The sequence below is a fragment of the Cryptomeria japonica genome, chromosome 7, assembly GCF_030272615.1.
Source record: "Cryptomeria japonica chromosome 7, Sugi_1.0, whole genome shotgun sequence".
NCBI lineage: Eukaryota > Viridiplantae > Streptophyta > Pinopsida > Cupressales > Cupressaceae > Cryptomeria > Cryptomeria japonica.
The window spans coordinates 715,582,440-715,654,528 of record NC_081411.1 but is presented as its reverse complement, the minus strand read 5'-3'; the positions used below and the strand labels follow the sequence as shown (position 1 = coordinate 715,654,528).

The window sequence follows — 72,089 nt, the reverse complement described above, 5'->3', positions numbered from 1 at the left end:
CTAACCACCTTTATTTAATTTGCTCTCCTTACATATGAGAAAATTGAAAGGCTCAAAGATTCCTTGCTATCCAAAAACAAATTTCTATCTTGTTTTCAAATTAGCAAATATCCATCCAAACTAAATAATTTCATGAACTATCAAGTCAAACGAATAGGCCTTCCTAAGAAATGGATCCTAGAGTTCGTTCATGTTTCCTCAAATCAAGGCTCTCAAAGCATTGAATATAATTATATTGACAATAAAAATTGGGAATTTAATAAAGTAACGTCTCTCGACATCAAATATATGCCTACCACCAACCCCTTCATCAATCATATTATCCCTACCACCCTAAGCATACATCACCCAAGACCCTTACTTGAGACCAACATAATCACACATCAATCAACCTACTCTAAAATGGTGAAGCTATCATGTCATTCATGTGGTTTCAAAATCATTGCATTAGAAGATCACAATGAAGGATTTCAATTTGATATACATTCATCTATATATATTGGGAAATCTATCTACATGTATAAAATTCCCACATTCTAATAGTATATAATCCAAACCATTCATAAATAAAAATGCAAAAAAATCATGTGGGTTCAAAAGTATAGTAATCCAACTATAAGAAAATTCAAAATACAATTCCCATATGAATGTTATAATCTAAAAATCTATGCAACAAAATACTAGCATTAAATCTATTTGGATCTCCAAATCTAAATATTACCAACAATCCTTAATCTAAGCAATCCAAATATTCAAGAAAAAATATAAGGTAAAATAAAAATATATATCTGAATCCCTAAATTCCAAAATGTGAACTCTAAAAGCTCAAGCATCTCCCAAACTCTTGACTCTTACACTCTTACATACCAAAATTCTAGCACCCAAAATCAAAAGTTCACAAACCCATGATTTCAAAATCCACCATCTAAACCCTTTCAAAATTATCTTGATGTGTGAAATTTTTGGTCCTAAATCTCATGGCATTTACTCATGTCTTTGCAATCCCACACTTTCATCCCAACTTGTCATACCACCAAATCGCCCATCCAATATCTCATCATAGCCACATCCAATAATATTGCATTAGCGCCATACATTCTTCACCTAAGATGACTCTTACTCCATTTCTCCTTGGAAGAATCCTCTATCATAGACCTTATTAATGTTGATATTTGAAAGAATCCAACTTAGAGCTCATTATTGTTCATGGCATTCATCAAGTGCAATACTAGCAACATAATCCACATGATATAATTATTCAAAATGTGATAACATAATATTTCTAGAAAAATAGATGCATAATTCTAAAATCAAATATCCCAATATAGAAATTAGAAAAGTAACCAAAACCAACAAAATCTTAATAATAAAAAAAAATTGAAATGGTTTCTCTTGCTCTGCTCAACGGCTCCTCCCCTGCGGGTTCTGCTCTTCCCAATGGATCCTCCCTTGAGGCTGCGGCTCCTTGCAGTTGCTCCTCTACAGAGTTGGTGCCTCGGTCTATTGTTGGTTGGGCCATTGGTGGTTCTCACAATGATGGTGAGTTTCCCCCACTCGTGGTTGTTGCTTCAAGTGTTGTTGGTGTGGTTACTATGTCTGCTACATTGGGTGATTTTGCTGCTGCAGAAGGTCCTTCTACAGTTTTGGGTACTAATGTCGGGGTTTTGGGTGCCAAGATCCCTGTTGGTGATTTTGTTCCTCCCAAACCTCGTGTCTCTGATCCAGTTCAGGATTTGGATACCTTTGCGGCTGTTGCGGTTGCTATTAACGACCTTCCTGCGGGTGATAATGCTATGCCCAGACCCTTTGCTGGGAAGCGTAGCTTTGCCCGTGTGTCTAAATCTGCTGCCCAACCTTCTAGGGGGATTCGTCCTCTTCCTTGTGCCAAGACCTCCCTTGTTGTGGTTTGTGGCCATGAGGTTATGGAGAATGTTGACTTCTATCAACGCAGTGCCCTAGTCTACAAATTTACTGGGTTTTGGCCTTCCCTCCCAAACCTCCATCGTTGGGTAAGTGATTCTTGGAAGCCCCATATATCTTTTGGCATTGAGCTTCTCCCTTGTGCTAAGGGGTTTTTTGTTGCTTCCTTTGCCTCTACTCATGATCGTGATTTGATTTTGGGTAAGCTATGGTCTTGGGAGGATCACTCTCTCTCCCTTAAGCCCTGGACTCCTTCCTTCAACCCCCTTACGGAATCTCTCTTTGTTCATCCGGTTTGGGTCCGCCTCCTCAATCTCCCCCTCCATTTTTGGGAACCTTCTTGTTTTGAGGCCATCAATAACTCCATTGGCAGCTTCTTGAAGGTTGATGATGTCATGTTCTCCATGGGTCATTCTACCTTTGCTCGCCTATTAATTGATGTTGACATATCATTGGCCCTCCCTAGGGATATGGTTCTTATGGTTGGGGACAGGCCTTGGACTCAACCACTGGATTATGAGGGCCTCCCATTTCGTTGTAAAAGGTGTTTCTCAACGGGTCACCTTGCTTATGAATGTTCTCTCTCTCACCGCAAAGGTGTTGCTACTTGGTGGAAGGATGCTACGAAAGACCACTTGACGATTAATGCTTCAGATTTTGTTTCAGTTGATTCATCTCAAGATGAGGTGCCCCTTACTGTTGATGAAGCCCTGGTTGATGTTACTGTTGTTGCGGCCCCTTTCACCCCCTTGGTTCCTTCTCATGTTTCTCTTGCTTCTCACGTTCACTCTTCTCCTGGCGATTCTTCTCTTGATGTTGTTTCACTGCAACAGCTTGTTGCCACTCTGCAACAGCAATCTGACAGTGACTCTGCAGGGTCTTCCCGCTTGTTTCTTCTTCGAAAGTTCCTAATGATAGTGTGGCCTGGACAATTGTTTGTTGTAGGTGGAAAGGAAAATATAACCACCTTTCCCAAGCCCCCTCTTGTCAAGATTCGAGGTTTTCTCCCCCCTCTTGATTCGGGTTGGGTTGTTGATGGTTTGGCAGGTTGGTTTGGCATATCCGACTTTGTCCTTTTGGAGTTTGCACCCCTGCTTGGTCTTTTAATTTTGATAGCCTCTCGATTTGTAAAGGGTCGGCACCCTTGTTAACGCTGCTTTTTTAATCAAAAACAAAATCTTAATAATAAAAATAATCTATTTTTTTATTAAGTAAAGAGAAATACTTTATCCATGATTGAAAACTATTCCTATAGTTTCTTGGGAAAGTACCATGGTGAATATAAATTGGAATCATGTGTAAATTAGTCATTTATGTCTACCCTACACATAGGGGTAATTTGTCACATTCACCTGCACTATCCATTATTCATAAGCCCTAGAATTTCACCGACACCATGTTATCATTATCATTCATCATATCTACATACCTGGATCACATTCACATATCTATTATGTCATGCCAATCCATATTACCTCCTCACTTTTGATCTTGAGAAGGAAGTGGATGAGATCTTGAAACATTTTTTGGTACACCTCTTTGATGTGTCTAATTTTTCACAGCAAAACATTCAATTATATTATCATGTTTAATGGATGAAGTTCATTTCAATATAGGATCATGGATGTTGCATAGTAGAGTGGGGCATCTTATGCCTATGCAACATAGTTCTTAACCACATCTTGAATCCCTTCTCCATTTTTATCATGAGTTCCACCCATCATTGTCATCTTGAGTTCCCAAAATCATCCATCTATCCAACACCTACACCCCTAGTGATAAAATAGGTTTTCTCCAATCTAATCCATACAACCAATCCAAATCAAATGCACCTACTCATCTAAACATAGTATCAAAGTGGACAAATTTAACCAGATCTAGACATGCAGTCTAGTGCACATCGAAACGTGTTAATGTTTTTCATTCCCAACCTTGATACAATCCTTTTTTAAGAATTTGTATCATTATGTTCTTGAGATGTATTGTTACAAAATCAACAAAGCCATCATCATATTCAATTGATCTTCAATTTTTAGCTTGACTTGAAACAAAATCTTGTTTGTTCTTTAGTTTATCATCTACTTTCTCATTTTACTTTTCATTTGTGTTGGGCTTTGGTGCATTTCATGGAAATGTCATCACAGTCTTCCATATCATTGTGAAACCTATCATTTTCCTGCTTGGATGATTTTCTTGCACAACACATAACAACTATGTCACACAAACATATAAATTGTCCAATCTTCACAAAATTCAGTTCACATCATCCACTCACCATAAATTTGTGTTAATATTCATTATATTTCATATTTTAAGTTTAGCATTCATTCTTCCCAAGTTCTTTCATTTTATTTGTCATGATTGTCTCTCTTTCATTCCTACATGTCCTCTCAAGGGGGTATCCACTTGCATACATTCTTTCACTTCAAATTTCTTTGAAAAATCCGCTACTTTTACATGTAGTGCCCTTTCAAATAGAGGCAAATGTAGCCACCTAGATTTTTACATCTTAACTTTTCTATAATCATCCCATTTATCACCCTAGTCTCATGTTAGCAACTAAATTTGTTGTTCTAACCAATCAATTCTACCATTATTTATCAATCAACTAATTTGCTTATCTTGTTAGTCCATCGAATTATCAACTTTGTCATGTTAATTTCCTTGCCAATTAACTAATTATATTATAATAATCAATTAGTCTTATTCCCCATTATATTACCCCATGTCTAGTTCATCCACGCACTTATATCCAATTAAAATAAATAAATAATGCTAATTATCATCACCCACATTTACCTTTTCAATCAAAACAAATTAAGTAATATGTCAAGCTCACATTTTTCTCATACTCTCAATCAAATTAGTTTAATGAACAATCATGTTAATTGATTAATCAATTAGGTTAGTTGACTAATCAATCAAGCTAGCTAATTGATCAATCCGCTTAGTTGATTAATCACTCAAATTAGTTGACTAATCAATAAATCGAGTTAATTAGTCAATCAAACTACTTAAATCTAAATCAATCTTTGGTCCTCTAGATTGATTAAATCAATATAGACAATTCATATTTCACCTAAAAATCTATAAATCTACCATCCTTATAGGAATCTAGGGAGCTCTGTAAAAAAATCTATCATTTATGAATATATGAATCACAGTGTCATGTTGTTGAAGAGATTGCATGGTAATTAAGCATCCACAAATCCATCAAAGATCATGATCAAATCCATTAAATCTCTACCTGAGGTTTGCATGTATTTAAAATAAGAAATTTATTTTTTTATTTTAGTTTTATTCTAAATAAAATGCATTTATAAATAACGGAATGAGTAAGAAGCTTAAAACTTAGTTATACAATGCATTTCACATAAAATAGTTGGGGGATGTGAAATACGTTCTAAGTACAGACATTAACAAGGATCAATTGGTAGACTACCCTATTAAAGTTTATTATGCAAGACTCTTAGTAAATATTATTTTACCTATTGGTAATATCACTAGATTAATGTCCTTAATCATATGATAATTTGAGGGATATGTTTAATGTTCCATATGCTATTATTGTAGGTAGCCTAATATTCAGTTTGTAAAAGACTTGGCATTGCACATGCAATGGAAGTTCTTAGATATTATTAGACTTAAGACTTATGTAAAAAGATTATTAGATATTTGTGAGCAACTTCAAATAATAGTATTTTCTATCATGAGACTATTGATGTGGGTGATTTGATTGATCTATAGAACTTAGTTGATTCAAATTCGGCTAGTGATTTAAATAGAAAGAGGTCCATAATTAGTAGTGTGCTTACTTTATATAGAAGAGATATTAGTTGGATGAATAGCAGCAACCTATAATTGTGTTATCTACTAAATAAATAAATTAAATGGATGCATACTTACGCATATCGAGGTAATGTGGTTACAAATCTTGTTTAAAGGTAGTAGCTTTAAGTATATATATGTTAGGATAAGATTTGACGGTTAAAGTTCCATCTATTTTGTGAAAAAAACATTGCATGATGCTTGCACAAAGCATATTGATGTTCAGTATCACTTTGTCCACGAGATGGTTGAGGGTGGCAATTGATTTAATTTAGTTTTTCCTTTATGTCTTCCAATGTAAATGTCAAGTGGGATAATTTTAAAATAATGGGTGGCATACACCTTTCAATCTTAAGTCTTGGTTAATTGTATTAATTATGTAAATGATAAATAAAATATGATCTCCAAACATGTTGGAGTGGGTTAAATGGGATGCCCGTGTGTGGGTGGAGACTATTTATTTATAATTTCTTCACCAAGATACTTAGGATATTGTGTAATAAGGCATTGAATGAGGAGGTCATATTGAAAGCTCGAATTTAAGAGTTACAAAGCATGTTCATTTTGTCATATATGGTGTGTGACAGTGTTGTGAGATGTGTAATAAGTGTGATACAAGTTACATACTATTCCAAGATTGACCATACGAGCATTGGATTTTTATTATGGCTCATGGTATTGACTCATGATTTTGGATACCTCTTGATGATTTCTTCTTTCTAGCTTTACTAGATATTAGAGGCATGGAATAGCAAATTTTAAGGCTCTTTTGCAAGTGCTCTAATTTTATTGGACTATAATCAAAGTGATAAGTGGATTGCATTATTGTACTACATTGCTTGCAATAATACAAGCTTAAGTCTCTTCAAGGTGGAGTTTTTTCCTACAAGGGTTTCTCCACATATGTCTACTATTCATATGATTTGAATTTTATGAATTTGTTGATTTCTAGTTGACTCTTTATTATTTCACTGGTATATTTTATTGGCTTCATTCCATTATAATCATATTCAATCACTTTGTTGATATTTTATTGTGGTATTTACCTTATATTTGAATAGCTCCTACCCTTTCTTGCCACTCATTATCCACTAGTACCATTTCTAAGGTTCAAAATCTAAATATAGTGGAGCAATGTCAACTATTACATTCTCTAGTATATAATGAAGTGTACAATATTGTTCCATAAGACTTATCCATTACATTTGTACCATAAACTTGTGTATGTCTATTTTAGATAGGTTCATTTTTGGACCTTGAAAACATTGTCCTATCTCTTCATTTGGTGTGTTAAGTTTGTGCATGCCAAGATGAATTAGTTGGAGCTTCAATTCAAATAACATTTCTTATTTAAATCTATCCAAACCTACATTTAAATGTATTACAAATGGGGTGAACAAATTGTCGATCAAATTTGACATTATTTCACATCTTGGTTGAAATTTTTCCAATTTTAGTTGGACAAAAGGGTCATTAGACTCATTGTAGAAGAGTTATCTAATCAAAAAGATGGCAGGGCTTCTAATGTGTTTGTTTACATTTAGTCAAAGGAGTAACAAAAGACTTAGTTATAGCTGATGTTTTAAATTTTATGGTTACAACTCGCATTGAATACTTGTTCGTGAGTTTTATTACTAAATCTAACCTCAATCACATCCATTTCACTAAGATTGGCTCATTCAATAATGACAAGAGGACTCAAAATAGATGATTATTTATTAAGAGAGGAATCCCTTGTTAGATTCACTTCATAATCAATTAAAAAGAATAGCTACACCCTATCCTAGCCCATGAACTTAATATATTCCTTAAAAAAGAGTAGGATATGCAGACTAAGTTATCAAAATTCCATACATTTACAAAACAAGATTTTCTTATTAATGTTAGAATAATATTTTCTCACATGTCTATCCCTTATATAAACAAACACAAATTGTGTCCACCAAATGCACTAGTTCATAAGGGTGAAAAGATTATAAAGATTCGACATGCCAAAATGAAACAAGAACTTACAATGATATGCAATCATATCACCATAAAAGGGTCAAAAGAAGTGAAATAATTAGAAATTGAAATTTGGTTGTGAAAGCAATGGACTGGATATGAAGTAGTCAAAGGGAACCTCCTAATTTCTTCGTCATGAATAGATTAGTGGTCTTCCCTCACCCTATCCTATATAGTAGGGATGGGCACCTATAGAGAGTAGGGAGCAAAGACAAAGATCTTCAATGCAAGAAACAATTCAAAATACAAATTAAACACACAAAAAACAAAAACAATTTTAAAACAACAATGCAATCAATGATACTAAGTAGATTAGAATGATAAATAATGAAGCTCAAAAATAAAGACAAAAGGGAAATTTTGGAGAAGCTTTCATGGAAGATGGATATTATTATTACAACCTAGTTTATATGCCTAGACTTCCTTCCAAACTAATATTTCAATTTTATTGATCTTCTAAATCATTCTTATTCCCTTACTAAACTAAAACTTATATATTAAGGGCCATTAATCTTCTTAAGACGGCACATAAAGTACCAAGATGTAGGATTTATGATGTTGGATGACATATAGGCTCCTATAAACAATTTATATTTAAAGAAAAGATACCTAATGTAAGAAAGCAAGAAGATGACTGGGGTGCAAATGATGAGTCGAATGAATAGTGTAAATGATGTGTTGGAAGACATACGGCCTACAAACAACTCATATTTAAAGGAAAGATACCTAGTGCAAGAAAAACAAGAAGATGAATAGAGTGCAATAATATTCACTAAAATACAAACTAAGCTCTTTCGGGCTACTATAAAATGCAATGAAGTTGAATATGTTGATTTATGGTAGTGCTCGTTAACCACAAGCAAACATCAGATTTGTTGTCTTCCAACCATAGACGATAAGCTCTTATCGTCACCCCCGAGCACACTACATGTCCATCATGATATTCAATTCATGACCTTGCATATATATGAATCAACACCTCCTAATGGACCTCAAGTCGGCCATATACTTTTGGCACCAAGGATAGGGTTAGACCTATATATTACAAGTTACATATGAGTCTCCCATAGTTGCAAGTTACATTTACATATGCCACAAGTTACATATGACACCCAATTAGGGCCCGACTATTAATGTCTTCTAAGACCGGCAGGGCCACATGCACGCTAGGCGAGCTAGGTCGGCCATAGAAGGGCTCTGACCTAGCTACATACATCAACACTCCCTCTTAGCTAGGGAGAAGACCTTCTCAAGATCCGAGATACATGGCTGCTCCCATGAAAAATGTAAGTGAATACAACCACCATGGCTACTCCCATGGATGATGTTCATCATAGCTGCTTCCAGAGGGTGAACAAGCACATCATGGAATTTCTTACATGATACCCACCATACCTACTCGCAGAGGGTGGGCTCACCAAGCCTACTCGCAGAGGGTGGAAGAGGGCTTTCACCTCAATCTTCTCCCAGAGAAGGGTGCATTACCACCATGCCTACTTGTAGAGGGTGGCTCCACCATGCCTACTCATAGAGGGTGGCTCCACCATGCCTAGTCACAAAGGGTGGAACGAGGGCTCTAATCTCATACTTCTCCCAGAGAAGAATGCATCTCCATCATGCCTACTCGCAGAAGGTGGATCCACCATACCTACTCGCAGAGGGTGGAACGAGGGCTTTCACCTCAAACTTCTCTCACGGAGAAGAATGCATTAACAAGGGATTACACCTCGAACTTCTCCCTCACAAAGAAGAACTCATTAACTAGGGATTGCACCTCGAACTTCTCCCTCACAAAGAAGAACTCATTAACAAGGGATTGCACCTCGAACTTCTCCCTCACACAAAAGAACTCATTAACAAGGGATTGCACCTCGAACTTCTCCCTCAGAGAGAAGAACTCATTAAGAAAATTTTCATGATGACGTGGCTCCCTCTGAAGCTCAAATGTCAAGCTCTCTCTGAAGCTGAAAGGTCAAGCTCCCTCCGAAGATGAAATGTTAGGCTTCCTCAAGCTCCCTCTGAAGCTGAAAACAATCTTTTGACCTCTTCGTCCAAGGTTACTTCTGACGATATGTCAGACTTCCCCTAAATGTTGATTCTTCCTCTGCGAAGAAGTGCAAGCAATCTTCCTTCCTTGAATGCAATCTCTGATTCGTCCAACACATCCGAGGGTGATCTGCTCAGTGCCCAAATACACAAGTCGTTGCAATGCTCCATACTGGCAATCACTCCATTTCCCTTGAAGTACTTCATCATGGACTCACTCAGCCCATTAAAATAAGCCTTAGCCAATTCCACATGCTCGCCAAGGCCCTCACTCAGCAACTCCAAAATATGAATAACGTCGACCTTCACACCAATGATCCCCACCCAAGACAAATACGAGTGCAATGCATCATAAATTTCTGCAGCACGCTTTGGCGGAACAAGGCCCACACCATTGTTAACAATCTTATCAACAGCCAGATCTTCCATGGTAGATTCCAACCCTGGCAAAAGCCTTGGGGTCAAAATTTCAGACGGCAATTTTGTACTCCTAGGGCACACACCGCCCCAGTAACCACAAAAAGTGTGCCTGACATACACATAATCCAAACTATGAAACTCTGTTTTCAGATCTCTCACAAAAGCATAGGAGTTAGGCTCTATAGAAGGAACCTACTCTGATGCCATGTTGATTTTATGGTAGTGCTCGTTAACCACGGGCAAACATCAGATATGTTGCCTTCCCAACCATAGACGATAAGCTCTTATCATCACCCCCAAGCACACTACATGTCCTTCATAATATTCAAATTCATGACCTTGCATATATATGAATCAATGCCTCCTAATGGACCTCAAGTCGGCCATATACTTTTGGCGCCAAGGATAGGGTTAGACCAATATATTACAAGTTACATATGAGTCTCCCTTAGTTGCAAGTTACATTTAACTTAATCACAAGTTACATATGACGCCCAATTAGGGCCCGACTATTAATATCTTCTAAGGCCGGCAGGGCCACATGCACACTAGGTGAGCTAGGTCAGCCCTAGAAGGGCTCCGACCTAGCTACATACATCAACAGAATACACTAGAAGATGAGAATGATAACTTGATCTCTTAAAATAGAAAGATTGTCTCACATTCTATCTAGAGAAAGTTAGTGGATAAAGAAAGTATATCCTATAATTATCTAAACCAACTAGAGATAATCTATGTAACATCCACCCAAACAAGATGAATACATCGTAAATTGTACTGTTGAATTTCTTACAAAAGTAAAACAAGAGTTATTTTGCAAGAGAAATTCGGAAGCAAAAATGCTCAATTTTATTTTTTTTTTAGTTTTCCATGAAATCTAAATTGTGTTAGTACAAGTGTTGATTTTATGTCCTCACATGGCAATCATATAAAAGAGTGATTTGAATAAGGTTTAAGTAAAAAACAATTGGTAATTATTTAGTACTCACTTTCTTCTACTTCAAATGATGTTCATATTGTAGTGTTGGGAAAACTATTATTAGTGTTCACATATTTGTTACTTTAAATATTACAATATTATGTCTAAAGAATGTATGAAATTGTAATATTCAAGTTGTTAGAAAAACTTGTCTATTGAAAAAAATGATTAGATGAGGTTATACTAATTCTCCTATAATTCAAGAGATAGCACTCCTATATATATGTAATAGATTATTGAATGAAGACGCGAGAAGCTCGTATTATTTTATGTTTTGATTTTTGTAGCTTTGGTTTTGTCTATGTCCATATATATTAATATGGTATCTATGTTAGTATATATTAATATGGTATTAGAGCGATACCTATCATTCTTGTGCTTGTGGTGTGAATGAGGTTGAAAATTTGGCAAGCGTTTCTATAGACTATCGTAAGCACTGGTTTTGATAGCTCTTTAAGCCTATAATAGCTTGGCAGTGGTATTTTTGATAAGTGGGAGGTATTTTCCACAGCAAGTCAAACTATGATATTGCTATCAGGATTCAACTGTGTAGTTTTTGAGTCAAACTCATTGACCCAGACATGAACTGAACCTGATCTCCTTTTCAGGCATAGTGGCAGCAGTTGTGAAATTGTTCAATTGAGGCATAATTTGATTGTCCACAAGGATCGAGAGTAGGGGAGACTGTTGAGGACAAAGATGAGATTGCTGCCATAGCCTTTGGCAGTGAAGTTGAGGAGAGTCGTAGCCCGAAAGAGGATCCAAGACAATTTCAGTGCCGACAACTAATCGGTGGAAGTGTGGAGTGGGCTCAGAGTCGTTTTTCGCAAACAAATGTTTCCATCTCCATATATATTTGAGCCTACTTCTGTGAGACATTCGCATTTGTTGGCTTCATAATCTGCAAGTTGTGGATCGACCTGGGCATAAACTTTGTTTCTTAACTGCAACGTGATCTATTTGAACATGGTGAGACATCTTACAAAGAGCACGATCTGTTGTCACTAGACTAAGTGAGGCTCCATATTGTCTGGCCCGAGCTTGTTCTTTTACAAAGCGGTGCAAAGTCTGTAATGACTTGAAAGTTAGCTGGGTTTGTTCATTAACACCTTATCTTATGTGGCGTTCTTATCCAACAACCGTATCGCTATTGTGGCCGCTTCATAATGCTTCGTGGCAATTCAAGGCAATACATCGCGATGATTTATAGGCTTGTGGCAATAAATTGGTGCATTTCCATTTTAGTTTGGACCCCGATTGTTTATACATTGGTTCATGATCCGTGAATGGAGGCTCGAATGTGACGGTTCTACCGGGAAAGGTGGGAGTACCCTCATGGTTGGTGTTTCCTTGATAAAAGACACGGCAGTATTTGTGTACGTAGCCCAGCTAACACTACTCATACTTGAACAAAGGTTTTGGTTGCAGTGTTTAGTGTTCTGAGAGGCATGTGTTTGTATTGCACCTTATTAGGTGTCTTGTATTAGATTATTGTTACCATTATTATAGTCATTTAATTTGTTGGGTTTTTAGTGGTTGAGTTTTATAATATTAATTGTCTCCATAGTGGTATTTGAATGGGGCAAATTTGTTATAAAAAAAGGTGCATTATCGAATCGGACACCTTCAATATTATTCTTTTCAATATGTTGTGTGAATAAGTAGAAATTTCACATTGTGGGAGGAATAATAACCAATGTTTTATTCTCATTTTGTGTCAAAATGATTAAAGTCAAGGGCAGCTTCGAGTGGCAATGACCAATAACATTGACTACAATTAAAAACATTATGTTCTTATGGAATGTATTTTCCAAATTTGTGATATGCATGTTGATTTATGTATAACTTTCCTAATGTACAAGCATAGTGGCAAACAAAAGCACCACAATAAGTCCATTCATGGTCTTGAAAGGGTTTGTGGGAGGATCCGGAAAACCACACAAGGTGAACAGTTGGTGGGTTCCTGTTCATGTCTAGGTTTGGTAAGCTTGTGTGAAAACCATGAGAAGTTGATAGGAGGTCCCTTTCATTTAAAGTCAAGATTGGGCTTACTACACATGAATGGTGTGATATATATATATATATATATATATATCTGTGTGTGTGTGTGTGTGTGTTCACACTGAGGGGGAATGTTGGCAAAACTATTGTTTTGATTAAGTAAAAGCAGGTATTTGAAAGGTACCCGAACCTTGTACAAACCAGGAGAAAGAATTGCTAAAAAAAGTGCCTGGTCACTTCAAAAAACAAAATGAACCCACCGAAAGAGATCATCTTAACACAACATTACATAATAAAGTATCTCGATACAGACAACAAAAGGAAAGCATAAAGACAGCAAAGAGACCTAACCAGGGACAGCAACAAAAACTAAATACTATTCATAATTTCCTCGGCGTGAACAACCATTTGTTTCATGTTGTTCGCTGAGGTCTTTAGATCCTCCAACTCACGACCTTCGATGTCGCCTTTTTTCTTTGTGTTAGCTCTGGTCCTCCTTTCATGCCCTTTCTTGTTCAACTGCTCTTTATCACCATCCTTTTCTGCATCATTCTCTAACCTGTTAATAAGGATGTTCATGTTGTCCATCGAGGATTTGAGGATTTGGAAATTTTGGTCGGCAATCTTCTTTACATTGAGCTCCAGCTTGTCAATTCTGGTGCTGAAATATTTCATTTTGTTTTCCATTTCCTTAGGATCTCCCATCTAGTTGACCTTTTTCTCTGTTGCCATAATTTTTCCAACCATACATTCAATAGCTTGTGCATTATGCAGAACGGCCACCAGTTCTTTAACATGTTCCGCCAAGGGCTTATCACCAACTGTAATTCTTGCAATGGCCTGTGTATCGGTTTTCAAACTGTTAACATCCTTCACCATAGTAGCGATGGTCTCATAGAAGGCCTTAACAATGTCTTTGTCACCATTGTCACTTTTATCCCCTTTTTCCTCCTTATGCAGATTTGTGCTATTCACGGTCTCCAAATTATCCATCACCGGGTTACCCTCCCCTTCTTTATCCTGACTATCAACCACCTTGTTTTCTTCAGCCTCCTCTTCCGATTCAATCTGAACATGATTAAAGTCGGAATTGCTCCCCTTTTTAATGTTCTTTTTCTGAGCCTTCTTTCCAGTGGTTTTCCCTTTCCTTTTTTTAGCAGATTTTTCCACAATAATCCTCCTCTTCTTGGCCCTAATCCTCCCTTTCTTGCTAGTTTCTTCCGACTCTCCCTCGATATCTGAGTCAAAATTAAAACCACTATCCTTACTTTCTGTAGTTTCATCTCTAGCATTTTTGCCTTTGATAGGCTTTTCAATGCACTTCCCCTTTAGCATTTTATAAACCAGGACCATAAGCCCCTGGTGGAGGGCATGATCACCTTTAGGATCCCTCTGGATTTCCTTTATAGTATGATCCATAGAACAGGCAAGGTAATAGGGAAGGCTAACCCTTTCTCCATGACGAAAATGATTAAGAAGAACACAGTGATGCCCATAGGCCCTGGTAAACCTACCATCTAAGGTAATGTATTCAATAGAAGCGAAAAGAACAAACCTCCAAGGCCTGCAAATTCTCTTCAGGGAATGGTAGGAATTGTCAATTTTGATCATCTTCCGCCTCTCTCCATCCGTAACTGGAAACTTGTCTGTAGCTTTGTCAGATATTCTTCTGTCTCTGTAAAATTTCATACCCTCAGTAGACATCCCCGTGGCCTCGGCAATAACCTCTTCGTCGACATTCATCATCTATGAACCAATCAGAATTTTTCCATTTTTCCAGTTCTTGATGAAGTAAGAAGTAATTGTGAGGTCTTTCCCACTTAGTCGTTCCATGAAAACATTCATTCCTCCCTACTAGAGGATATCCCAGACTTCTTCATTCTTTGTCCAGTCCAAGCAAGAAGCAGGTTCAAATCTCTTCTTGTTACCTCCCATTTTTCCAGCTCTTTCCTTGCAATTCCTTCTCTCGATTTGATCACTTCCCCTCTGGTTTCTATGGTTATTCTGTAAGAGCACCCAGAATCCGTGCCAAGTAATTATGATAAGACACCTATTTAAAAGTTCATTATCTTCAAACGAACCCTGCATCGAAAAAGGCGGAAAGGTCATTAGAAATAATGATTAAAAGTACCACGTTGCCTTGTATAGCTTCGGTCTTGATTGAGCAAGGATTTCATTTCGCTTGCAATCTCTGTTTCACCATAATTAGTAATGATGTCTCTCGATTGGCAGGCCAGGTTGGCAGCCCAGTCAGCACAAGAGTTGGCCTCCCCGTAAACATGTGTAAAAACACACATGTCAAAATCTTCGCTAATTTTCCTAGTAGCTTTAATAGCATTACTAATAGACCAAGACGGCGGGAATTTCATATTTAAATAGTTGATAATGTTTAAGGAGTCTCCTTCACACCAAACTTTAGTGCATTTGGCTTCCTTGACAAGGATCATCCCATGATAGGCCGCCATGGCTTCGGATACATGATTGGTTTGATTTCCTATGGGAATACATTTAATGATTTTACATATTCCCCATTCATCCCTTAGGACCACTCCACATCCAGCAACCCCCGGGTTACCCTTAGAGGCCCCGTCAAAATTGATTTTCATCCATCCTCCGGGTGGGCTAATCCATCTCACTCCCTCTCTAGGGTTGCTCTGAACACTCTCTTGAGCCTTTAGTCTCCACTTTTTATAGATACATTGATCCTCCTTAGTGTGAGGATTATCCAAACCACCTATGATATTCAGATTTTCCATTATGCTTCTTCTTATTTTTTCAAACACAATTTTAGCCTTAGTAGTCTTTTCCCTGAAAATTCTATCATTTCTCTCTTTCCAAAGACCCCAACACATGTGGGGTAAAGCAATTTTCCATAATAAGGTTGTGGTTTTGTTTTTTGAAGGATGATGACAAGACTTGAAAATTTCCTGAATCGAATTAGGGAAGCTCCAACTAATATTGAATTGATCTAGACAGCTTTCCCAAACATCAGCAGAGAAGGGACAATGGAAAAGCATATGATTTATAGTCTCCTCATTCTGCTTGCAAAGAATACAGAAACTAGGCATGCTGATACCTCTTTTTCTGATATTCTCAGTAGTGAGAATTTTGTCTTGAAGGGCTATCCAAAAGAAAATATTGATTTTGGGGATGAGGCCTTTCACCCAAGCTTTAGCCCAGCAAGACTTTCCATGTTCTTGAACTATTGATGATATAGAGAAGTCACCGAAAAAGTACCACTAGTTGTAAGTTTCCAAATTATTTGGTCTTCTTCTTCAATCCTCATCATAGAGTTCATAACTTTGTTCAAACTACCTAAAGACTGATCCACTTGAGATAAGTTTTTCCACTGTCCATCTTTCCAGTAATCCTCAACCTTGATTCCAAATCTTTCCTTGCATTGGTTCTGATATATGTTCCACTCAGGGTTTCCATTCAAAGGGGAATCCAAAAGCCAAGGGTCCTCCCAAAACTGAATAAGATTCCCTTTCCCCAACTTCCACTTTGTACCTTTGATAATTAAGTCTCTAGTCGTAGAGACATTTTTCCAAATATTGGAACCAATTGGGATGGTCTCCGCTTTGAGGAAACTTTGAAGATTCGGGCATTGGCTTTTGTATTTGTTGTCCCATATTTTTTTCCACTCTCCTTGATTTCTATATCCTCTCCAAATCTGCTTGGCCATGAGGTGATCATTTATGCCTCTTATTCTTCTAAGGCCAAGACCTCCTTTATTCTTAGGCTTACAGACCTTCTCCCATGCAATTAAGTTCATTCTCTTCTTCTCTTCCACACCTGTCCATAAGAAGGATCTCTGAATCTTTTCAATGGCCTCAGCATACTTAGCTGAAATCCTGAACAGACTGATGGCATAGAGGGGGATACTTTGTAGAGTGGATTTAAGCAGTTGGACCTTAACTGCTTGACTAAGGAGAGCTCCCTTCCATCCAGACATTTTTTTGTGGAATTTATCCACCAAGGCTCCCCAAAAGGTTTCCGGGGGATCAAAGCCTACGGAGAGCCCCAAGTAAGAAGCAGGCAGACTACCAATTTGGCCTCCCAGAATGTTACTAATTTTAATCCTCCTTCTCTCCAGGGTATTGATAAAATAAACAAAGCTTTTAGACCAATTAATTCGCTGACCAGTGGCCTCTCCACAATTGTCCAAAGCCTTTTTTAGTCTTCTAGAGTCCTTAACAGTGGCTTTTCCCATTATTATAGAGTCATCAACAAACTGCTGATGAGAGCATATTTGATTTGCCGAAGAAGGATTCAAACCGCTAAACTCCCTTTTCTCAACCAGCTTACCAATACATCTCCCCAAGCATTCTGCCAAAATGATAAAGATCACTGGAGATAGAGGATCCCCCTGCCTGAGACCTCTTGAGGCTTTAAAGAAAGGAGAGGGGGAGCCATTCATTAAAACAGAGAAAGAAGCCGAAGAAACAAGTTGTCTGATAAGGCTGACACTTCTAGGACTAAAGCCAAAAGCAGAGAGAACATCCACCATAAAATCTCAATCCACTCTATCGTAGGCTTAAGAGAGATCCAGTTTCAAAAAAAAAACCTTCTTTTTTAGAGAATGTCAATGAGTGGATATTTTCATGAACAGAGATGATAGAATCCAAAATTTGTCTTCCCGGGACAAAACCGCTTTGCTAAGGCGAAATGATGGAGGGCAACAGCTTCAAAATTCTAGAGGTTAGGACCTTAGAGATAATCTTATAGAGAGAGTTGCATAAACTTATAGGTCTAAAAAGATCCATAGAGTCTGCCCCCATCTTTTTGGGAATGAGAGCAATAAAAGTACCATTAACTTCTTTTAACAGTTTTCTAGCACCAAAAAACTCTTTGACAACTCTGGTGACATCATCTCCTATAATATGCCAGTACATTTGGAAGAAAAACATGGGAAAGTCATCCGGACCTGGGGCTTTGTTGCCTTCAAAGGATTTGACAGCTATCAAAATTTCTTCATGGGAAGGGATAGCCGACAGGTGATCATTCTGTTCCTCCCCCAAAATGGTATGTATGCTGTCCAAAAGTTCCCTCTGTGCCTGTATTTCCAAATTTTGGTCCTTAGCAAGTAAATTAGAGAAAAAATCCATAGCAGCCTTGCTCATGGAATCATCATCAACAACACATCTGCCATTCACTTTAATCTGAACAATTCTATTCATGGCCTTATGTCTTAAGGTGGCCATATGGAAGTATTTAGTGTTCCTATCCCCCTCCTTTAACCAGACATTCCTCAATCTTTGTTTCTAGTAGGTTTCCTCTTTAGCTATTATATCATGATATCTCATAAGAATAGCATCTTCAGTGTTTCTAGACATATTAGTGTAACCATTGATCCGTATCTCATCTTGGATTTCCTTGAGCTCTAAGCGGGTTGTAGCTTTTGAGGTAAAGATGTTCCCAAAGCAATCCTTATTCCACTTCTTAACATTATCTTTAACATTCTTCAGCTTTTTGACCACTTTGTAGGTTTCCTCTTTAGCTATTATATCATGATATCTCATAAGAATAGCATCTTCAGTGTTTCTAGACATATTAGTGTAACCATTGATCCGTATCTCATCTTGGATTTCCTTGAGCTCTAAGCGGGTTGTAGCTTTTGAGGTAAAGATGTTCCCAAAGCAATCCTTATTCCACTTCTTAACATTATCTTTAACATTCTTCAGCTTTTTGACCACTTTGTACATGGTGTTCCCTTCAATACTGACCTGCCACCATTCCTTAATCTTACTTTCCAGATCCGGGTGTTCTTTACATCAGTCGTGAAGGTTATGGGATAATGATCTGATCCAGCCCTTATGTGAGAGGATAATGAACAATCATGAAGATTATACCAATCTAAGGAAAGAAGAGCTCTATTGAGTCTAACCTGGATCAGATTCTCACCACTTCTTCTGTTGGTCCAGGTGTATTTGACTCCTTGCAATGCCATATCATGAATTGCATAATTGTTTATGAAGTCCATCAAGTCCAGTCTGTTGTCCAAATTAGCTTGACTCCCTCCCTTTTTCTCATTTTCCTTCAGGGGAGCATTGAAATCTCCCATAATTATCCAACTGTCCTCAGCAAACCTACTTCTCAACCCAGTTAGATATCTCCACATCTCACTTCTACCAGTCTTTGTGTTGGGGGCGTAAATGTTAGTTAGAACCCAAGTTGTACAATTCTTAATGTGCTTAAATCTTATACAAGCCAAATTGTTGTCTTGAATCAACATCTCTCCTTCTACATTGTTTTTGTTCCAGAAGGTAACAATTCCTCCCGATGCTCCTTCTGAACTACCTCCGCTGACTCCACCGTTTTTGAACATATTCAAACTTTCAACTTTATCTTTAACCATCTTAGTTTCTTGAATCAAAAAAATATCAGGGTTTTTATCTCTAATCATATTTTTAACTAAATTATGCTTGTGGGGACTATTAAGTCCCCTAATGTTCCAGGAGATGATTTTCATGGATTTTTGGAAATACCTGCCTCAAAGATGATTCTTTGGGTACCATCTGCTAAGTTCCTACTTGTTTCCAAAGATCTTTTCTTGGCATTTGAGTGTCTTCCTGGAGAAGTATGTTGTGCTCCCACATCACCAAGCCTGCTTCTGGTGTTTCTAGTCATCGAACTATTGACTGGGTTGTTGTTATTCTTTTTTTTTTGCTTGTTCCTTCTTTTATCCTCTGTTGCTTCTTCATCCTCCTGCTTTGTTTCATTCTTCCCCAGTGCCTTTTTTATGTCTTCTTCATCTCCCCATTTTGGATCTTGTTCTTCCAAAAACGCCAGCTTTCCCTTTGCTGGGGTGGTTAGAGAAATTTCCGATAGCCCTTGGCCCAAAATGGTATCAGGTTGGGCCTCCTAGAACCAGTTTATTTCTTTATCTTGATCTTGAGATTCTGAAACAATGTTAAAGTTATCTCCTTCCTCTTTGACTGAGGGTTTTTTTTTTCCTCTCTTTGACTGAGGGTTTTCTTTTTCCTTTATCTGGGACTAACTCTTTCTTGTCCTCTTTCGGTTCTTCTTGCTAAGTGTTGTCTTTTTCTTTGTACTCTGAGTTCTCAACATTCTGCTTTAGCATCTGAATCTTTAGTTCATTACCCACTTCGCTGGTAATTTCTTCCTCCACCCGTCCTATCTGAGATTGATTCTCCTGATTAAGATCATTGGATTCCAAGGCTTTTAGTGGTTTGTCTACTTTTTTCCAGACCTTAGTTTGAGGGAAGGGTTTATCCTCCATATTTGGACATTTTTTAGCCCAATGTCCAACCTTTTTACAATGGAAACAGGCAAAGGGGATTGTTTCATACACAATATTTTGCTTCCACTTCCCCAGTTTCGATTCTATCTCTATTTCCTCTGGCATGTTCATGTCAGGTCTAACTCCAACACAGATCCTAGCGTAAATCAGTCTTCTTCTGGATGTCGTGACCTGGTCAATAGCGATGAGCTCCCCAAACGTATTGGCAATTCCTCCAAAAACGTCTTCCTCCCAGAATTCCATTGGGAGCCCAGGGAGCTTGACCCACACCGGGACTTGGACCAAAAAATTCTTTCCTTCCGCTACATTAGGGTACCACTTCTGGATGTACATAATGTATTTACCTATTGTCCAAGATCCACTACAAAGAATGTTTCTTCTATCCTCATCACAGGAAAAAGAGAAAGATAGGCAACCTTTGTTCATTACTACAACATCAACTTGGTCTTTCAGGTTCCACTTTCTTTTGACAAATCCACGAACTATTTCTATATTAGGTCTTGACCCAAAAAAATTACCAATCAAAGTGTTTTCCTTTCTGACAATGTTTTGATCTATGATTTGGTCTAGAACAACGATAGCAAACTTGCCTTGAGACACATTCGAGGAGTTTTTAACAGGAGGCAATGAGGACTTACCTTTAGGCTTAACCCCAAACAGACAGGACCACTTACGTGTCTGTCCATTGGGTCCCCCCTTCGGGTCCGTTGATGAAAGAACCTTTTCCGGGTGATCTCTTCCTCCACCGTGTTCTCTGAGACACAAATCGCTTGTTGTCCTTGGGCTCCTACCGAGTTGCCATCTTCTGTTTTTTAAGTTTGAACCTACTCTTTCCCGCTCTCATCTGTTAACCGCTCATCACGTGGTGTTGGTCCTCCCCCTGGGTCCCCCAAAACCACGGGATCATCGAGGTCCTTTCCATCTGAACCCCCCCCATCTGTAGGAATCTCTATGTCATCTGCCACCTGCTGTCCCGATGCCGATCCAGAACTCCCGCTCAAATTTGAATACTAGATCCGACCGCCCTCCATCTTCTCGCGTTCATTGGCAAAACTATTGTTAGTGTGTTCAAATATTAGAATATTGTGTGAAGAAATATTGTACGGGATTGTAATAATTCAAGTTGTTTCTAACAACTTGTCTATAGAAAGAAAGGGTCAGAGGAGATTATACTAGTTCTCCTATAATTTAGGAGATAACACTCCTCTATATATATATATATATATATATATATATATATATATATATATATATATATATATATATATATATATATATATATATATATAATTGAATGAAGAGGTGAGAAGCTCGTATTTATTAATATGCAGTTTGTCCAAAACTTGCGAGAACCACAATTGCTTGCTATCAATAATATCTCCAATACTAATACATAAAAAAATCATAAAATCTAGGTCATGTAGAAACTTTCTAGCCACTCACTACATATTTCATATCATGGTAATAAACTAAATGCATGAATTAGGTAAGGAATGCTCCAAATTCATATTCAAATGCATCAATATTCTCCTTGAATCAATATTCTCCTCGCATCATGTTTAGTCATCTAATTTAGAGAAAACTCGAAATTTTTCAAGGATATATGACGTTTAAAATTGTTGGTTGATACAAATTATATATGATACACATATACTTCTATTGGGGATTGGAAAAGATCTCTATATTCAATTCTCCTTCATGGATTGGAAAGTATCTTTGTATTCCTCTAATGGAATTGCAATTAACTATTTGGATATATTTCTTTAATTTAGCTCTGAACTTTTAGAGCACACTTATTATTATGGCTCACTACAAAACTTTCTATTGCATAATCCTTCTTGCATTGAATAGAGATAATTGGTAACTAATTAGGGAATGTCCCAATATGAAGCATCTACTTTCACCAACATTTCTAGAATTATATTCATAGATTCTTTGGCACTCATTAAACCATTGTGCCACAAGTAAAACATCACATACCTCAACAATGGTGTATTTCTCATAAACATCACATACTTGAAATGGCTTGATTTTATAAACTTGATTTTATAAATTAAGTAGCACTAATGAAAAACATCTCTCGCGACACGACACTAAATTTTCCAATGTTGTTTATCTAAATTCAAGGGGATTCAAGCTTGGCACTCAATTGTCAAGAATGAAGTGTGCCAAAATTACAAACTCTTCTTTTATATCAAAATTGTATGAGATACCATGTATTTGGTTGTTCCCAAAGCACTAGTCTTCCAGCTCATGATGTGTTCCAAGGAATGTTTAACGAGAACGATAGCACTTGTCAAAATGACTTATAGATTTGCATGTGGTATTATATTGAGGTAATGGTCCTTTTCCTTACTACTAAGTCCTAGTTACACTCCATATTAATATTAAGTCCTAGTTACACTCCAATTTTGATTCACTGTTCATGGGGCTTGAACTACAATTTTACTGCATTTACATGCATAATTTATAGGCTTCTCTTAAATATGTGATGTGAAGTCCACGTTGGCTTGGATATGTTTTCCTAATTTGGACCTATGCATCAAGATCACATTTTACTTAGATACATTGAATTTGAACTAAACGGCAAAAAAATGCTGGTATATTGATCAGCAAAGACCTTGATATAGATACAAAAAGTTTCATCATGATTGCCAACAAGTAATAAAAACTTTGACAACAACTAAGGCAAGCTAGGGTTCCACAAGTTCAATATCATGCTAGTGAAAATTAAAATAGTTTTCCAAGCCTCAAATTTTTCCAATAAACGAGAAAATATGGAAGAACAAATCATTTTTAAGACGTAGGAAAGAGTTGCACCAAATAAGTATTCTACTCAGTAAATTATTTCAAGCATTAACATATATCTTGGCTTTCAAGAGTTGAATATCAAGAGGGATTAGTTACGAAGTAGTTTCTAGTTTCATCATCTCTTAACAATTATCATACTCCAATCTTTGAGGGCAGCATGAGTGTTGATGCTTACTCTTGTATTATGAGAATAGTACATCCAAATTACAAGAAGAGCAACCACTCACCTTGTTCTAGTTAATATTTCACTGTCATTTTGTGTCATACAGTAGAATGCATGTTCAAAATTGCTCCAGGTTATTAAGATTGTGTAGCCATCTACTGTTTCAAATATTCTAAGTTTATCCTCAACTATTTTTTTAAGTCATGGCAATTATATTTTAGAAAACTATAATGCTCAGCTGTAAATTCTACTTGAGAGATGGCAATTCTAGTAAATCAAAACATTTGCTACCCATATGCTTTAGTGCAATGGTGAAGAACCTTGAATAAAATGACGCCAAAAGTACCAACTCAATGATAGAAAATCTAGGGGCAAAGTTGACAGATCGTTGGAAAGCATGAAATGGTGTAAGATGAGGATTACATCGAAGAGTATGAAAAGTTTATTACATTTACAAGGTAGTTTGGGATGGTAGAATTTTCCATCTCGGTACTTACCCCAAGGCTAAGTAAAATGATAAAAGAGACTGGATAAAAAACAAGAGAATCCACCTAAAATCTAGTGGCCAAGATTAACGACATCTGAAACAAGAAGAGATTATCTTTACAAAGATTACGGGATTAGAAGGTTGAGGATAACTAAATATTTGTTCTTCAAATTATGAATCTACCTGGCTTATTACTACTGCACAAGCAAGTGTGCAACTCTAATGTTTCTTCAATGTGGATAAATGTGTGGTTCTTTCAACCAAATAAAAACTTCAAAGTTTCACTGAACAAATTTAAATTTATCGTTGCATTAACTGAATACAATTTTCAAAATCTTGATGTTAGTTGAAACTTCAAAGCTTTACACTTCAAAATAAAGTATACATTTTCTTCAAATAAATCTCCATAAAAATTTGTCTTAGAATTTGACCTCTTAAATACTTAAACAAAAAATTATTCCCATGTTTGCCGCTCTCTGAAAATGATTGAAGAATAATGAAGATCCAAAAACCATTTTCCTTGTCGAGAGTAAACCCTCAATTATAATATAAAATGCCCCCTATCGTTCAAACTACAGGCATTAGTACTTGCCAAAATCTTTGATGTTCCTAATTTCTCAGAGTCCATCCAGGAGATGTGGCCCTGTTCCTTACACACCATATGGCTGCTTCACCCCCTCCCAGACCCTGGTCTTATCCAGTTTAAATAAAATAAGTGAACTGTCCTAACTGCATGTTGACCCACTAGATTTCAAACTTAATCATCTTATCACTTAATCACCCACAAGATAGGAAAAAACACATAACATGTACTAGCCTTGATAAAACCCAAAAATGTTCATCTTATATACTAAGCAACAGTATTATATTAATGAAACTCCACTCAAGATGAAGAACAAGTTATGGCATCATGAATGAGAGCATATCTCAATAGCTGACTGATAGATCTAAATAAATTAGTTATCAAGACAATAAGTTTGATTCCAGATTATAGTCAATATCAGACAAAAAGTAAAGTTATTGAGCTCTAAACCAAGAATCTCATTTACGAGCCTCAACCTTTTTCATTTCTTTAGCTGTAACACAATAACAGAATCACAATATCAGTAGTGCTTAGAAAAATATAAAGATTTTATAATGGTTTTTCCATACCAGTTAACTAACCAGAATATACTAGAACAGAAGTCACTTATAGGCAATGAGTATGTCATACCAGCCTTTTCTTCTTCACGTTTTTTTGCAGCATCGGCTCTTTGCTGTCTGATTAAAGATAAACGTTCTGCGTATTTTCCAGACAGAATATTGTAATGCATGAAATTGATACAAATAAAAATGTGTAGTGTGCAACTCTAATGTCTAATAGACTCACAATGAAAGCTTGTGAGTAGGTACTATGTTTAAAAACCACAATAAATGGCAAGCCTAACAAACACAAACATTAACAATGATAGACAACCAGTCCAGATGCAAAATGTTCAATTAGCATAAAGAGAATAAATATTTGGCTCTATATTAATACACAGAAGATTCCATAAAACGATATTACATAATGGTGAACTACAGAAACACCAAAAGTGGACAAACAAATTAGCTAAGCAGCCATAATGACTGATTCGAAAGGCAAAATACTTGGTGAAACTCCATATTAAGTTCACATGAACTGGGAAGTACTGGGATGGACAATATCCTGGAATTCCCAATGCTTTGATCCTGTGGACCTTTCAGACTCATGAGAGATAGGCTCTTGTGAACAACTACTAATAAAAGATCAGTGTGAAGATTGACTCAATATTTTAGTACTTAATCACATATGATTCCCAAAAAAGTGATATTATAATAAAGATAAGTAGTTTTAAAATGATACCTCCAGTTCACAGCTATTAGAATAATATAGGCATATCTTATTATTTAATGGTCAATAATGTATTTTTAGGTAGATTAGATTCTTTCTATTTTTGCTTTCAGTTCTCAATGGTTTCTTTAAGAAACATCGTCCATGTAATTGCCTATATGTACATTTCATTCTTTCAATAAAATCAAGCAATTACCACTGTAACATGGTATCAGAGCGGGAAAAACAAAAAAAAATTGAAAAATTTATAATCCTAAAATTTTCACATAAAAATTTTTAGTTGAGTCTTCCAAAAGTTTTTTGCTTCGATTTTCTGGTTCCCATAGTTTTGATTGAGTGTGTTCGTGGGTCGAATCTGCATCGAGGGTTTGTTTTTTGTGAGCGACCTCCATTTTTGCTTTCGTGAAGTTTCTGTTCTTGTTCGCATGAGGGTTTCATGAGGAGTTTTATGCTTCTGCATGGGTTGTTTTTTGGTTCTACATGCCCTGTGCTTTGTCTTTGGCAACGGTTGGTTTCCACCCACAGCTCAAGCCCACGTTTTTTTTTTCAGATTTTTGTGCTTGCTTTTTTTAGCCATCGGGAGGAGTTCTTTGTCGACGGTTCTGTGAAAATCGCAAGCAGGGCTTCTGCAATTTCTACGAACCAGTGTTTCTGCCAGGTTTCTGTTTTTCTGCAATTTTTTTTAGAAAAATCAAAGTTTTCAGGAAAATCAGTGTTCAAAAAATCAGTTTTACCTCAGGATCTGTGCCAGTAATTTGCTGATTATTTTATTGCGACCCAGAGTTTGCAGCAAAATTTTTGGACTATCAGCAAATCTTGAATTTTGTGAATTGGGACCCGTGTCTCAAAATCCATGCTAGGGTTTTAAGCCCATTTTTCTGCCTCGATTTGTGTGTCTTCACAAGGTTGACCAGTGTTGAACTCCATTTCCATGATGGCGTCTATAACCAATATAATGTTGGAACACAATTAGAAGTTCAAGGACCGCAATTATAACCCCTGGAAGCAATGCATGATGACAATTATTGAGTATCGGTGCCCTGACCAGATTGTTCTAGGCAAATCTTCACATCCTATGGTAGGTTCAGATCAGGACAAATTTGATGAGTGGAATTGGGAAGCTATGATGCTCATTAAATTGTCAATCACCGATGATCAGCTACGTCAAGTTCCCTCAGGCAAGACAGATGCCAAAATTTGGGATCATTTTAAGGACCTACATGAAACGTCCAACAAGAGCTGTGTGTTCTTTCTCAAGAACATGCTTTTCTTGATCATGATGGATTAAAAGATGTCTCGACAAGAGCATCTCACAAAAATCAAGGTCATCCATGATCAATTGGAGCCAATCAAGATGGAGGAAGAAGACATGGTAGTCATCACTCTAAAAAGCCTACCAAAGTCTTATGAACGCTTTATTGAGACGCTCAACATTACATCAAATAATGTTGACTTGAAGTTTCCAAAACCTTGCAACAAACTTTCAATAGCAATGCTAGTTCGTCCTCCACAAAACAGACCTTCTCAGCTAAATCATTTGCTAGAGACAAAGGGAAAAGTCAATCTTTCTTATAGAAAGGCCCAATTCAATCCCAGGACAGCTCCAAGAAAAAAACATTTAGTGTAATTATTGCCACAAGTATGGTCACATGAAGAAAGACTGTCGGCAACGCTTGGCTTCTGAGGTGAAGAAGTAGGGAGGGTCTCAATCGAAAGCTAATGTTGCAAATCACACTGAGCAGAAGGAATCTGACTTTTACGCTTTTATGGATAAAAGACCTACAGATCATGTTAAGTCCTCTGCCTGATACATTGATTCAAGTGCTTCTCAACACTTCACTCATTGAAGGGATTGGTTCACAGAGTACATGCCTTTCACCGATTCATTGATCTTTGGAGGGGAAGAGTATATTGTTGTTGGCAAGGGCAACACGCAAATTCTATCTGGTGGGAGGAATTTAATTTTCCTCAATGCATATGTATACTATGTTCCAAGCATGGAACTCAACCTTCTCTCTGTCAGTCAAATTATGAGACACTATCCTCAACTGGAAATTAAACCCTAGCCACCATAGCCAAGTGCTCAAAAGAAATGTCAAATGTTCAATATCAATGAATGAGGTTTAATTTCCATCTTGGGTCTTGTTTTGGGTATTTAGGCAGCCAAGATGGAAATTAAACCTCATTCATTGATATTGAGCATTTGACATTTCTTTTGAGCACTTGGCTATGGCGGCTAGGGTTTGGAATTGTTTTGGAGAGCGTGCATTCTTCAGAATTCAGTAGCTTTGAGATTGTGAAAGATCAATCAAATTGTTGCAGCTTGGTTGGCTTCATTCAGAAGTCAAATTGAATTGAATTGAGGCAGATTGGCTTCTTACAAGGCAGATTTGTTGTAGGTTTCCTATTTACTGTTTTGTTGTTAATTCTTTGTTGTTTGGAGGCTTCTTTTCCCAAACACACAGCTTGCTCATTTATTGGCGCCATCTTCCACTGTTTGGGTGTCTTAGTATTAAATAAGAGTAGATCTGAATTGTTTAAGAATAAAAATCAAAACTTTGTAAGTTGCTGATTGAATTCTTTTAATTCAATAAATTGGCTAAGGACCTACGAGTATGCTTCTAAATTCTCCAGTTTATTGTTTCAATCAAAGAAGCATTAATCGTTTGGGGAATTAATCGGCAAAACAAAAGTATAAGATTTTTTGAAAAAATCGAGAATTAATCGGAAAAAAATCAGGAAAAAATTGGATATAGTATAAAAAATAAATATATTTTTAAAATTAAATATAGTATAAATTAAATATATATTAAATATATATTAAAAATGATATAATATATATTAAAAATTTAAAATAAATATTATTATATTTACATTTATTAATGGTCTATAAAGATACGAATTTTTAATTTTTAAATTATTTATATTTCTAATTTACAATTTTATTAAATTATATAATTATTCTATATAGTTTAATAAATGACACACTAATATAATATATAATAATTTTAATTTACAAATTATTTTATATATATTAATTATATATTAAAAATTAAATAATATACATTATAAATTAGAAATAAATATTATTATATTTACATTTATTAATGGTCTATAAAGATGCGAAGTTTTAATTTATAAATTTTAAATTATTTATATTTCTAATATACAATTTTATTAAATTATATAATTATTCAATTAAATTATATAATTATTCTATATAGTTTAATAAATTACACACTAATATAATATATAATAATTTTAATTTCCAAATTATTTTATAAATATTAATTATATATTATAAATTAAAAATAAATATTATTATATTTACATTTATTAATGGTCTATAAAGATACGAATTTTTAATTTTTAATTTTTAAATTATTTATATTTCTAATTTACAATTTTATTAAATTATATAATTATTCTATATATTTTAATAAATGAAACTAATATAATGTATAATAATTTTAATTTATAAATTATTTTATAATGTTAATTATTAAATTATTTTTAATTATATAGTAAACATATAGTAAACAATAATATAAATGAATGTAAGGATTGTCGCTTATAATTATTTTTATAAATACCTATATAAAGTTTATAATCCCCCAAATTTGATGTCATAGTTTTTAATTTAGAGTTCAGATTTTAATTTAAAGTTCTCAATAATATAAAGTTCCAAAAATAAGGAAACGACGAAAAGCTTATTCTTGTATTTCTCAAGCTTTATCAGTTGTAGAAATGTTATTTCCGATTTTTTATTTATAATTCCTAGGTGAAACAACGAGACAAGGTGAGGCTCTTATTCAAAATGCAAACAAAAATATTTAAGGTTTCAATTTTCAGCAATACAGAAAGTCATTAAGGTTTTGCAGAGGTTTGCAAAGGTCAAAATGTCCGGCAAAAAATTAAGGACAAAAATTTCGAACCCTAACTGATTCCATGCAAACTATACCTAGAATCGGTCTATTTTCACAGGTGATTTTTAGGGTTTATGTCATCTTTTTAGCCGAGCAGATATTTCTCAATTTTTAAACACGATTTTGCAGAGTTCTATACGCAATTAATTGGCCAAAGTCGTTGACTGATAGTCAACAATTTTTTGGCCCGACTTTGGGGAAAAAATCTGACGATTCGCGATTATTCACGATTAATTGCGACTCAATGCCGACTTTTGCTTCTTTGGTTTCAATTGATTAAATTCATGAATTATTTCAATATGTGTTGCAAATTAAAGAAACCCCCTTCTGCAACTTCTGTCTATTTCTGAAAGACCATCTTAATAATCAAAATTACAAAGAATATCTACAAATTACAGCAGGTTGAAGAGTTGAACCAGCAAGGGTTCATCACAGTGGTATCTGAGCTTTGATCATGCCTTCCTAGAGGGTTAGAATTTTTTTTTATGCATCAACAACAAACTGGGCCTCATAGGTATTACACATGCAGGAGACTTGATTTACAAGGTGATCCTGATCAAACTGAAGAAATACACTTGGAAATTATGGGGGACAGGAATGATGGTGAGCCATGCAGAGAGGCTGTGAACAATGAGGACCAAGATGTCGAAGTTATTATGAAGGGTTTAGTAACAAGGCAGCGACAGGTGGCAAATGTGTTGTAGCAGTTGACTACAGCCATACAACAGAGCACTGTGCCAAGGGGGCATAATTAGAACCAGGAGGAAAATGGTAGTGTTGTTGGTCGCCCAAGGGCAAGAGTGACTCCCACACACACCTATGATAGGCCTACACGCCTAACCTTTGTTAGAAATGACCCTGAAGAAGAGAACGTGGCTGAGGAGGAAGATGAGGTGGCCTTTACGGTTAACGTGACCACACTTCATGATGAATGGGAAGCATTACCACCAAGAGTTAAGGAACATCTTAAGTTTGATAGGTTTATGAGTCAAAAGAGGGAACACAGCAAGAAGTGGAATTGGAATGAAATGAAACCTTGGAACAAAACTAATGATCTCAAATATGCAATCAACAAGCTCATACTTTCTACTTTTGATGGCAGCGGTAGTGTTACAGCCAAAGCTTGGATTAGCAAGTTGGATACCTTCCTGAACCTACGTCCTATGTCAAAAGAAGATGCTATTAACTTTGCAGCTTTGCATTTGGATGGGGTAGCCCATGATTGGTGGCACCATGGGATGGTGACTTTGCATCATGACCTTATTACTACATACCAAAAATTCACTGACAGATTGGTTGAGCGTTTTGATAAAAGAGATCAAGAGTTGTATTTCAGGGATTTAGCTCAGCTGAAACAAATGGGCAGCTTGGAATCTTATATTAGTGAATTTCAGAAGCTTCAAGTTACTGTTATGGTAACTAACATCTCAGAGAGAAGGCTGGTCATTCTTTTTGTTGAAGGTCTTTATGAGCCTATGAAAGGTTGGATTAAGGCTTTTGATCCCCCTACTTTGCAAGAAGCCATCAGGAAGGCATGTAGCATGGAACTTACCGCTCCTCGTAGTAAGTTCACTCCAAACAACTCAAAACCATCCTCATCATTTTATGACAGCAAGTCTGATCAAAAGAAATCAGAAAATGTGGACCAAGGGAAGAAGTTTACAGCACCTTTGGATAGGGAAACACTTAATGATTTGCGTAGAAGGAAGTTGTGTTTTCATTGTAAGGGCCCTTATGATCAAAACCATGATTGTCCCCTCAAGCCTAAGGGTCAAAATAAAAATATGGAGTGGTTTTATGAGGGAGAAAACATGACTGATAACACAGACCAGCAAGCTGATCAAAATGATTCCGAGACTGAAAAATTCAGAAAAGGAAGTTGAAAATGAAAGAGAATTCGATCTACGGGAAGCTCATATGTCTAGCATGCAAGGAGAAGGTTCTTTAGGTTGCGTGGACTCTTGGCTGGTCAAAGAGTCATTTCTCTACTTGATAATTTCATAGATGCATGGTTGGTGGAGAAGCGTGGGATTCAAACTCAAGAGTTTGAAGGCATAAGGGTGAAAGTTGCTGATGGTAATGTGCTGACTTGTGATAGAATGATTTCAGACTTATCCATGAAACTCAATAATTATGAATTCAAAGCTGACTTTTATGTGGTTAACATGGGAAACATGAGCGTGGTCCTTGGCATGACGTGGCTTCATGCCATAGGTGAATTTACACTCAACCTCAAGGATATGGAGATGAAATTCAGGGTTGATGGAACTAATCACGTTCTTAAAGCTATCAAGGCCAGCAACTTGAAATTAATCACTCTTAGAAGAATGGAGAGACTTATCAAGCATGACATGGGGGATTGGGCAGCAGAGTGTAAACTAATGCCTGCTTATGATGACCAGCATAAAACACCTTACCATTCAGATATTTTGGAGCTTAGAGTTAAGCATACAAAGGTGTTTAGTGACATGCCTCCTAGTAGGCCTCCTGATAGAGGCATATAACACATTATTGAGCTTGAAGAGGGCACTAGGCCCATCATGATTACACCTCACCGGCACCCCAAGCGGTTGAAAGATGAAATTGAGAAAACCATCAAAGAACTTCTAGCAATGGGACACATAAGGCCAAGTAAATCTCCTTTCGCTTCATCAATTGTTTTGATGAAGAAGAAAGATGGTACACTCAAAATGTGCATTGATTACCGTATGCTGAATAGAAGGACTATAAAGAACAGGTATCCCATTCCTCGCATTGATGAGTTGTTAGATGAGCTTCACGGAGCTTGTTATTTCTCCAAGACTGACTTGAGAACAGGTTATCATCAGATCAATGTCAAGGAGCAGGATATTGAGAAGACTGCATTTAGATGTCATTATGGACACTGAGTTTTTGGTTATGCCTTTTGGGTTGACCAACGCACCCGCCACCTTTCAGTCCACTATGAACAGGGTCTTCCAGTCTCAGTTGAGGAGATTTGTTCTAGTTTTCTTTGATGACATTTTGGTTTACAGTAGAACTTGGGAGGAGCACTTGGTTCACTTGGATATTGTTTTAGGCATACTTGACAGGGAGTTCTTTTACGCCAAAGAGTCCAAGTGTGTATTGGGAATGGCAGAACTTTTGTACTTGGGTCACATAATCAGCAAAGAGGGAGTTCGCATGGATCGTGACAAGGTTTGTGCCATTGTTGATTGGCCTACGCTTGAGACCCTGACTCAACCCAGGGGATTTGTTTGTTTATGTGCCTTCTACCGTCAGTTTGTTAGTGGTTTTTCATGGCATGCCACACCACTCACTGATTAGACCAAGAAGGGTGCATTTTTTTGGACACCTCTCGCACAGGAGTGTTTTGAGAAGTTCAAGCAATTGATGACTACATGTCCAATTCTTGCTTTACCCGATTTCACCAAACCTTTTGAGCTTCATTGTGACGCATGTGGAGAGGGTATTGGTGCAGTAATTATGCAGGATCGTCATATAGCTTATGAGAGCAGGAAGCTTCGGGGTCCGGAGAGGAGCTATAGTATTTATGATAAGGAAATGTTGACCATCATGCATGCAATGGCCAAGTTCAGGCAATATTTAATTGGCAGCAAGTTTTGTGTCAAAACTGATCATAATAGTTTGAAGCATTTTCTAGGACAGCGAGATCTAAATGAGCGTCAACAGAAATGGGTCAGCAAGTTACAGTCTTATGATTTTGACATCTCCTATGTCAAAGGGACTCAGAACATTGTTGTTGATGCTTTATCTCGCCGCCCCCAATTGAGCTCCACGACAGTTGTGTCCAAAGATTGGAAACACTTGATTATAGTAGAGTATGCCAAGAATCTATGGGCATCTGGTATTATTGATGGAACAGTACAGGACAGCAAGTACTCTCTTGTGGATGACCTCATCATTTACAAAGAGAGGATATTTTTAGTCCCAGGTTCTGAGGTGAAGTGCATAGTATTGAGGACTTTCCATGATTCACCTATGGCTGGACATCTCGGGTGCTTTAAGACCTATAGGCAGGTACAGGAGAGATTCTCTTGGAAGGGTCTCAAGTCTGATGTTCTTCAGTCGTCAAAGAGTGTTTTGTTTGCCAGCAAAACAAGCAGGAGCACAGCTTTCCTACAGGGTTACTTCAGCCACTTCCTATTCCTGATGGGAAGTGGGAATGCATGTCTATAGACTTTATTATGGGCTTGCCAAAAGCGCAAGGGAGAGACAGCATCTATGTGGTGGTTGATCGGTTGACTAAGTATGCACACTTTTTTCCGATCACGACTACTTATTCCACTGGTCAGGTGGCTGATCTTTTCTTTCGTGAGGTATTTAGATTGCACGGTTTACCTCGGAGTATTGTCAGTGATAGGGACAGCAGGTTCATGGGTCACTTCTGGTAGGAGTTATTCAGACTTTGCGGGACAGAGCTCACTCTGAGTACCAGTTACCACCCCCAGACTGATGGACAGACAAAGATTGTCAACAAATGGGTGGAGGGATACCTACGAAACTACATCTCAGGGCAGCAGAAGGCTTGGGTGAAGTGGTTACATTTGTGCAAGTATTGTTATAATTCCACTCACCACATGACTATTCAGATGACACCTTTCAGAGCTTTGTATGGATATGGTGCTCCTAGTTTTCTAGATTTATTGATGAGCGATTGCAGAGTACCGAGTGCTGGGAATCTGCTACTGGGGAACCAGGATATTATGAAAGCACTTCATGATAATATTCAAAAGGCTCAGAATCAGCAAAACCAATATGCTGATCAAAGGAGGGTTGAGCGATCTTTTGAGATTAGGGATATGGTGTATTTGATGCTACAGCCCTATAGACAGTCCTCTCTTAGGAAGAAGGGCTCAAAGAAACTCAAGCCATGTTACTATGGTCCTTTCAGGATTTCCAGGCGAGTTGGCCAGGTGGCTTATGAGTTAGATTTATCGACTGATAGTAAAGTTCATAATGTGTTCCATGTGTCACGCCTTAAGCAAGCATTGGGACAACAGATAGTTCCTTCTGCAATTTTACCACCCCTAGATGATGAGGGGAAGTTAGTGCTAGTAACTGAGGCCATTCTGAAGTTCAAAGAGCGTCATTTGTGGAGAAGTGTCATCAGGGAATTTTTGATTAAATGGAAGAATTTGTCGATAGATGATGCTACTTGGGAGTGTGATAGCATTTTACAACATCCAGCATTGAGTTTGCTTGAGGACAAGCAAATTTTGGGAGGGTGGACTGTAATGTCCCCATCCTAGTCAGGGACATTGGTTTGAGGAGTTAGCCTATTTTTTGACCCTTGTAGGTTAGCAGGGTATGGATAAGGGGGTCAGTAATGCAGTATCTTGAGAAGTGGTCTATCTATTTGTTTCTATTTGTTTTTGGACCCTTGTAGGTTAGCCAGGTATGGATAAGGGGGTCAGTAATGCAGTATCTTGAGGAGTGGTCTATCTATTTGTTCTAGTTCAGTGTTGAGTTCAGTTTTGGTCTTCGTTTCATCAGTTTCTGACATTATACGAGGATTTCCTAATTTTTAGGGAAAATTTGCTAAAAATAGACATTGTCCTATTTTCATTGGCATGGCGAACTGTGGCCCCAGCTTCTGACAGATTCAGTTTCCGAGCAATAACGAGAGATGAATTTTTAAGTGGTTCCACAAGCAATTAATATTTTAATGAAATATTAATATAAAATCACAAAGTGCATCACTTAAATTTATTTAAGTGAAAAATTAATATCTCCTAAGCTAGGCGTTGCTTTTAGGGTTAAGTTGGGAACCCTAAAAGCAAATTATGATTTTTAAATCCCTAATTGCCAAAAATCGTACTTTTGGGGTATTTAGGCAGCCAAGATGGAAATTAAACCTCACTCATTGATATTGAGCATTTGACATTTCTTCTGAGCGCTTGGCTATGGCGGCTAAGGTTTGGACCTGTTTTGGAGAACATGCATTCTTCAGAATTCAGTAGCTTTGAGATTGTGAAAGATCAATCGAATTGTTGCAGCTTGGTTGGCTTCATTCAGAAGTCATATTGAATTGAATTGGGACAGATTTGGCTTCTTACAAGGCAGATTTGTTGTAGGTTTCCTATTTACTGTTTTGGGTGTCTTAGTATTAAATAAGAGCAGATCTGAATTATTTCAGAATAAAAATCAGAGCTTTGTAAGTTGCTGATTCAATTCTTTTAATTCAATAAATTGGCTAAGGACCTACGGGTATGCTTCTAAATTCTCCAGTTTATTGTTTCAGTTGATTAAATTTAGGAATTATTTCAATATGTGTTGCAAATTAAAGAATTAAAGAAACCCCCTTCTGCAACTTCTGTCTATTTCTGAAAGACCATCTTAATAATCAAAATTACAAAGAAGATCTACAAACATCACAGACTGAGAAATTAGCTGATGTCAAAGCCACTTAGAAGGAAACAGGTTGCACTATATTGAGTGATGGAATGGTCGAATATGTGTCAAAGGCCATTGATTAATGTTTTGGTGTCTTGTCCTGATGATGTTGTGTTTTTGAAAGTCATTGACACAATGAACCACAAGAAAACTTCAAAGTATATTTTTCAAATATTAGAGGAAGCCATTCTTGAAATAGGGGTGGAAAATGTGATTCAAATGGTAACTGATAGTACAGCAAATTGTGTAAATTGTGTGGGAGCTGGGAGGCTGATTGTAGAGAAGTACCCATAGATATATTGGAGCCCATGTGCAGCCCATTGTCTCGACTTGTTGCTTCATGACTTGGCTAAATTCCCATGGGTAAATGAAGCTATTCATAGAGAGAGAGAGAAATTGCAAATTTCATACAGAATCATTGCCTCGCATTGAGTATTTATAGGCAGCATGCATCAAAGGAATCGTTGAGGCCTTGTGAAACAAGATTTGCTTCATTTTATATCACTTTGAAAAGAGTGGTTGAAGAAAAAGTAGCTTTGAGATCTGTTATTTGTTCCTATCAGTGGGAAAGTTCAGTGTTTTCTAAAGGCCCTAAGGGGAAGAACATAGAACAAATCATCCTAAACAGCAATTTCTGGGAAAGTGCAGCAAAGGTTTTGTTTATATGTGAACCAATTGTTGAAGTGCTTTGTATGGTTGATGGTGACACTCCTTGCCTTGGCATGCTTTATGAAAGCATGGACCGGTGTAAGGAATCTATTCAAAAAGCACTAAATAATGAAGAAGCAGAATATATGCAGATATGGGAGACAGTTGATTGCAGATGGAGAATGGTGCACAAACCTTTACATGCAGCAGCTTGCTTTTTGGAGCTTAAGTTGTTTGCTATTGATAGAAGGGGTGATAATGAAATCATGGCAAAGCTTTACCGAGCCATTAGCAAGTATGTACCAGATCCAGAAATTGCAGCACTAATTGGAGAACAAAGTTGGCAATACAAGAGAGAAGGGATGTTTGGAGGGGTAGAAGCCAAATATGACTCGCCACGTATGCCTGGATATAGATGGTGGATCGCTTATGGATCATCAGCTCCTGAACTACAAGAGTTTGCTATTCGAATTTTGAATGAGGGAGCAAGTTCATCAGCTTGTGAGAGGAACTGGAGTTGCTTTGACCACATCCATTCCAAAAAGAGGAACAAATTGTTGACTGAAAAGTTGGGAGATCTTGTCTATGTTCGCAGCAATTTGAAATTGTTGATGAACAAATCAGCAAAGAACACTTATTTAGAACAAACTCTTGAAGGCATAGCAATGCCAAATGCAGATGAGATGATGAACTGAGTAGTGATACAAATGATGATGATTTGGCATCCCAGCCAAGTGCTCTTGATGACTTAGAGTTATTTTAAAGTTCTAAAGTCTTTGACTATTATTGTACCTTTTTGACAAAAGAACATCTTTGCATCCCAGCCAAGTGCTCTTGATGACTGAGTTATTTAAAATTTATTTTAAAGTTCTAAAGTCTTTGACTGTTATTGTACCTTTTAGACAAAAGAACATCTTTGCAATCGTGAAAGCATATGTTTCCTATGGTTTATATTTTATAAATGTATCATCTTTTTGTAATGATTTCAAATCTATTTATCAATGTTAAACTATTTAGGCAATTTTATAGACATATTACATATATTTATTAAAAATTTAAAAAAATTACACATGGCGAATTTAATTCGAATTTTATTCATTTCGAATTTTTTCCTTGTTGAACTTCATTCAAATTTCAAAGCTGTCGAAATTCGAAATCGAATTCGAACCTCGAAATCGAATTCGAACCTAGTGACTTAGGTTGGGAGAGTGTGATTTTGAGCCTAAGGCATCAAGTGCACCATTATTGGAGGAGTTTGCTACAGCATAGAGGGTGCCATTGCTGGTCAAAGAAACCATTAACAGATTTGAGACGTTTTTACCAGCCATTTTTCTCAGCACATACATTGCTTCCAGCAATTGATTCAGGCAAAATGTGGTGACTTTCAGCTGAGTAAGGGCAGATCACTTCAACCATGAGGATGGCACCATTGAAATACAAGTTACCGGGGTGTATTCAGACATCAAACTCAGAAAATTGGACCTGAGAACAACATTACTAGCCATTATTTCAAGGGAAATCGCACCATTTCCAGACAAGCGAACACAGATTACATCAGCAACATTAATCGCACAAGTGGAAGGATGACATTCAGCTGATTTCTGAGACATTTTCAGACTTTTTTAACTCAAAAATCAGACTTGGACAGCGAGCTAGGTTGCAACATAATTCAATTTTCTGAGTTGAGAGGGCGTTTTCAGACTTACAAGCTAAAATCAGACCTTTCCTAAATCTGAAAATCAGGTTTTTTGAGGACAAATTTTCCAGATTTTGATCAAATCTCTTATATTTTACAAAATTTGTGTTACCTAATGTCGAATTTCTGATTTTCATGAGCTTACAGATCTGAAAACTATTTGAAATCAGAGCCTTAATTAATTATGGAAAATTATTTGTGAGGACAAAGTGAGGAACATTGAAGTGTCCTGATGGGGTTCAAATTTCCACTCCATCGAATGGTGATCAAATCAACACAAAATTTTCAAGGACAAAGTGTCCCTATAGGCATCAAATTTCCACCAAGTGAAGAAATGGACAAAGATAATGCAGATGTTTCAAGGACAGAATTAGTCTCTACAATGATCAATTTTCCACAAAGGTTGAAACAAGGTTTATCCCATAGGTGTTTGATTCAATATTTGTTTGTTTTGCAGGTCTGCTACAAGGAAGGGAAGCACGATGATCAAGGCTTGAGGGATACCAAGGGCTCAGCACTTCAAAGGTAACAAATGATTAAGGATCAGCTCCAAGAGGACAAACAAGTGAAATGAAAGGGCAACATAACAAAGGTGAATCTGGAAGATCAACCTTTCAAGAATTGGAAGAAGATTTCAAGACAAAGATTCCAAAAGCAAAGATGTGGACTAGATCAAACACACTTCAGCTTAATGGTGAACAAATGAAGGAAAGCAAGTTCAATACATAAGCACGAAGGATTTCACATCAAGAAATCAGGAACTACATCAAGGAATCTCAAAGTCAAAGAAAGTTAAGGAGGAAATAGTTCAAGGAATTCCCTAAAAGGATGAAATGCAAAATATCACGAGGAATTCCAAACATTATGAAGCATGTTCAAGGTAAATTGATTAAGTCTACAATACAGGCTGAGGTGGCATCCCAGTCACCATTCGTCCAATCAAAAGGGTACCAAGTCAGCATTCATTCAAGGAGGGAATAGGTGACATGTGGCGCTATATCAAATATTATTTATCTTATCTATCCTCATCTCTAATTGGCCAATGTAATGGTGGTTGTAACAAACCCCAATTAGAGTTTCTATCTTTCAATCTTGGCCATTGATCTTGAATCAATCTGAGCCATTCATTGTAATGAGAAGTCTATATAAAGCTCAACACTCTCATTTGTAAAGGTTAATAGTTAGCAGTAGAAGAGTAGAAGATAGTTAGCAGTAAATCATTAGGAGTTAAAGTAGAGTAGACTAGGAGAAGAAGAAATTGTTGCTAAGACTTGTAAATGAATTTACTCTTTTCATTGAAGATATGGTGAAATGTGTTGTTTCAACAAGTTGCATGGTTTCCAATTCTCATTTGCTTTAATGTTGATTAAATGAATGGAAGATTTAGTAAGTGATTAATAATGAGATTCGCATATCCATACTACTAGCAGTTTGTTGATTGTAAACTTGCCTTGTGTGGTCAATTGGAATCCTTATTCAAGCTTAACTTTAATTGCTATTCACACATTGATATGCATTGCCTTGATGGTGTCTATGTCGTTGATGGTAATTTGAACATCACTTATTTACCTTAGAAAATTGCACTAGCTTTGTGGAGTTGTTCATTGATGTCAAAACAAAGTCTAGTAGAATCTCACCAAGTCATCTATTACATCCTACATTCCTAGTAGCAGATGAGTCTTTCTAAACCCTTCCCCTTTTGTCCTTTTGTTTAAATTCAAGTTAGTTTAAGAGAGAAAGTGTCACAAGATTGCAATATCAAATGATCAAGTTCCAGCATCATTCAAAGTTTCAAACGTCCAAGTATTCAACGTAGGTCCCCTTGTGATTCCAGCATTATCACATCAACCATTGAGCTTATCCACGAGTCAAGACCTGACATTTTGGAACCTTGGAGTTGTCTCATTTGATCGCGAAGCATAGCATTTGAGAGACTTTGTTCAAGAGAGGGTAAAATACTTTGGTATTTTATTTTGTGTTCGATTGTGCATAAAAACACATCGACGAGACCCAACACTACAAATAAAGAATTTCTATAAGCTCCTGCATATCATGCTGTATTTGGTTGGTGGCCTACTCTGGCAAGTGGCCATGTGAAACACAGCTTTGATTATCTGATAAGACACTAGAGGCAACAGGTAGGATTTTGAATGTTTGGATTTGGCCTATTTCCTTATGGAGCAGAGATTATATGACCTCCCTCAGTAATGATTTGAGCAATGGTAATCATTACAATATCCTAAAACCTAAAGTATGCAGATGCTTACAAACTTCGACGGAATACATATGCTGTTGCTGATAGTAAACTGCATTTAACTGCAAACTCCAGAAGGATTTTGTGCATTTTGGTCTTATGAAAGTTTACAGAGAGAGATTTTAGACAGGTAGCCAAAAGAAAAACATCCCATGCTACCAAATGCAACAATTGGCTGCCGTGCAGAATCCTTGTTTCTTCTACAGACATTAAACATTAGCTGTGGGAAGGAGTGTAAGGGAGATGTCGTGCCTGTCACTGGATGTCTCCCATCACACCTTTCCTTAACTTTCCTGTGGTCCTCAACCTACCTTTCTGTAATATAATTGAATGAAAATACAGTGGTAGATCTCAATGATTAGAAGGCATGAGAGACACCAGGACATCTGTATCAACTTCATCCTCTCCCCTAAGAAAGGCCTCCAACAATCTACAGATCTGGCAGCAATGAATGCCTAGACTTACCACCCTGAGAATTTCTCCCAAAAACTAGAACGTAATGCAATTTCGCATGAGTCATTCACATTAAGTAGGGAGTTATGTGAGATTCTAAAAAAAAAATACGGTTGGCTATTATGATGATGGATGGATCTTTGAAAAAGGGAACTATTCCACTTACCAAAGAGATGAAGTGGCTAGATTCTTGATTCAAGTAGCTAGAGTCTATAATCCTATCCAAAAAGTAGAAAGATAAAGTTCAGTTCTGAATCATAAAAATTATAGAAGAATATCAGATAACACTGCCTCAGACTGTCATACTTAACATTTTATTGGTTTAAGTACGTTCTGTGTGGTTAGAACAGTGACCTGTGTGGTCTACGTATGATCTTTATTTCTTTTTAAACAGTGGTTATTATACTATCTTTAATACAAAAAAGAGGTGTTTCCAGCAATAGTGAAAATGCATGATGCAGCCAAAAGCATGCACAAAAGTCTCAGAAGCAAATTGCACATGCACAAGCAACATGTATAGACAGCCATAAGGCTAAGCAAAAACAAATTCCTTCTTTTCTCCATTAAACATATCTTACATCTAGACTATTAACAATTTGCATCAATAATTGATAGAAAGACATGAAAGTTTGAAACTACTGTTTAAAATTTTAAATCCATTATCAACGGAAAAAAAAAGGCAACAGCTTACCTAAATCTTTCTTAGCTTGTTCAGTTTTTCCTTGTTCTTGCAGCCTCATATAGCGTTCATGAGCCTTTTGCTTTTCTAATTCTTCCCTATATACGCACACACAGAGTCAATCCAGAAAACAAAATAAGTATAAAAGAAACTACCAAGATAAAAATCCAAAATTATAAAATAAACAAATAAAAAAGTCGCCACTTGAACAGCTACAGCAGTTACTGCTTTAAACAACACAGACTTGACCTTATTGTCACCTTATTCACTATGGAAAAAAAAAGTTAAACTAGTGAAACTATATTAAATTTAACAAAACAGACCTTTACAGAGTTGGCACATACTCTGTGTAATGATATCATGTATTTTTTTAACAAAAACTGAAAAAGTGAGTACCATAAGACATATACCTCTCCACAATGATGCCCAATGCTTCGTTGCATCATCATCCTGTACATTTATATTCTATCGAGTTTAATTCTCTCTTAATTATTTTAGCATGTGTGTGTATGTATACAGCACGCAATTGAGTGTGTGTGTGTGTGTGCACATGTGCACAAACACGTGCATGTACATATATATGTCTATGTGTGCGTGCACGCGGGCATACACATTTGCATGTGTGTGTTTGTGTGTGTGTGTGTGTGTTTATACATACATACATATAAGACTCATAAATGAAGTTAATACAAATATCCTCTAGATAGACTAGTAAAAAGAACATACAACTCATAAATGTAATTGTATATATGTAATTCTATTAAGACATTATATATACATACATAAATATACATATAATGTATATATAATGTCCTAATTGAATTACATATATATAATTACATTTTTGAGTTGTATGTTCCTTATCTTAGTCTATATATATGTTCCTTTCACGCTGATCTAGACATGTGTGTGTACACATACATATACAACCCGTAAATGAAACCAATGCAAATTTCATCTAGATAGACTAGTATAGGATAAGGAGGATACATGTCATAAATGTAATTGTATATATGTACAGACACATATGTGTGCAACCATTCACAGATATATGTTACATGTACATATGCCTGTACACATAGACATAGATGTATATATGTAACATATATGTAATACGTATGTGTGATGAACATCTGTACATACATACATATATACATGAGACATGATGGTTTATATATGTAACATATAATTTATGAGTATAGCCCCAATTACTGTTCACTTTTATACTATGAGCATAGCCCCTAATGTGTTAATTTTCTTCCCTTACTTATTAGTGTTCTTCCAAATTAGCCAAGTATCCTTGTTCCATATGGGTCATTCCTGTAGTCATTAGATAGCAGATGTTCCATTATATAATGGAACATCCAGTATATATACTTAACAAGTATATATAAGGGTATGCCTAGTATAAGGTGAGACTAACATTTACAATTAATCTTGGAATTGTGGGAGACTAGGCAATATTTGTGGAGACGAATGGCTAGTGTGGTAGTCAAAGAATTCGGCCCATGCATACCCCACCATAGAATTGGATCACTTGTACAATAGTCTCCCTATCCATCTTTACCTCTTGTAAATGTATATCCCTTTTACTATAGGGTTGACCCTAGATTAATATTTGTTCCATATGGTTCATTCCTGTAGTCATTAGATAGCAGATGTTCCATTATATCCTAGTATCTTCGTTTTACTTGAGACTAGGCATACAGTATGATTCATAATCTGGATACTTGTATATACTTATTAACATACATGATATATACTTAACAAGTATCTTCCTTATATTCAAGTATGTATATTAGATAGAATTGGACATAGACTAATGTATATCCCTGTATCTTCCTTATTCTCTAATAAAATTTGAGAATCGCTAGGCTTATATTTACGAATTGTACGTTCCTTTTACATAGTCAAATTGATTTACACTTCGTGATTCTGTAAATGCTTAATAGAACAGTATCTCAAATCTTATGAATGGCTAAATGGGGGTGCAAGACCACATATCTCATATCTCATATGAGCCAAAAAGGATTGCATTTTCAACTCTACATGGGTGTGAAGACCCAAAGATTTTTATTGTGTTTTGTTTTTTGTCACTAATTTTGAAAGAATCTCAGAAATTCAATCCTAAATGAGAATTTTGAACTAGTATAATAATGACAATTTTGAACTAGTCTAATAATGGATGAAGCAACACGGAGATCAACATTATATAGAAAGAGAAATTGAAGAATGCAATTAGATATTATACATGTGCTCTTCCAGCAATATAACCAACAGCCTTAAAAAAATGACAAAAAACTTAACTAATTGCCAAAATTTTGCAACTCATATTAAATAGGGAAGAAAATTAGTCAAGTCGTATGTAACTAGCAACACTGATATCATGAATAGTGATTCTCTCTTGTTGCAACTCATCTGAAGTTCAGAATGTGATTAAAATAAAGTCTACTGTTTGGATGAACTTTTAGTTCAAGGATTACTGCAAAAAGATTATTCAATAAACTTAATTTTGAAGACTAACTCCCTTGGCTAGGTTCTTGTGGTCTGAGAGCCCTTGTCTAGTTAACTAGTTGCCATTTCTAGATTGCAAGGTTTGGAGAAATCCCATAACAGTTATGCAACCCTTTACAGTACTTATTACACTAGTTCCATCGGCAAAGCACATTTTAGTTGCCCTTCCAATATTAGAGGACTTTGCCAAGGGTCCCTTTTGATAAGAAGTTGCCTTTGAAACAATGTGCCACAAAATTGCAAGCAAAATTTAGGTCAACGGGGGTAGTAGGATATGAAGATGGCTGTCAACTTGAATTTCAAGGCAGCATCACAAAAGTTAATGCACACCTCCTTTATGTCTTTGGCAAAGGTGTAGGAGTTTGTTTGGGATTGGCACTTAAAAAATAATTGAAATAAATAAATTGTGCTCTTATCCTATTGACCAAAGTCTTGTACTTGCCACTTTTCCATTTAGGACCAGATCCATGAGTTTTAGCTCATTCCACTTATGCTCTTCCATCTAGTTTGGGAGCAGCCTCGACAGAGCCTAAGGGGAAATGTAGAATGATCACTAGTGATGCTGCAAAATGGTGGTAGAATTATTCAATGTACAAAACATAGATGAGGGAGATGATGCCGTTGGTGCCAATAACATTCCATTCCATGTGGCTTGGTCTCCTTATTATAAGGAGGCCATGACAAAAATGATTTGAGCAGGGACCATCATATGTGGCACCAAGGGGGGACAAAATTGGGGACAACAATCTTGGATAAGAACTATTCCAACATTAATATTCTAATGGAGAAAATAAAGTTAACTTGGTCATTAGTGGATGCAACATAATCTTGGATAAGAACTATTCCAAGATTAATATTGTAATGGAGAAAATGAAAACTACTTGGGGCATTAGCAGATGCAACATGATTGTGGATGGGAGAAATATTAAGCATCGCCCACTCATCAACATTATGGTCACAAGTACTGTAGGTCCTTACTTCCTTAGGGCTATTTATTGTTCAAGGCATCTTCAAGGATGCTGGTTTTCAATTTCAAATACTTAGAGATGCAATTGAGGAGGTTGGGCTAGAGAATGTGGTGCAAGTAGTGATGGATGTAGCATGTGTGTGCAATAGTGTTAGAAGACTCAAACTTGCCTCGAACTTAGCAAGCCGATTTTTAATCCAGATTATGAATCATACTATATGCCTAGTCTGGAACAAGACTCGACAAATTGAATAAATGATGAAATATAGGGATTTGCAAGGACTAAAACTTATCTCATTCACCCTTTAATAAATATACTTTAAAGTTTAAAGACGCAATAAACTAATAAAGTAGAAGCTACTTTGATCACATATACAAGTATACAGCGATCACATGAGTATAAAAGCGAACTTTAGCTAAAGGAAACACAATTTTAGATAGATTATGATATCCATGGCATTAAAAACAAAAATCACATTATGGAGTCATGAGCTATGGTAGAAAGGAGCTTCTATCCTTGAAACCAACAATAATAGCTCTATGTAGAGTCGTGCACAAGTCTACAAATTTGAGTAAGGGATTTGGTGGCAACAGCCTCAATGAGATCAAGGGGCAGTGCTCCTTGGGGGGTTTTTTGGGTCAACACACCCAATGTGGTCAAAGGGCGACACCCCTTGTGGGGGTTGTGTAGCTATGCTCATAGTGGAGTTGAGGGGTAGTGCTTCTTGTGGGGTTTGGGAGTAATGCCCTTGACAAGCTCCTTGTTGAGATATACAGCAGGGTTGAAGAGCAAGAGCCTCCACTACCAAATCCAAATTAAAGCCTTTGAGACCCATCTAAACCATCATGTCTCATGCCCAATTTATTATTAATCACTTTTAACTATCCTCCAAAATCCTCCAATCCCTTCATTTTAAGTCTTTTTTTCTTTTCTTTTTACATGATGCAACCTAGCCTCCCACTTGAAACTTGTTGGTTACTCAGGCACAAGTCCTTGAGACTCGTTTAGTGCAAATTGCCTTAGGACTCTTCGTGACTTCGTGAGCTTAGGTGAGACATGTAACTATGATTCACAAAGTTGTAGGTAAATTGATTTAGGCTGCCTACAAGCACATTTGGTGGACTCCTTGTGTGCATGACATGAATGCTACACCCAAGGACATGGGCAAAATCAAATGTATCAAAGAAGTGGTTGATGATGCTAGAGATGTGCAAATATACTTAAATATGCACTTTTTAGAACTTTATCTAAGGTCAGTTCTAAGAGATTTCCACAATCCATCATATAATTAAGAGAGTATTTCTGGATTCGATTGTGTGAAAGATTTTTGCATCAACGTTTCGGATCACACTCCGTGATCCATCATCAGGATGAAGAGAGTCAAATAAGATGGAAAGTTGCAGACTTGGAATAAATAGGAAGGATTGGAGAAGGGTGCATGAAGAACGAAAAACCAAGAAGGTCAAACCTAAACAAGAGGAAATAAAATAAAACCAAAGAAAGAGAGAAATAAAAACCAGAATAAAACCAAAATATATATGTACATATACATACATATATATATGTATATATATGTATATACATATACATATACATATATACGTATCTTACTTCAATCTCATGGATACTATATTTGAGTTGCAAGAGGCATTTTAACTAATGTTCATGACAACATAGTGGAATTGGTGGCTTGATTTTAGGTTAGTAGGGGAGGAGGGTGAAGGAGGAGGTGAAGAGAAACTTTTTGGGAAGATGCAAAATACATAATTTCCATCATTACTCTAGTTTTTTAAGAATTATTAGATATGGGGATGCAATGCACCTAGCTTGGAGTTGTGTACGAGTGCTTTGATAGTATGCTTGGCCAAATAAAGACCCTTGTACAGTAAAAAGACTGCACATTAGAATTCTACAATGAGCACATTTAGCCAATTATTCATTGTTGATGGGAGAAGTTCAAAACTCTTGCACATGGTTGCCTATGCATTAACCTGAAGTAGTCTTTGCAAAGGCCAGGTAGGATTACTCCTATATAGGATGTTGAGGTGAAGGTAGGGTTCATGTAAGTAATTTTGAAGATGTACAATTCTACACATGCCAAAATCATGTGTACTAAGTGGACGAAATTTGCCACTCTGTAGAGATATCTACAAGAGGTAAAGATGGATAGGGAGAAAATTGTACAAGTGATCCAATTCTATGGTGGGGTATGCATGGGCCTAATTCTTTGACTACCACACTAGCCATTCATTTTTTTTTCCAAGTTTCTAGTTCTACTCTTATTGAGAGAAACTAGCCTACTTATAGTTTCATCCATTTTGTTAAGAGGAATTGACTTACCTCTAAGATGAAGCTTGTAGTTATATGCAGCAACTTGTCTCATTGATTGCTACACACTTATGTAGAAGGAGAGTGCAATAGCATGATAGGATGTAGAGCTAGAGAAATCTCAATGAGGGCTAACGAGAGCCCCAAAAGCATGTGCTGATGAAGACTAGAAAGAAATATCATTGAATATCTTTGTCTGCATTTGAAAGGAAGTAGTTGTCTGAGCCATCATCAATCAACGGATGAATCATTGTTTGACCTTTCAAAATATTTGTTATGTAAGCTAGAGCACTTATTACAAGGACCTTAACATGGATTTCATATGACATTCATGTTCTTCACCTGATTGGATATTCTATGGCAAGAAACCCTTAATTTAATTTAGGTTACATAATATTCAAACCCTCATTGTGAAGCTAATACAAATTTCCTCTAGATAGACTAATATAGGATAAGGAAGATACAACTCGTCAATGTAATATTATATATGTAATTCAATCAAAACGCGTCCATGTATATATGTATGCACTATGTATGTACAGATGTCCATCACACATACAAACCTCATTCTCCCTCAATGACTCTGTATGCAACTATTGCCTAGCATGACTCCATGACTCCATAGACACTTTTATATGCAACAGTAATTAGCATGACTCCATTTTGATGAAGTATCTTTTAATGGTGATTTTGACTAATTTTGAAGACCATATTAAACTAGGCTAGTTCCTCTCAATAAGAGTAACTAGACAAGTGCCAATCCCAAACAAACTCCTACACCTTTGCCAAAGACATAAAGGAGGTGTGCAATAACTTTTGTGATGCTGCCTTGAAATTCAAGTTGACAGCCATCTCCATATCCTACTACCCCCGTTGACCTAAATTTTGCTTGCAGTTTTGTGGCACATTGTTTCAAAGGCAACTTCTTATCAAAAGAGACCCTTGGCCAACTAAAATGTGCTTTGCCAATGGAACTAGTGTAGTAAGTATTGTAAAGGGTTGCATTAACTGTTATGGGATTTTCCCAAACCTTGTAATCTAGAAATGGCAACTGGTTAACTAGACAAGGGCTCTCAGACCACAAGAACCTAGCCAAGGGGGTTAGTCTGCAAAATTAAGTCTATTAAATAATCTTTGCAGTAATCCTTGAACTAAAAATTCACGCAAACAGTAGACTCTATTTTAATCACATTCTGAACTTCAAATGAGTTGCAACGAGAGAGAATCACTATTCATGATATCAGTGTTGCTAGTTACATACAACTTGACTAATTTTCTTCCCTATTTAAAATGAGTTGCAAAATTTTGGCAATTAGTTAAGTTTTTTGTCATTTTTTTAAGGTTGTTGGTTATATAGCTGGAAGAGCACATATGGAAGAGCACATATATAATATAAATATATCTAATTGCATTCTTCAATTTCTCTTTCTATATAATGTTGATCTCCATGTTGCTTCATCCATTATTAGACTAGTTCCAAATTGTCATTATTAGACTAGTTCAAAATTCTCATTTAGGATTGAATTTCTGAGATTCTTTCAAAATTAGTGTGCAAAAACAAAAAACAAAAAACAATAAAAATCTTTGGGTCTTCACACCCATGTAGAGTTGAAAATGCAATCCTTTTTGGCTCATATGAGATATGAGGTCTTGCACCCCATTTAGCCATTCATAAGATTTGAGATACTGTTCTATTAAGCATTTACAGAATCACAAAGTGTAAATCAATTTGAATATTGTAGCAACAGTTATTCTTGTCTGCAAAGATAATTCTCTTCAAAAATTACATATAAACAAATGATCTTGATCATTGAAACCACTTTAGACAAACCTGCTAGATTATAGACATTATTTACCTATGATTATAAACATTCTTATATACTGATTGAATGTGGTAAGGTGATCTATCACCACAAAAACTTGATTACCTTTGGGAAAAATTAGACCAATAAAATCCTTTGAAATTTCTTCTCATTTTTACTCAAGGGCATGCAATGGTGAAAAGTAGTTCTGGGTATCGTACAAAGCCAAATTTTAATTCTCTGCCAATATGTCATTCAGTGAAATATTCTTGTATTTCCTCTCACACCTTTCCAATAAAATGACTGGCACACTGCAGCATATTTTAAAAGAACCCCATGTTCAGAGAGATCTTTCCTTCAAAACCTGGTTTATAAATTTTTACTTTGGGGAAGATAAATACATACTTTTTTACACGAAACATCCTTTTTCCAATCAAATTTAAGATATTTATCTATATTTTCAATGGTTTTTTAAATCATTTATCTCTGGCATGCTACACCTAAATATCTTTAATCAAATACCTCACTTATTCCCTAAAATAGCCTTTGGGTAGTCTTGTTCATAACCCTCAAACAAGGGATGATCCTAAGGTTTAAGATTTCAAAGAAAGCCAATAATAGATTTGATGGACATAAAGGCAACCACCTCACAATCAAGATAATAAGCATTTTCAAAATCGCGGTAAAAGCAATCAAATACCAAAAAAGCTTTGCCATTTTTCTACCATACAGTAGATGGCACAATAATCAACCAATAAATGATTATGGCATGGCCCTCTGCACTCTAACCTTATCACAGCAATATTAGACACAAAAACAGAACACAGATTCACTGTATGTGAACAAACATAAAAATGAAAGCACTTCATATAAATCAAGGACAAAATATAAGGTATCCAAATGTACACACTGACCAAAAATATGAATCACACTACTGAATCTAATGGTTTATCTCCCATGTACTTTCCTGATCCATATGATATTGATTAGATGGAAGCCTGGATTGTTTTAAACACAGGCCCAATAGCATCAAAATTAAATTCAATGTTTACTCAAGAAAGAACAGATGTTAAAAGATTACACACACCCCTATCTGAACAGTAAGAATTGTTTAATTTAGCTCTAAACTTCAATTGAGGAAGATGAAATGGAACTTACCTCTCTCGTCTTGTAAGCTCTGTTGTTTTCTCCAGCTGCAAACAGTCAAACTGTCGTTAATAAATTGTCTGTATTCTTTATTCGCTAAGTAGTTCATGAATCACACATTATATATCCACTAAAATAAAATGTAAAATTTGGGTGATTATTAAAAAATTAATAATGATAAGAACAAAAATAATCTGGAAAAAAACTCAAAATATGAACATAAATTACAATTCAATGCATAGCCATTAAATTGATCAAATAGGGTGTTTCCATCGCCACATGAAGTTTATGGAACATTTTTACTATCTCTGGATGATACTAGTTAAACTAGGATAAAAAAGTTGACTATTCTATGGTCCAGGCCAAGGCAGTAAATATTTATGTGTGCACACCCCAATAACCATAATCTCCATGACGAGTAATTCTTTTCAATTTATATGCATGAATATGTTACATTATACTTATATAAACCTGCTCTAAAAATGTGTTCAATTAACTTTTCTGCATTTAGTGCCATCCCTTTTTGCCAGTTCCCACAAACAAGTGCTTGTCTTAATTTCCCAAAAATTCAAGTTAAGGAAAAAGAGAATTACACAAAATAAAAAGATACTTCACACTAGCTAATTTTGTTTAAGCATTAAAAATATGCCTTCAATAGAAGTCACAATCCACAATTCATTCACTAAAGCAAAATTTGCATTCAAGTTGCAGATTAGTGGCTACACAAACAATTCCTGACAGCAACAAACTACAGATAATATATAACAATGTATCATTAAAGAAACATTCCTAGATTTTCTCAACATAGCTCTGTGATTGCCAAACACTAATAAAAAGTTGATTTGCGATTGCAAAAAACAGCAATAGAGAACTTTAAGAATAAGAACAAGGCCCAGGAGAGTAAACAAGCTATGGAATACCACAAAGAAGAAGAAGGGTACTTACATCTGCATCTCTGGCTTTCGTGTTCTTTGACTTGGTGATATTAGGATTCTCAATCTGAATAAGACCCTGTGTTCCCTTCTTTTTCTATCATATCAACAATAAAAAGCATATTAAAGTATAAGATTTGAATATAGAAACAAACTCTAGCATTCTCCTTGTCCTAAAGAAAAAAGTACATGCCTTCCACTCAAATTTCTTAACAGGCATAATAAAAAATATTTATTGAATTCAACCTTGACATGCATTCAAAAATCATAAGTTTTACATCCCAGAAAAGGCCATAACTTGAAAGATTTACCTCTGATGCTGATTCTTCAGATTCTTCCTCTGATGATTCTTCTTCTTCCTCCTCCTCCTCCTCCTCCTCCTTTACATCCTATTATCATCAAAAGACACATTTTAAATGCCTACACCCACCAACATTATGAACGAAACAGAAACATGTCTCAGGTAAGACTAACATGACTTTATCAAGCTTTTATGCATAACATGAGTTGCACCACAGTTTCTTCTATAGATTAACTATTTCACTACTGTAAAACTCCAGGATAACCAAATTCCAAAAATTTCAAAATTCTAAACTTTATTACTTATTAGTTCTGACCAGCCTAAATTTACAATATTTAGAATCCTGCTAAAGAAATCTGGCATTGAACATAAAGAAATAAAACGCATTACTTTTTATTACCATTGTCAAACAGAAATTTCAGTGACAAAAAGGCCCAAAACAATCACACGCCTATGTGCAATCCTTTAGCATTAGGGCTGCAAAGAATTTAGAAAACATATTTTGTGGATAAGGCTCAATCAAGGTCCACAACAGATAAGAGCATTCATTTGATATCAAATTCCCTTTTTGACCTATTGACATAACAGTAAACCACAAAATCAAGAAATTCTGAGGTGCATGAAATCAAGACTATAACAGAGAATAAAGTGATAAACAAACAAACAACAACCAAAAAGTAAATCAAGTAGGACAATGTGGAATAGAACACAAGCAAACTTGGGGCATACAGAATCTTGCTTGCTATTGTGACACTAGAACAGTCACAAAACTAAGAAACAAAATTCTCATTAGTTTGAGCCCTTAGAACCTACCATGGGTGTATGCATATACATGGGTCTGCTTGTGTGATTGTGTCTGTAAAATACCAAATTCATGAATTGCAGATCAATAAGAACATATTTCATCATACTTTAGCACCTTCAATGTGTCTGAGATTATCAGTGTAAAATATTAAATATAAGCATTCCAATAGGTCACCATGCTCAGAAAATGTGAGCTTCACACCAACAAATTATGTCCTGGAAATAAGAAGAAACTTTATTACAATGCATTAAGTGCAAATAAAAAAGAATGAAACATTACCTGTCTAAAACTCCTAGGTTTTGAGGAGGTACCAGCACCTGCACATGTAAACAAATAGCAAATGAATGTCGACGTAATCAAGCTGAAATTTTGATCAGATTTAATACAATACTAAATTAGATTCTCATTCTCCAATCGGTGATACCAACCTTAAGGCATTCATCAAAAGATTCAAAACATATGCATGATGCCTGTAATAGGTTCTCTGAACAATCAAAAGAAGCAATTTGATTACACCATGAGTTAATTAGTTAAGTTATTAGCGGTTTTATGTTAGGGAAAGCTGAACTATATAGAGTATGGTGGATAACTATACCTAAGTTGCTAAATCAAAATCAGGCACAGGTATGGCTATGTGGGTACAGTATGCTGATAAGGCAAATAATTTGGGAGGTGCGTACACAAATACAAAAAGCAGGTAAAATACATAATTATATACATATTTCCAGCCTTAAAATAGCCATTAAGTTCAAAATAATAGCAAACTGTCTAGATCAACTTCAGTGAATCAGCAGCACTCATCCCCTGTCAATGTAATACCAGCAAACCATCCCTTTTGTTTTCTCTGCAATCTTCATTGCAAAAGCTCAAATTGAACAAGCCACAAAATGTGTAAAATTTAACAAGCCACAAGTCCTCTAAAAATCTTGCTTGGCAGGTAGCTCAGCTATAGCATGATGGATTTGGTGAACATTGCTGATCCTGGAACTTTGGAAGTTTTTTCCAACTTGATCTTCTTCTGCAACTCAAATATCTGTTGTGCCTCAAACATGAAACACCATCAAGACATATTCTTTGGGATATGTGGAGGATTTTTGTCCAAGTTATGAATTGCTTGACTGGTAATTAGCCAAGAGATGTAACTATGATGTCAGCAATGGGATTGTAATGGCATGGTTGTGTTCACAAAAACTTCTTTGTTTGCCAAAAAATTGACTATACAGTGGATGGCCAACAGAAGTATGTACCAAATTCAATAAAGGCACCTTAAAACTGATCTCCCAGCATCTTTTGGACAGATGAATTTAATTTTTAAACAACTGTGGTAACTAATACTAGATTGAAAAACATGCTGTTTGAAAAATGACCAAAAGTACCAAATTATCTCCTGCCATAATAGTTGTTTTCTATCAAGCCAGACCATCTGCTGGGTCAGGTTGGTAAAGTCACAGGTAGGATTGATTACCCAGTGCAAAGGCCCACACAGGAGCCTAAAAATGTCCTTAAGAATTCAAATTACCAATGGAGGGAACTATTAGATAGTTTTGAGGATCTATGAGCTGTGAAGCTAGATTCACACAGAACCCTTGCTGAACACAAAACAATTTGGGTTGGGTACTGATCCTGGTCCAGGTCAGACCTGGGTTTTGCAATGGTCTAGCTTGGGCTGGACCTTGTGCAAACCCATTGAGTACCCACAAAAAAGGTGATTTTAAAAAATTAAAAATAATCCCTTACTCACCCTAAAAGAAATCACTAGCAATACGCAAAACAAATGCATTAATGCATGCCTAACTCTCATTTCTCACTCACCAAAATTCTGTTTCAACTCATTGCTAAAGATGCAAGTTTTCTTTTTATTCAAATATTGTGTCCTCACTATTCCCTTGCCTCAACAAGTGTTAGATAGATCATAGGAAGATTGAGAAGAATATTACTCAAAGCAAAGCTATTTTTGTTTTTGTAGGTTTTTTTAACAATTCTTTCCAAGCTTCAAAAGAGATTTCTTTTAAAAAGGTAAATTATTGTTTTCTAATATCTTGTTAATTTTTCTAATAATAAATAATGGCAGCCTAAAGTTACATTGTTGCATTTTATTCTGATATTTGTTTATTTAAAAATATGTAGAAATGAGAATAGTCTAGAATGGCCAGGAGAAATAGCATTGTGTGCCAAAGGTTGGTTAAAGCTTTCAAATTTGACCAATTTCATCACTTTAGAGACACTAACCATACTGAGCAACTTGGTGGGTTGGGAGTTATCTTTGACACCATAATAAATGCTAAAAGAAGCATATCAGCTCCTACAGTCAGGTAAAAGCCCACTTGTGTACAATTACCAGTCACAGAATCAAGGCTTCTGGTGGGCCAACTGAATATTGTTTCCCAAAGGCATAAATTCTTGCTTATATCAAAAAGCAAGTGTTAATTTCAACAAAGAAATTTATTTCCAAGCCTCCAATAGTGCCTAGCAATGCATTCTTTCTCGAGACATTGTCTTTAGAATAAGATGATAGCCCCTTCAATAAATCAGCCTATAACTTGGAAAACATGCCATGGGACATGTCAAAGGTCATGGAGAATAAAAGTGCGTAAACCAGGTTCAAACCCACACCCTCTACTCCACCAAAATCAAGCAGCAAGACAGCCCAAAACCTCAGTGCTGAACCCTATAAAATTAAAAAATAAATACATATACATAAAATTATATACATAAACAAACATAATAAAGAGTTTCCTAAGTGCCTGATGACACCAATCCATATTCATACAGTGAAACAATCTGAAACAGGAAGAGGAGTGAACAGACGAGGAAAAGAGTGGTGCATCGGTTGCAATGAATTCCTTGCCTTACTATTGTTGGGAAAACCATTGTTAGTATTCACATGTTTGTTAGAATTATATGATACACAGAAAAGTATTTGTTAGTTTGTTTAGGAGCTTGTATATTTACATGTGTTTGTTATAGTTTGGTTATTTGTTATCCCATGATGTAAGGAATTTGTTACAGGAGTTCTATAATATAGGAGATCCAATTCCTATATATTGGCATATGTAATGTCTATTGAATGAGAAGAAGTAAGCATGTATATCTTGTTTGTATTTATTAATGGCTTCTTGTCTCTGCACATATTTTCAATATGGTATTAGAGCGGGGAGACAAAGGAGGCCACAGAAATAGAGGTTACAAGATTTGAAGATCTGCATTGGAGTATTGTTCTCGGTCTGTAGCAATGCTTTTCTTGACCTTACTTTGTGTGGAGATCATTGGGCCCACGTGTATCAACAGTTCATTTCATTGGATCAACGATTCTTTGGCAGCACTGGCTAAAGCAGTTCTTAGCCTGTCTTATCATTGTGATCAACACTGGTACTATCATTTCTGTCGCCACTATCATTTTTTGTCGCTGCTATCACTTGGTCTGTGTGGGGTTCATTCAGTGCATTGGTTTATTTTTTTGGGAGGTATTGACCAGCGTTGTGCACACAATGGAGACACCACTTTTGAGTTTTTGATCGGCATAGATGCAGACCCGTTCCCATACTATCGGAGGCTTGCATAATATATTGGCTCCATTCGGCAGCTCTTATCTCCATTTGCTGCTCCATCCATTTCATTGGTTGCATATTTCTGACTTTAGCTTTGTTAAAGTCTTCAATTAAATATTTGATTAGGGATCAATTTTTTTATGTGCTCGGAAGGGAACTCAACAGGGGCAAGTTCTGCATTACCTACCTCTGTACTGACAAGGAGACGGACAAGCAGTTAGCTTCTAAGTTCTCCTCCAAGCAAAACCTCAGAACTGCTATAGACATTGAAGATGTGAGGACCGAAGTGGCCATAACGAACAATAGGCCAAGGCATCCCAACATTGTGAGCTTGAAGGCCACTTACGAGGACAAGAGCGCAGTGCATCTCGTATGTGCGAAGGTGGGGAGCTCTTTGACAGGATATTTGCACATGGACTCTACACCAAGTGTGCTGCCGCCACTTGTCACTCACACCATTGTTGAAGCAATCAATGTGTCACAAGCATAGGGTCTCGAGACCTTCAAGCAAAGATCGATGAGGGGGAGGTCGAAATTCTCGAGGATTAATTTCAATGGAGATTTTGTTTTGGGTTAGTTTGTTGTTATTTAGGTGGACTTGTTACTCTTTGATTGTTGGGGAACATGTTTGTGTTGGGAGTTAGATTAGAAAACAATGGTTTATGATTGTGTTAATTTGTTATTTAAAATTTAAAATTTAAAATTTTATTAAAAATTAAAAATTAAAAAAAATGTTTTCAATTGTATTTGGAGTGCATGATTGGTGGTACCTGACACTCCCATGGTTTGTAGAACAGAAGTTCATATCAAGAGGGGATAGTCTCAAATCGGGTGCACTATTGCTTGTATGGGGGGGGTGGAATATATTCTTTTCTCACAATTGACAAAATTGAGCTTCAAGGTCAAATTTGCTAACTAGCAAATCAATTGGAGGCAACGGAGTAAGGAGGACACTCAACGTCCTCTTGTCAACCACCACCACGAGGCCGCTTATCAGCTCTGGTGGCATTTCATTTTCTATTGTAAAGTGTGCTTCTATTTTCTATGCTTTTTAATAATTGGAAATTTCACAATGGGGAGAGGGGGGGGGGGGGGGGGGGTTACAACATCAATATTCAATCTCCAATTACAATGAAAATTTCCTTTGGAAATCGAGTGACACGATTGCTTATGTGTGAGTTATTTTCTTATGTTAACCCCCTAGTGTAAAGTATTGTAATGAACAAAAGCACTGGTATAATGCAGTTCATGGATCTTGAAAGGGTTTGTAGAAGGATCCAGAAAACCACATGAGGTGAACAGATGAGTGGGTTCATGTTCATGTCCAAGTTTGTGGTAAACCTGTGTGAAAACCATGAAAGGTTGATGGGAGGTGCCTTTTGTTTTGAATCAAGATCATGACCCACAAGAGTTGGGGCTTACTACAGATGGAGGGTGTGAGTTCTTACCATGTTCACGCTAAGGGGAGGAATGTTGGGAAAACTATTGTTAGTGTTCACATGTTTGTTAGAATTATAGGATGCATAGAAAAGTATTTGCTAGTTTGTTTAGGAGCTTGTATATTTACATGTGTTTGTTATAGTTTTGTTATTTGTTATCCCATGATGTAAGGAATTTGTTACAGGAGTTCTCCTATAATATAGGAGATCCAATTCCTATATATTGGCATATGTGATGTCTATTGAATGAGAAGAAGTAAGCACGTATATCTTGTTTGTATTTATTATAGGATTCTTGTCTCTGCCCATATTTTCAATAATTATAGCATCCATCCTAAGAAAGGAGAAGGGCAAGCAACCAACCACACTGACCGCATGATAGTGGTCAAGATACAAAAACAGTTTGGACTCAACTGATGTCAGAATTTGACCAACAGGAGAGAACTTAATTGATAATGATGATGACGATGATTTTTCTTCCATTGCTTCAATTCTAAGATTGCTGAAGTGCCTGAAGCCACAGGTCCTGTAAATTGCCCTTGTGGCTATCCAAGAGCAGTCAAAGCCCTCAAACCATCAGCTGGTATTGCTTGCTATGCCTCTTCTGCAGGGAATTGTTGTCACGCTGCAGTACCCCTCTGACAAGAATTCTCTGCCTTTGATCTTCCTTACTAAGAATGCTTTAAGTAACTGAAGACCCAGGTCACATCGGTATTTCTTCCAATGCCCTTCTGCAGAGAATTGGTATCAAGCTGCAATGGTTGCCCCACAAGACTCTCCTGCCTCTGCCCTTCATTTTTGAACACTGCTTAAGTGACTAAAGTCCCTGCCCTCAAGGTTGTCCAGAAATGGTTGAACCCCTGGAACCATCACGTGGTATAGCACCAGCAGCAAAATATAATATCATGCATGCGTTGTAGGGATTCATGCTGCATGACAATTTGCAGATTGAAGAGGTTCTCAATGGGACCAAACCGAGAAGACCAACTTGCTGCCATAAGACTAAATGAAGAAAATGCTGTATTTCCAAGCAAGCTAACTCAAGCCCATGACACATCATTCTCAACTCTGTCTTTTTAGCAATTAACTACACTTGGCTTAATAGGGTTTCAAGAAGAGCAATGTTAATCTATCACTGTGATAGAGCTTATCTGTCACACTGATGTCCTCCCAAATAAGCTAACCAAAGCTTCTACTCTACTGCATCTTTTTACCAGTAACTTAAAGTTCTCGGCAGAGTTTTAAGAAGAGGGATCCCAGTGTCTAGAACCACTGCCATGGGGCTTTTAACGTATCATTCTATGATCTATCTTTGTAGTAGATAATTACAGTTCACTGGAAAGGGTTTCTTACGCCTCCCTGCTGTCTTCCAAAATAAGCCGTCTTGGAATACTTTAGCATGTTTCCCTACCGTGGTATCTTTTCAGTAGTTGATTACAATTCACTTAGTGAGGTTTCAAGAAGAGTGATATTGAATTCGTTGAAATTGAGTTAACCTGATATGCTGCTGTCTTTCCAGATTAGCTGGATTAGGCCGCCACTTTTGCGGCTTCCACTATTATAATGTTTAATAGTTTATTATGGTAACCCTAATCTCGAGCGTAGATTGTTTAGACTTTGCAATGATCCGTGTTATCCTGTCGTAGTGTTGATACAACACTTGGCATTCCACTATTTTAGATTTCTAATCTAATTGGTTAAAAACAAATAATGAAAACACTCAAAACAAAACACAAAAGTATCCATTCTTTGAGCAGTGACCTCTATAGAACCCTCAATTAACCTATAAAAAAAATACAAGAATAGTGGTTCTTAGATGAAAGGATCGCTTGAAAGGAAACGTTATTGAATAATACTCCAACAACAAAATACTTTTACTCTTTCAAATTCAATTTTTCAGAGTAAAATCCACTTACTAGGAAAAACCTAGCAACGGAAAAAGTAAACAGAATTGTGAAGCAGTTGAGTGACTGAAACTTACTCAATTCTTCAGGGGTAGAGAAATGTCTGCGCCCGGTGGGCTTGCCCTTAAATTTGCCTCTTCCCATCTTCAGATCTAACCTGAACACAAAATGTTGATACAATAATAATAATCCTACTTCCGCACTTCCGCGCTGCTGCTGTATACCGTTTTTATTCCTTTATCAAGCAGACGAAAGTGAAATCTCAGGAATAAGAATACTAGTTATTGATGATGATGGCGATGCCTCTGCTTAGGATAAATATAATGTGAAAGCACAAATCAGTTAATTCTGGATCTACTGCTGTTAGTTTTCCCTTGACCCCGGTTTTAGGGTTTTTAGGGCTCCAAAAATAATATCTGAGACCCTCTCACACTCACGGGAATTGCTTTAAAACTTTATGGTCGATGAATATTCCCCTGCTTTTTTAGTCATTGTGGGAAAAAGTTATCGTTTTATAGACGTTTTTTATAGTGCATTGTTGTTGTCTATGATGTTCCGAGATGCTCGAAGGACATGACGGGCAATTATTTTGTTTTGGTCCCATTCAAAGGAGCCATATGGTTTGGGTCTAGTTGTAAAGGGGTTCATTTTCATCGGGGTGAGGAAGATCATGTGCTCACCATGGTGAGGGTGTAGAAGGCCTTATATAGTTCAGTGACAATCTAGGGTGGTTTTATCTATAAGATGTTAGTTGTAATGGGATAAATTGATAAGTAAGATATTTTTTAATATTGTTATCAGGATTCAACTATGTAGTTTTCGAGTCAAACTCATTGACATGAGAGATGGGTTCTTGTGAACCACTGCAATGCAAAGAGTGCTAAGTGTACCATTTATCCTCATGAGAGATGGGCTCTTGTGAACCACTACTCGTGAAACGTGGGTCAATGAGTTTGATTCAAAAACTAGACAGATGAATCTTGATTTCAGGTGATGAAGTGTTCATTACTTATCCTCCTTTGTTGTTGATCAAATTAAAGTTTAAAGTTGGAATTTAATCAAATTATAAAGAGTTAATATTTGTTCAAGACTGATTCACCCCCCTCTCAGTCTTGGGGTGTGTCTAACCATTAATATTAGAGTCAAGTTCCTATAAGGAAGCTTAATCACTCAATGAGAGTTTCGAGATGGCACGAGATGGATCTCACGAAGCACCTAAGTTTAAAGGCACGAACTTCACCTTTTAGAAGTGTAGAATTAAAGGTTAGTTGAACTCCTTAGTGTTTGGAGTATGGAACTCGGTTAGAGATGGTTATATGTTTCTCCCTACTCCAACTGATGCAGTTGATATTAGATTATATGGAAATAATGGCAAAGCAAGGAATGCAATCATGAGTGGAGAAGCATAATTAGAACTTGTGAAAGTGATGCACCATGGTACTGCTAAAGAAATGTGGGAGAAACTAAACAATAATATGAAGGAGATGATAAGGTAAGGCAAATCAAAATTGTTGAATTTTAAATGCAAGTTTAAGAATTAGAAGATGTCTGAGGATGAAAACATTGCTAGCTTTATGCTCTAAGTTGATGATGTAGTAACCACTATCAAAGGTCTTAGTGTTGAATTGAAACAAGATGAAGTTGTGAAAAAGGTACTCAAATCTCTTCCTAAACCTTATTGTCCCGAGGTATCTGTTATTGAAGAATGTAAGGATTTGGATAAATATACAATGGATCAACTATATGGTGCTCTGAGTACCTTTGAGATGAGAGAGTTTGGTGAAGTTGCTCCTAAAAGGGAAGTTGTATTCAAAGCTAATAGGAAAGTAGAGATTGAAGATGTTGATCAAGATGATGACTTTGATAAAATGGAAGCAAACCTTGTAAGAAGATTGAAGAAGGGAACTGGTAAATACAAAGGTAAGTTACATTTCAATTGTTTTAATTGTGGAAGAATTGGTCATTTTGCTTCTAAATGTCTCTTCAAAGAAGATAACAATAGAAGAGGAGAAGATAGTGATAAGAAAGAGAAAAGAAGTCTTTGTTCCAAGGAAGACAACTATTTCTCAAATGATGGGGATCCTGACCATAGTGATCCAAATGATGATTTACTCTCTACAACCTTGAATGTTGGTAACAATGATGCTGGGAAATACAAGATGTTTGGAACTATGTAGACTAATAAGAAAATTGAAAAATAAGTTATTGTGCGGATTGCCTTTCATGCAAAAGAAGAACCAAATGTTTGGGTGATTGACAATGGTTGTTTTAATCACATGACCGATGATAGGATAAAGTTCATCAACCTTGAAAAGTGGAATGGAGGATCTGTCAAGTTTGGATATGAAGGGTCAACATAAATTTGTGGAAAGGGCACTATCATAATCGATGGAAAACACGAGACAAAGGATGTTCTTTATTTCAAAGGATTGAAACACAATCTTCTCAGTGTCAGTCAGATTTTTAGTAAATTATAACATCTTACATTTCATGACAAGGGTTGTGAAATCAAAAAAAGCAAGTTGTGGAGAATTGGTAGAAGAATGATCTAAGACCAGAAGCAATGTTTATCACCTAAAGGAGCCCAACTCTTTCATTGCCCTTTATGAAATAGTTGAAGAAGACTCCACATTTAATCACATGGGAACTAAAGTGGTGAATTCTTAGAAGGGTGATTGGAATGTTGATGACATGATGGATATCAATCTAGATGATTTATGAAGTTGATTTTGAAGGAGAACTTCATTTTGCTCTTAATAACTTGAATACTGCAAGGGTGGAATGTGAAGAATACATGATAAAACTCAAAAAGGTAGAAAAGACAATTGGCAAAATGAAAGCTCAATTCAAGAGGGCAAAAGATGAACTTATTAACCAGAAAGCTAAGATTGTGAAGACAAATAAGGGGTGAAATTGTCAATCTAAAAATTCAAATTGAAGAAGAGAAGATGATTGTTGATTGTGTGGACTCTAAGATTCATGACAAAACTATTGAATGCACCAAGCTTGAGGTTATTGTTATTCTGAATAAAGAATTAGAAGAGGTCAAAAATTAGATGGATAAAAGCACTAATATGCCCTATAAGGATGGTCTTGCTTTTGAAAAGGGAGAAAGCTCTAAAACAAATATGGATAAAGACAAGAAGGAAGATAAGGAAGAGAAGGCCACATGATAAATCTAAGAGGACAAATGTAGATTAAAATAAGTTTAGACAAATCTAGGATTGGAAGAAGAACTTCAGAAGACCTTCTCCCAATCAAACTACTCCAATCGGGTACTTACAATCTTTCAATGGTGACTATTATTCTTGCAATAAGTTTGGGCACGAATCTGTTGAATTTAGAAGCAATATGGGCATAAATTTATTTAGAACTCCAAGGTATAATGCTATGAACTCTCAACCATTTCATGGTCAATGATATGTTTGTAATAAGTTTGGTCATATGGCTAATAACTGCAGAAGCATGGTGATGAATAACTACAATGCTTTGAACACGTGATGAATAACTACAATGTTATGAACTCCTATTCGTTCAATGGGTATTGCTGCACATGCAACCAGTTTGGTCATAGAGTTACTGAGTCTGGGACCAATGTAAGGAGAAATGGTATTATCTGCCATAACACATCACAAGTTTCTACAAGGGGAAGATTGTGAGAGCTTAAGCTACATAGAAGAAGATTGGTCTAGATCTGGAAAAAAAGATAATGAAGGAAATGTGGAAAAAGTTAGATGAGGTTATAAAAGGATCTGTGCTTCTACCTAGAATAGAAGAGTCTTCTAGAAATTGAGAAGAAAAGTATACAGTCGGGGGGGGGGTTATTCACTACATATGTTTCATTCCCCTAAGCTTTAAGGCTTCTTGAGAAGAAAACTATTCAAGTTGTGATCCAAATCTATATTAAGGTGAAAATGAAGGCAAGGAAGAAAGTTAGAGGTAACTATGCACCTATCCAGGGAAAGTTCCTGATCGAAACAGAGAGAGAAGGATGTAGGTGATATTGCAAATGACAGAATACATAAGGAACAAAGTATATGCTAAATATGGTACGGAAATTGAAGGTATATATTTTGTTTTCTAAATTAATGAGGTCTACTCCTCAAGGGGAGTAGGATGGTGTCTGGTTGTTGCTCTTTGGGGAAGTAGGGAGTTGTTGGACATTGCTAACAGTAAGAAAGAGAGAAAAGAAGAAAGAAGAAAATGCAAGTGCAGAATTTGGAGGATGAGCTTTGACCTTTGTCCTTGATGTCAAAAGGGGGGAGATAGTATTGAGTTATGTGAGTGTTGCCATCAATGACAAAGGAGGAGATTGTTGGTAGGTATTGTCATTGATGTCAACCCTTAGTTTGTGTGTCGATGAGCTTGATATTGTTAGATTATGTCATTTCATACTCAATGTTGTGATTGTCAGATTTTAAAGAGGTTATTGGCTCAATGTCAAGGAAGATATTGGAGATTGTTGTTAGTTATGATGTTGGATGTTGTCCATCGGTGTCAACCCCATGCTAATGATAGTACATGTTGTTGATGAATGGTATTGTAGTTTGTGATCATTGATGAAAGAGGTCCTTTGTTGTGGATGTCCACCTTTTTGGTGTTGATGTGTACACTTAGTAAGTCGTGCTAACAATACTAATATTATAGTTATAGAGGAACTTGTAGATGATTGATGCTCTTGTTGGTGTTGAAGTGTAGATAAAGGCTAAAGAGTTGTTGGTTGAATGTCTACCACTCTTGGTGTTGATATCCATACTTAGTATGTTTCAATGGATGATATGATATGTTGAAGATAAGGTAGAATGCATATATGTGTTTCTCTGAATACGACATGTCGGTGTTAGGAGTTTTCATTGGTATGATGTATGCAAATGTTGTTGATGAAGTTATTGGTTGGATGTCCACCATATGTGTGGTACTGTTGTCTCGCCTTGTATGATAATAATAATTTATTGAAGAATAATGATAACGAAGATGTTCATATGAGGCTTTCTCTTGTATCTTTATGCATGTGATGTTGTTTATGCCTACATTTTGTATGATGAAAAATTATTTATGTTACAATGTGCCATACAATAGCTTTCAACCAAACACTACTTAACACCCTTGGCCTAGCAAATAGAGACAGGGCACTCGATACTAGGGATGAGCTTCTATGTATGATTGATTGTTCAATTATATAATCCCTATAATGATGCAAGCATTGATGCTTTTTATACTTCTCTTTCCCTTAGTGTTAGGGGTGCCACGAGATGGAATACCATCTATAAGCAGGTTTTTTACAACTAATGTTCATAGCATGTTCCCACATTATCAGGGGAAAGATAGAGTCAAATGTTATGCCACCACCAAGTGCACAAACAAACTTGTGGTGCAATTTATATATCCTAGATGGGTGGTAGCTCAACATAGATGGCCTCAAAAGGATGAGTTGCCTCTTTATTTTTGCAAACACTTACTTGCAGAGTTCCATTTATAGTCAGATATAGATTATACATCTATTCCACCATATATTGGGCAGGGGAGAGGTAGGTTCTTTGACAAACCTAAGTTTAGACGAGCTTATTTACCACCACCTATCAATAAGAAAGCATTAGTTAGTCCAAACCTTTTGGTTCATCTAAAACATTTGGGAAGTTATCACATGTAGTAGATACTGTGGTCAGTGACACTTGACAAGACATTTTTTTGTAGTATTGCGACAATTGCAACTCACGTTGATCAGATGGTATTTGATTGTGTTGGAAGATATTTGTTATGTCCATGGAGTAGCCTTTGCGAGCCTACTAATGCATCTAGTAGTTACGATCCTTACATTCATGTTGATTCACCAACTCCTATTGATATTGCATAAATGACTGATTTTGATACTATGTGTCATATGATTGCATACCTCAAGTGCAATCTGTTAGATTCATATCAGTTTATTGTTGAGGAGTATCATCTCCCTCTTGAGACTATATTAACATGTATGTGAGACAATGTCTTTGTAGACAGTCTTGCAGCCAAGGTGGCAGCTCTTCTTAAAGTGCAACAAGATAGGAGGATATTCCATTACATCCTACAACCCCTCATATACATACATCAATTGATCCTAAACATGTGTTATGACCCCTAGAATATGCAACATGATGCTACAACTCTCATTCACCACATGTCGCCTGATCAACCTATGGCACCTAATATTGGAGTCCCTAAAGGTATGTTTATCTCTCTTATTCTAGAGATAAATGTTGATTTGTCCACACAATCTTTTGAGCCGATCGAGACCATGAGGGTCATTTAGGCTGCAAATCAGGTATAAATCTTTATAGATTTTAAAATTGATTTTATACTCTATCTATATCGCATGTTCAAGTTTGAAGACTAGATTGATTGTTCAATTGTTCTAATTTATTTTGTCTTTTGAATATATATAGTGTGTGTTTATCTTTGGAGATTTGCAATCTGTTGTACCTATTCATCATCACACAACTCAAGTATTTTGAAGAAAATACATCCCATTTAATGCTTTAATGTAATTTCATGGTAATTTTTAGATAGAAATTTGTGGTACGGCTTGTTCATGTACTTTATTATTATAGATCATGTTGACTATTTTTTTATAGTCACCTTTATAGACTGTTCATACTCCATGATATAGATTTATCGTTGTCACTATATCTTTCACTCGTTGATCATTGTTCATAAAACAATCACTATATCCTTTGATAAGGATTATGTCTACATTCTTGAATTGTTGCATTGGTTATCTCAATCTTGATCCATCTTGATTTCCACATTACTTGAATTTGCATATGTTGTCTCACTCTTGGTCAACTTCTAATGTTATGAAATTGTATAAATAGATTTTAACACCCCAACTCCAAACCAAATAGGCATTTATGCTTGCATCAAAATTATTTTATGTAGGATTCAACTCTTCCTCTTCATGTGTTGACTCAACTCTAGGCAAGAATGAAGGCTATGCAGGTTTGGGAAGTTTTCTTTTCTAATCTTCAGACCCATTCTAATTTGAATTGTTGTCCTCTATGCCATTGATTTATGCAGAATTGATAGGATTGTTTGCATTGTTCATATTCTACAATATTTAGTGGAGTATTTGTGTTGATTTCTCTTGTTATTTTTCCATTTGTTCTTTCATATGTGCAATTTATTGTTGGATTCACATTAAATCATCTAAATTCTCTTTCCAATTTAACATCTTCTTGCCTTTGTCTTTACTTCCAGACCTTGACTGTTGTGACTCAGCCTTTGATTTCTTCTTCTAGTAGCTGATCCTATTGAAACTTCTATATAATTTTCATGCATCTTTATGAATATATAATGTCACGTGGTTATTCTATTGTTGAATCTATCCATAAATTTCTTGTTTCCTGCCTTGTTTATTCTATTGTTGAACAACTCAAAGCCATAAAATTTACTCACACGTCCCATGGATATCTTTGCATGTGCATAGATAAGCTCATTGTCAACCTTTGGCTCTTTAAATTTTTTCCTTACCATCAACAAATAATTAACTAGGTCATGATGCATGCTAGCTAGATCCGTTGCCCTTATCACATCAAGGAACTTTGTAGCATCATTAGCACGACTAAATGATTCAATAGCTTCATTGACCATTCCCTCCCTTAGTTGTATCTTTGCCACTTGACTCCAAACTGCATCCTTCTCAACATAGGAGGCAAACTCCACAACTCGCTCGATGATATGAATGTTGTCTAAGAGAACATTTACAACTTGGAGTCATGTTGTGAACTCTTTATATCATTTAAGCATTTAGTTGTTAAATATTATATGTGCTTTATTGTGTCGGAATAAATATTAGAACATGGATTAGGACAAGGCCCATTGATGCATGATCATTGATGGTATACAATGGTTAATGTAAAGAGACATATTTGCTAATGGATTTGTTATTTCGGTAATAAGAAATTGTGTGTGGTAAAAATGGAATGTTAAACTATTGTAAAACCAACAAAGATCCAACCACATAAAACCCTAGCTCTACAATTAAGAATCTGACATACACTGATGAAGAACCTAAAACATGAAAAACATAAAAAATATGAAATAATATACCATTCACATGCTTAGTAGGGTTTGATCCTCGTTTTTTTCTATCTCCATTAATCTTGTTTGACATGGTTGCTCTCAAATTTTGTATTGTGCACAAGAGCTCAATAAAGAACGAATTGTGGTTGTGTAGATGCTTGATTGCTTGATCATATTAAAGATTGATCGATCGCATATGAAGTCATTAGGGTTGATAAGGATGAGAGGATCCTCTCATATAGAGAGTACCTTAGAAAATAGAGGGATAGGATTAAGAGGTTAAAGGATAAATGGTCAACTTAGATTGGAGGGTAGGTATTGGAAATAATAAAATATTAGAGAGGTGGTTAAAGGCAAATTAGGAGATGAATAGGCCTATTAATGGGCTTTTGAGGGTTAATCCCCACAAGAAGGGTGACAAAAGTCAGGATTGGGTTCCGCCAGATAAGGGCTGGATCAAGGTCAACTTTGATGGGGCTTCTAGGGGGAATCTTAGGATCTCCGGGGTAGGGGTCATAGCTCGTGATGAGTATGGTAGTATTCTAGCTTTTGGAGCTAAGAGGTTGGTGGATGGTACGAACAATGAAGCCGAGTGTCAAGCGGCTTTAGAGGCCATTATTTTGGTAAAGAAATTGGACGTGAAGAAACTCCATCTCAAGGGGGATTCCCAAATTGTGTTGAATGGGATTGCTAAGGGTCGGATGGAGGCCTGGCATCTTGACAAACATATTAGAAGGATGAATCTCCTTTTGAGCGGGTTTGATGATTTTAATATTTCGCATGTTCTCAAGGAAGCTAACATCGAGGCAGACAAGCTCTTGAATGTTGGAGCTAATGGTTCTTTGGAAAGCAAATTCAATTCATTTGAGGACCTACGAAATGTGTGTTCTCTTGAGTTTGATTGATTGTGCTTTAGAAGTGAAAGCGAACCCGAGTTGTGTTTTTGAGTTTTGTTTTATTTGTTCTTGACACTGGGCTTGAGGGAAGAGATGTGTCACGTGGCTTGTGACCTTCGATCTGGTTGCAAGTTGCAATGACAGTGTAAGAATGATGATGGTAGTAATGGGCGGGTTGATCAGATGATGATGCATGGTTTGAGGTGCTACGTGTGGAGTAATTATTTATTGACGTAGCGTTGGCTATTTTAGGGCATTGTCTCTTAGTTTTCTGGCACTCCGCAGTGGTTGGTTTTGGTTTTGCTTGCGAGTGCAGGTTTCAGACGAGAGAGTGGGGAAGGATGGAAGCCAATTTCTCTCTGTCTACAGATGGGAAAATGCCTGCATTTTGTGGTTCAATTTCGTGTAATTGACTGTCAAATGTTTTTAGGGTTGATGGGGAAGTGTTTTGGAGGGTTGTGCACTTGATGGTCGGGGAAGAATTTATAGTTTCCAACTGCCAATCGCATACAAATCTGGACATCTCATCCTTGTTTGTGGCGTTGGCCTTGACGGTGGGTGGTTCGACAAAGGAGGTGATGCAGGTGACATCCTTGGTGCTGAGACCTAAATGGTCGGGAGGGCTGGAGGAGGTGGTGGCTCGTGCAGAGATTGGCAAAGGTCTGAGAGTGGCGCAAGGACCATGGTAGCAGATTGGTGTGGAAACGGGAGATGTTCAGCCATTGGTGGTTTGGTCGGTGTCCCAATCTGTGGATGTTCAATTGAAAGATGCAAGAAAGGGGTGGAGGGAAGTTGTGAATTTTGTGTGGGAGCTGGGACCGATGAAAAGAGAAAAATTGTGTCACAAACAAACCCCAATTAAGTCAGAGGCTCCTTTTGATGAAGAGGGGCGGCCACTGATCTGTCATCAAGTCCCTCGGAAGCAAGAGAAGGTGGTAGAGCGCAGTTCACTTCGAGATGGTAGGCCGAGCACCATGCCAGGTGGCGGGCGGGAGACTCATGTGGCAGGTCCCAGTCAGGGCATTCCGAACTTTTCAAGGGAAGAGGCCCTTGGTTGGTTTCGTTAGGCTGGCCCCACGGGGGTTGTCGGGTTTTGGGTGGGGAATTTTTTTTGTATGGTTTGTTTTTGTGGTGGAAGGCCTTGTAGGTTCGGTGTTTATCTCAGATTCTGTTGGTTTTGTAGGGGTGAGACCCCATGTTGTGGTATGTTGATGATCAACTTTAAGAATGTAATCTTTCCTTTTTAAACAATATAAATCTATCTTGGTTATCGATCAAAAAAAAATTAAGAGATGAATAACAAGTGTCATGGAGGGAAAAAGCTAATGAATTAATTAAATAAATAAAGATCTATTTAATTAATAGAAGAAGTGAGACCAATTAAATAAATAAAATAATTATTTAATTTAGAGAAAGGATTATTTTTAAATGAGGAAAGGCTATAAAAGGATTAATGAATTAATTAAATAAATAAAAATCTATTTAATTAATAGAAGGCTTGGGATAAAATAATTGAATAAATAAAATTTTATTTCATTGGGATAGGACAATTTTAGGTGTCTACAAAAACTGTCATCTTACCAGTTATTTCAATGATTATCAATCTTGAACTTCATAAATTCATGTCAGATTTCCTTATGGATTCAAAATAATTACGATCTATTTCTGTAGACACTCAAAATTGTCATGTTTAATTAAATAAATATTTTATTTATTTAATTATCTAAGCCTAATTCTTCTATTAATTAAATAAATTTTTATTTATTTAATTAATTCATTTATCCTCTTCTAGCCTTATTTCTCATTTAAATAAATACATTTATTTATTTAAATTATCCCTTTCCTAAATTAAATAAATATTTTATTTATTTAATTATCCCACTTCTTCTATTAATTAAATAAATCTTTATTTATTTAATTAATTCATTATCTTTTTCTACACATGACACATGTCATTCATCTCTTAAATTCCTACACTACCTACCTCTTTCATTATTTTGGTATTTCTTTTACCTACCCTCTAATCCTAGCCGACCTCTCTTTTTACACCTCTCAATCTTAACCCTCCATTTCTTATTGTGTCTTCTATTTAAGAAGATGTTTTCTTCATTGTCAAACCCTAATGCCTAATGACACATGCTAATGATCTTTCATGCAACTTGGCTACACTACAATTCCACTTGCAACCACATTTCGTTCTTTATTGAGCTCTTGTGCATACAAAAATCTGAGAGCAAGTATATCAAGCAAGATCAATGGAGATAGGAAGAATGGAGATCAAAACCCTATTGGACATGTGATGGTATAATCTTTATGATTTTGAGTTATTTTGCATTGTCTTAGGTTATATTCATATGTTATGGTAGATCTTTGTTCATTGTTAGGCTAGGGTTTGGTGGTTGAATCCATTTTAGTCTTTCAATATTGTTGTTATTTGTTATCCATTTTCACCATAAACATTTTGGCACGCCCGGTGGGACTCTTGTCCCTTTGCATTTAACATTTTTGTTGCAGATTTTGCATTTTTGAAGTTGCAGATCGGACGATTTCGACGACATTTTAGGTTTTTTTCGCGTCTGCGAGTGTTCGGATCGCGTTTTTGTGTTTCAGAAGCGTCTGTGATATCGTGAATCGCGCCTGTGTTTTTGCCAGATTTTTATTTTTGCAGGTTTCTGGAATCGCGTCTGAGAATTTTAATCGCGTCTGTGACTGCTATTATCGCGTCTGTGTTCGGGAGTCGCGTCTGTGACCTTTAATCGCGTCTGCGAACTACAGAACCCCGTCTGTGTAGTTCAGACGCGTCTGTGTCTGGTATAAAGGCGTCTGTGCTTTCTGTTTTGCAAATTTTTCAAGTTTCTTTGATTCGGGTTTTCGGATTTTGTACTTAGGGTTTCAGATCTGGTTTATTTTCAGCTAACCTTTGCAGATCTAGCTAACCTGGTTTGTGCAACTTGCTTTGGAGGCAAAAACGTTTTTGTTGAAGGCCCCTTTTCACAAAGTCTTTTGGGTTCTTCTAAAATTTACCTAACTTGTGTGCTTGCAGGAAGGGGTTATCATTTGAAACAACCCAAACTACTAACAATTTTGTTGCAGGGCTTTAGCTAGGGTTTTGTGATTTTTATTGTGTGCCTTGTTTTCATAGCTTAGTAAACACTTCAATTGGTGCACTAAAATTGAATCATTGTCTTTTGTGTCTTGAGCAATATGCTCTTTTTGTTTAATCTTTAGAGGGCCTGTCTTCCCGTGTGGTCATTAGGACTACTGGTGAGAAGAGAACGACCCAAGTGGTAGCGAGGAAAACCCACCTCATCCAAACCACTATAATCAAATGTATTCATGGTGAAAACTATGGATAACGTGTGCTGATTAGTTCATACCGACACTATGTCTCCCCATAAACCCGTTTGATCAAATTTATTTGATCATTTGTAGGGCGTAACCCCTACCGGCTGGGAGCCTTTTGTATTTACAGAGCTGAAAGTGCCGCATGTATGGCCACACGAGCGGATGCCCTTACTAGGACCTCTTTGTTTTAGATGCCCAAATCCTTCTAGTTGTTGAGGCAGGAGGTCGGACCTCTGGTAGCGGCACACACACATACGGTTCTTAGTAGAGATACAAAGT

The 72,089-nt window shown here is 36.4% G+C and overlaps 1 protein-coding gene across 1 annotated transcript; it reads right to left on the bottom strand.

The window, feature by feature from the left end:
* Positions 1-24,745: 24,745 nt before the first annotated feature.
* LOC131040220 (uncharacterized) lies at positions 24,746-60,013 on the bottom strand. Its single transcript, XM_057973085.2, has 8 exons — positions 59,592-60,013; positions 52,903-52,940; positions 51,829-51,906; positions 51,531-51,614; positions 50,598-50,632; positions 41,840-41,925; positions 25,137-25,202; positions 24,746-24,999 (listed from the first exon to the last, which is right to left on the bottom strand). Exons 1-8 carry the CDS (start codon positions 59,656-59,658, stop codon positions 24,965-24,967), a joined length of 489 nt encoding a protein of 162 aa, XP_057829068.1. The 5' UTR covers positions 59,659-60,013; the 3' UTR covers positions 24,746-24,964.
* Positions 60,014-72,089: the final 12,076 nt, after the last annotated feature.

Bases quoted from the DNA above. Each gene is read 5' to 3' on its own strand.
- LOC131040220 (XM_057973085.2), bottom strand. From the start codon at position 59,658: ATGGGAAGAGGCAAATTTAAGGGCAAGCCCACCGGGCGCAGACATTTC. The intron at 51,907-52,902 runs GTAATGTTTCAT...TGATGATAATAG, and splicing joins AACCTAGGAGTTTTAGACAG to GATGTAAAGGAGGAGGAGGA. The intron at 25,203-41,839 runs GTAAGCTGTTGC...GAAAATACGCAG, and splicing joins ACAAGCTAAGAAAGATTTAG to AACGTTTATCTTTAATCAGA.